Source organism: Candoia aspera, chromosome 5, assembly GCF_035149785.1.
Source record: "Candoia aspera isolate rCanAsp1 chromosome 5, rCanAsp1.hap2, whole genome shotgun sequence".
In the NCBI taxonomy this organism is placed as follows: domain Eukaryota; kingdom Metazoa; phylum Chordata; class Lepidosauria; order Squamata; family Boidae; genus Candoia; species Candoia aspera.
Window position 1 is genome coordinate 49,552,687 of NC_086157.1, and position 72,089 is coordinate 49,624,775.

Sequence of the window (72,089 nt, forward strand, 5' to 3'; positions counted from 1 at the left end):
ACAATTGCATAAAGGTAAACCAATGACAAATCCTTCCAACTCTAACTTTTCTCTTGTTTTAAAGTTTGGTTCACTCTCCTCAAAATTTAACAAATCTTTTTACCTTAACCACTTTATTTCTCCGTTTTCTCTTCTAACGAATGCTTCCTGAGGTGATAACCACAAAGGTACATTAGGAGACAATCTTACCTTGTATTTATTCCAGATCCACAATATGGTGTTCCTGATATAATGGTTTTTAAAATCCTTATTAACTTGTCATACCACAAGTAGGCATGCCCCCCAAATCTTAATTCATGACCTTCAAGTTGTAATAATTTTTTATTCTCCAAAATTATCCATTCCTTCATCCAAAGCAAACAACAGGCATCAAAATACATTTTTAAATTAGGCAGACCCAGTCCTCCTCGTTCCTTGGCACCTTGTAACAATTTATATTTAATTCTTGGTTTTTTGCCTTGCCAAATGAACTTTGAAATATCTCTCTGCCATTGTTTAAATGGTAAATCTGTTGACAAAATCAGTATAGTCTGAAAAAGAAACAACATCCTAGGCAAAACATTCATCTCAATCACAGACATTCTCCCCATAAGAGACAATTGTAATTTTTCCCATTTTACCAAATGTTTTTTCACCTCATTCCAAATTTTACCAGTTATTCTGAAACAACATACTATTTTTAATACTGTTTCTAGATTTGTCTCTTTATGGCATCCTCTTTTGGATTACTTGCTTGTGTCAGAAAAAAATGAAGTTTTGATTCAGGTTTTGATGATTAGATGGTTTGTTTTGATAGAAATAATGTTAATATGGATGAATTAATGGTAAGAGAATATCCTTTTTAATTGTACTTATATCTGTACTGGAAGTAGTCAGAAGCCACCTTCTGTTTCTATTTTCTATCTATTTTCACTTTTATAGTTTTTGTTCTTTTTCTTTTAGTTCAATCTTCTATCTTTACTGTACTTTCTGTTTTTGTATTTTTAACTATACTTTGAGATATAATATAATTCTTATTAAAAAAGACACATAGGAGAAGATTAAGAGGTAGTAAGCAAACTAAATTCAATCCAAGAGATAAAGAAAAACAAACCTAACCAAATCTGATTTACACCAATGTAATTCACTAAACCTCTCCATACTTTTCTATCCTTGGAAACAACTCTGGCTTTTACTTTTATTTCGTTTAATATATTACCTTTTGTTCTTGATCTCTGTCTTTCCAAGGATCTCATTTGGTCTAGTGGTTAAGGCAATGGGCTAGAAACCCGGAGACCATGAGTTCTAGTCCCATCTTAGGTGTGAAAGCCGGCTGGGTGACCTTGAGCCAGGCACTCTCTCTCAGCCCAGCTCACCTCACAGGATTGTTGTTGTGGGGAAAATAGGAGAAGGAAGGGGTATTAGGTATGTTCCCTGCCTTGAGTGAACATACTTAAAAATAATAAAGGTAAAGTAAAGGTAAAGGTTTCCCTTGACATTAAGTCCAGTCGTGTCCGACTCTAGGGGGTGGTGCTCATCTTCGTTTCAAAGCCGAAGAGCCAGCGTTTGTCTGAAGACACTTCCGTGGTCATGTGGCTGGCATGACTACATGGAACGCCGTTACCTGCCCGCTGAAGCAGTGCCTATTAATCTACTCACATTTGCATGTTTTCGAACTGCTAGGTTGGCAGGAGCTGGGACTAGCAACGGGAGCTCACCCCGTCATGTGGATTCGAACCGCCGACCTTCTGATCGGCAAGCTCAGCAGCTCAGCGGTTTAACCTGCAGCGCAACCGCGTCCCTAAAAATAATAAAGGCGGGATTAAAAAAATCTTTAAAAAAAAGACATAACTCTCTTGGTATTCCTCACCTCATCATGACTTTCTTGGTCTTCCCCTTTCTCTCAAGCCATTCACTTCATTCATACAAGTTTTGTAATTCTACCCTCATACTCTGTTTTAACCAAAACAACTCAGTGTAAATCATTCATACTGGACATTTTCTTTGGTATTCAATATACCATTATCATCCATTGGGGGCTTGGGAGCAGGGCAAGGTGGGTCAAAGTGGCCCAAATAGCCATGTGGCATCATAATTTCTTTCTTTCATTTCATGTGTTAATTCATGTTTTTTAACTGCTTTTCAACTATATTTCTCTTACATTCTTACATTCCAAGTCACAATTTCCTATGTACCATGGTCATCAACAATCATGGCTTTGGTCAGCCAAGGCGTTCACATATTTTATAAAGGACAGACTAGGTTCCCAGTGTTAGTCATACCAATGCCATATGTGACATTCTTTCCTATCAGTTTTGGCACAGTTAAAACAGTAAAGCAGTTCTATTGCTCATGTTATTCTAGGCAATCTAGGTTATTTCATCTAGAGACTAACTTGCAAGCCAACATACTGTCCATTGACACATCCCACCAACCAGAGGCACATGCAGTATACTGACACATTCAGGAATGTAAATGTAAGAGGGAGTGTTATTCCTATCCTATATTTAGAACCCCAAGAAATTTGGAATATTTGGAATCCCAACCCTGATTACAATAAATGATATAATTTGCCTATTTGAATTGAGATAAAGATACAAAAAGTGAGGCCAATTTCTGTTTTCACATACCTGTCTTCCTTCTATCAATTTGCATGCTACTTTTTCTTGTTCTCTCTATCAACCAAGAGCAATTTTATATCAACAATTTCTTTAGGCAATAGTCTCTAGGTTCTAGGTCTTGTTTCAGTTCTACACATTGGTAGTGGTGTTGGGAAACAACAGCAGACACTGAAATACATTCCATTGGCATTAATCTGACGTGTCACTACTTTGAGATGTCCTAGGCATGGGAAGTAGTATGTGAAACTGATGAAAAATCATGTCATAGACTTACTGTGTATGATATTGCAATGCTATCATACAGAGCTATGAAAATTCCTTTTTTCCAGGAATATGGTCTGAAAGCTCTTTTTTTTAAAAAAAATGAAATATCATTAAAATAATATTTTCTACACATGCCAATCTTTCAAAGGTTAAATAAATGTTTCATATGTGAATTGGAACTCATCTATAATTTAAGTATATACTGTATATGTATTGCACAACCATTTGTCAAGTTACTCACCAAAAGGTAAACACTTATAATAAAAATATAGGAATGTCAAACTACCAAACAAAACTAAACTAAAAAATTCCTTTTTTCCAGGAATATAGTAATTACTATTACATATATTCCAGGAATATATAGTAATATAGTAATTACAAACTACTAGAGGTCTTGGTTTGTGTAGATTACAGACAGTTGAGGGTCAGAAGATATAGTATGCTGCAAAGTAAGCAACATTTAGGAATCCCGTGTTATTGCCCTCTTGTCAGAGTATTGGAAGGCAGTACAGTACAGACAAGATACGTGCTTACTCCATCCTATACTCTCTTCATGCAGAATCTGTTTGCTTCTCATAGTGCTGCAGTAACTCTCCAGAAAAAAGCTGTTTCCATGGTGCTACACCCTTAATTTGAAATACACATATGAGGAGGCAGATAGAAAAACAATTATATAATGTGCTACTGCATTTTTCCCCCTCTTCATGATCTTTGGGCAGAAACAGAGGATCCTTAGAAAATCAAATGTAAAAATGACTCTGCAATAGGCAATCATCACCATCTTGACTTTTGTTTCCTTATTACATTTCTGGCTGGGTTAGATATGCTTTAGCTTATAGAAAACAAGATCATTTTAATGAATTAGACCAGCATGTACATATATTTGCCTTTTACCTTTCAGTCAGATTAGTCCCTCCAGTTAATGCAATTTTCTTCTTTATTAGACCTAAGCTTGTTTCATTCCCTACTCTGTTCTTTGTAATCTGTTATGCATATGCCATTTCCCATTTATTGCAGTGGGGGGGGGGGTGGAGAAGTCCTAAGACATAATTGTTTGTTTCTTTCCTTCCTGCATCTTAAAAATGAATGTAATGGAAAATCCCTCTCCAGATGAAAGCTTCAATTGTAATGTATAAATACTGTTTTATTCATCAGCTAGCAAGGAAATGGCGTTCTATGGTTCATACCCAATTAAAGCCAAACTGGCCAAAGTGTCCATGTTATTTTTAAATCATATTCTCATTTAAATAAAGATAATCATTATCATGCCAGTTCTGAACAAAATGAAAAATTCCTTTTGTTAAAAAAAAAAGCAGTGCAATAGATTTAAGATTTAGAAATAAGGAATAATAAACCTGAGGGCAGGAATAGAACAACTTCAAGCAGCAAATATTATTCATGTTCTGAGCTTTACTAGCAAGCCCAAGACATGATCACGATATAAACGCATGCATATGTCACATAAACTGCTAACAAAAAAGGGGATATCCAGATTATTTTGCCTTTTAAATCCCTAGCTATTGGGGAATCCTGGGAGTTGCTACATCAACACATCTGGAGGGCAATAGGATGGGAAAAGCTGCTCTAAATTGTTTGGAAGTGCTAAGATGGTCAAACACAAATTATGCATGCTACAGAACCTTCTTGTGAATCTCTCATTCCTTCTGTGCTGAGTGCTACAGATGAACATATGAATTATGCTTATTAGGAGATACTAACAAACTTCCTTCTCAGCCTACATGAATTGGCAAATGATTAATCCAATATTGCAAGGAAATTATACTTCCAGTCAGAAGAACATTTCACATGGAAATCTTGATTAAAAGTCCTTCTGAGGTTTTCAACAACATTAAGCTTATTACTGTTATTCCTCTCTGGACTAGTTGTGCTCCAGAGCAAGAATACCTTTGCATAGTAATAAGACGGACATAAAAGTCATGACCTCCTTCCTCCCCACTTAGTTTGTAAAGGAATCTCTCCATCAAAACCACCAATATCTCCTTGTGTTCCAAAGTAATATCAATCCAAGCATCTACATACTGAACTACACAACACTGAAATCAAAGTTTTTATGCTCATTAATACAGGCATTAAAATCAATAGATGCAATTTCTAAAAATCATTAAATAATCTTAATTCATCTACTCTAGCTATATTCTTAACACATGCTGAACTAGCTCCAGGAAAAAAAATCTAGGTGAAGATCCAGTATGTGTTCATCTTAATATGGATGAGAAATTCTTTCACATGTATACACTGACATTGCAAAAACCCTAGGATGCTTCTGGAAGAAAAATGTTCTTTAATAGCTTTAAGTAATCAGGCCTGAGAAGCAAAGCTTAGATACTTAGTCCAAGCTGGTTGAGAAATTTCTAATTTTATTAAATTTGTTTAATTTTTTAAAATTAAAAATTAAGTAACTTAGATAATTTTATGATTTTGAAATTTAAATATATATAAATTCCAAAAATACTAAAACAATCCATAAACTTGTTTAAAAAACAACACCTGAAAGTAAAGTCACAACTAAAAGGAAAAGGTGATATTCATGACAAGAACAGAAAGTTTTCACAGATGAGATTTTGGTAAAACATCTAAAATCCTAAAGTCAAGATTAACATAGTTTTCCATATGGAAATTTTGTGGGTTTCATCACAAAATCTCTTATCTTTTGTGGCTGTCTGTTAAGCAGCCTGAAATTTGAAGTAAATATTCAGATAATGATCAGTATATATATTTAAAGAAGAGATGGAAAGAAATGGTTAGTGTTTGCAGGTTCCAAACTTTGAAGCTGAACCTTTCAATTATCTTTGAAGCTGGAGTATCAGGGTGTTTCATAAGTCAGTAAAGAAGACACAGGAACACACTATCTACCAAGACAGAGTTGTCTCTTACAATCTTCAGGTATGTGTGCACACATTTGATAGGATAACCAGTACATGTTTATGAGACAGTGGATATAAGGCAACTTCACAGAGCACACTTCCTGCTTCCTGGAATATTATTAACCTAGTATATTCTCATGGCAATAATGGAAGCCAACTTAATTTATAAATAGTAGGCATATCAAAATGGATCATAGAGCCAAGGTGAGAATACTGCATAGAACAGCCTTCTGTAACTTGATGCCTTCCAATGTGTTAAGGTTTTCAATTACAGAATTTCCAGTTAGCAATCTTTAGCCATGCTAGCTGGGAATTTTGGGAGTTTTAATCTCTGCATATCAGGACAATGTCAAGTTGAGAAATACTTGTTGGGCTTAGACACCCAAATTTAATTCTCCCTGCTTTACCAAGAATTTCACTGAATGATCATGTGCCAGTCGTTATTTCTTGTCTTAACCTCTCATTATGGCAGATGAAATGAGATAAATATCTAAAAGATACGGACAGAAAGAAACAGTATAAACCTGAAATAAGCACATGCTGTGCATATAGAAAGACCCAGATTCAGTCATTGCTATCTCCATTTAAAGACCCTCAAATAATATAGAAAAAAATTTCCTGGCGTCTTAAAAAATCTCTTTCAGTCAGGATAGGTTCAGAATCTGGCCATAAAAACATCAGACCTTAACCGCATAGCCACAGCTACCAGAATCAACATAAATAATAAGCATGGCAGGTGTTTGTATCAATTACTTCATAGTTGAACATTGCATGATAAGGACAGGATGGACACCCTCAGAATGGCAAAGAAATAACAATGGGTTCAGGTGGGATCCATGGATGGGGCTGAATGGGAATAGGTCTCATGGATGAAAGAGGGGCAGAAAAAAGACAGTAGCAAGGCCAATACTTATTCCTTTTTAGTGTCACCACTCCTCAGTGTTAGCAAGCATATCAGCTTCACTGGAATGAACCGTTTTCTCCTTTCCCAACCATGAGGTCAAGGAACAGCTGTTTGACTTTTCAACAATAAATGCTATATCTCGACTTTTCTTTACACTAACTGATCTCTTGAATGGGATGTGGATTACTTTTCTAGAAAGCAACTGTGACAAAGCAAGGCAGAGGTAGTATTAAAGGAAGCTGAAATTGGACTGTGCTGGATGTTAGATTAAGAATAATCACTGTCAATTATTTTCAGAATGAGATAATCAATTTCCTGAACACAAGGGAGAAGCAAGCAAGCAAGAATGAAAAGATATTCCTCCGGTATGAAAAAAACAAGGCAGCAAAGTTTTCAGTAAGCAGTAGAAAGGCTTCATACATGTCAACATAAAAAATAGTTTTAAATTTTATCAATGAAGCCACACTTCCTATATTTACAATATAATTAACATCAGGAGCAAAGAATTTTATGCAATTCATTCATGGAAACTTCCTGTATTTATTCATATCATTATTATTTGAAGCATTCAATTAAAATAAAAATAACAATATACATCATTTGTAATTTCACAGGAGACTGGAATGCTAAGGTGGGTGGTCAAATGACACCTGGAATTACAGGTGAGCATGGCCTGGGAAAACAAAATGAAGCAGGACATAGGCTGATAGAATTTTGCCAAGACAACTCACTCTGCATAACAAACATTCTCTTCCAACAGCCTAAGAGATGGCTTTATACATGGACTTCACCAGATGGACAACACCAAAATCAGATTGACTACATCCTTTGCAGCCAAAGGTGGTGGACATCTCTACAGTCGGTAAAAACAAGACCTGGAGCTGACTGTAGTTCAGATCACGAACTTCTTATTGCACAATTTAGGATCAGACTAAAGAGATTAGGGAAGACCCACAGATCAGCTAGATATGAGCTCACTAATATTCCTAAGGAATATGCAGTGGAGGTGAAGAAATGATTTAAGGGACTGGACTTAGTAGATAGGGTCCTGAAAGAACTATGGACAGAAGTTCACAGCATTGTTCAGGAGGCGGCAACAAAATACATCCCAAAGAAAGAGAAAACCAAGAAGGCAAAGTGGCTGTCTGCTGAGACACTAGCAGTAGCCCAAGAAAGAAGGAAAGCAAAAGGCAACAGTGATAGGGGGAGATATGCCCAATTAAATGCAAAATTCCAGAGGTTAGCCAGAAGAGATAAGGAATTATTTTTAAACAAGCAATGCATGGAAGTGGAAGAAGACAATAGAATAGGAAGGACAAGAGACCTCTTCCAGAAAATTAGAAACATTGGAGGTAAATTCCAGGCAAAAATGGGCATGATCAAAAACAAAGATGGCAAGGACCTAACAGAAGGAGATATCAAGAAAAGGTGGCAAGAATATACAGAAGACCTGTATAGGAAGGATAACAATATCAGGGATAGCTTTGATGGTGTGGTCAGTGAGCTAGAGCCAGACATCCTGAAGAGTGAGGTTGAATGGGCCTTAAGAAGCATTGCTAATAACAAGGCAGCAGGAGATGATGGCATCCTAGCTGAACTGTTCAAAATCTTGCGAGATGATGCTATATGCCAGCAAATTTGGAAAACACAAGAATGGCCATCAGATTGGAAAAAAATCAACTTATATCCCTATACCAAAAAAGGGAAACACTAAAGAATGTTCAAACTATCGAACAGTGGCACTCATTTCACATGCCAGTAAGGCAATGCTCAAGATCCTGCAAGGTAGACTTCAGCAATTCATGGAGCGAGAATTGCCAGATGTACAAGCTGGGTTTAGAAAAGGCAGAGGAACTAGGGACCAAATTGCCAATATCCGCTGGATAATGGAAAAAGCCAGGGAGTTTCAGAAAAACATCTATTTCTGTTTTATTGACTATTCTAAAGCCTTCGACTGTGTGGACCATAACAAACTGTGGCAAGTTCTTAGTGGTATGGGGATACCAAGTCATCTTGTCTGTCTCCTGAAGAATCTGTATAACGACCAAGTAGCAATGGTAAGAACAGACCACAGAACAACGGACTGGTTTAAGATTGGAAAAGGAGTACGGCAGGGTTGTATACTCTCACCCTATTCAACTTGTACGCAGAGCACATCATGCAATGTGCTGGGCTTGAGGAATCCAACGCTGGAGTTTAAATTGCTGGAGGCAACATTAACAATCTCAGATATGCAGATGATACCACTGATGGCTGAAAGTAAAGAGGAACTGAGGAGCCTTATGATGAAGGTGAAAGAAGAAAGTGCAAAAGCTGGCTTGCAGCTAAACCTCAAAAAAAACAAGATTATGGCAACCAGCTTGATTGAGAACTGGCAAATAGAGGGAGAAAACGTAGAGGCAGTGAAAGACTTTGTATTTCTAGGTGCAAAGATCACTGCAGATGCTGACCGCAGTCAGGAAATCAGAAGATGTTTAATCCTTGGGAGAAGAGCAATGACAAATCTCAATAAAATAGTTAAGAGCAGAGACATCACACTGACAACAAAGGTCCACATAGTCAAAGCAATGGTGTTCCCCGTAGTAACATATGGCTGCGAGAGCTGGACCATAAGGAAGGCTGAGAGAAGGAAGATAGATGCTTTTGAACTGTGGTGTTGGATGAAAATTCTGAGCGTGCCTTGGACTGCAAGATCAAACCGGTCCATACTCCAAGAAATAAAGCCAGACTGCTCACTTGAGGGAATGATATTAAAGGCAAAACTGAAATACTTTGGCCATATAATGAGAAGACAGGACACCCTGGAGAAGATGCTGATGCTAGGGAGAGTGGAAGGCAAAAGGAAGAGGGGCCGACCAAGGGCAAGGTGGATGGATGATATCCTAGAGGTGACGGACTCGTCCCTGGGGGAGCTGGGGGTGTTGACGACCTACAGGAAGTTGTGGCGTGGGCTGGTCCATGAAGTCACGAAGAGTCGGAAGCTACTGAACGAATAAACAACAAATCATTTGTAATTGCTCCGGAAGTCTCAGCTATCAACATCCAAAAAGGTGAACAGATAATTGAGATCAAAATTCAAGGAGAGGAATACAAGATGCAAAGTTATGCGTATGATATACTGTAGTTCTAACAATTATGAAAGCACAAAGCTCCATACGACAATTTCTGTATCTTATTATATCCAAAGTAATGTACTAAAAAAAGAACCTCAAGAGAAACAACCCAAGCCAGGCACAGCTCTTTTTATGGGCATGAGAAGACAGCTCTGCAAGGGACTCAGTACTCCTCTGTTTCTCTTGGGTCCTATGCAACAGATGACATTTTTCCTCACTAAGGATCCATACCACAGTTCAGTCCTTACATATCTTGCCAGGATAACAATAAGTTGTCCTGACATTTGTTGCTGTTCTGATTGGGTAAGTGCTAACATTCCAGTATTAGAAATAGAGGCACAACTATTTAATGTGCCTTGCATAGTGTAACTCACAATATACTTTGCTCCTATCCACTCCCTAGTTATATCCTGTCTTTCAAGCTCTAAAAGAACATATAGGTCCAACCAAACAAGACATCTAAATAATTATTTCTTTATATTCTATTCATTGTGTTTACACCAGAGATAGAGCATTTTTGGCAGCCCAGTTCTGTGGAAAGGAATTGTAATGGGCAGAAGGAATAACCTTGAGGAACAGGAGAAAGAGCAGCAACCAAAACAATGGTCAGATAAAAGAAATCTGAGTCCAGTCCAGAATTGTAACCTGAGTATCTCAGCAAGACCCTACCTAGTTCTCACAAAGATAAAGGGAAGGAAGGGGGGCAGCGCATTGAGACTTGCAAGATTCTGTAGCTATAACCTTATAATAAAAGTAGTATTAGCATGCATGACTTTCTAGTTTCCTAGTTTGGTCTGCTTCAAAGAGCTGACAGGAATAGACATGACTATTTAAATCTTCCTGTGGGAGACAAGATAGGACCAGCATATGCGAATTTCATCTGAGTTCTTTCAGCTATGTTCACCCAAGCAAGTTTAACCTTTCCCTCTCTATTGTTTAGGTCTTCATTGCATTTCCTTTGTCCTTTATTTGACACATTTCTGATATGAATCTTTACTGGGACATTTTCCCCCATATGAGCCCCAAGTTTCACTTTTATTTTGGCAGGGGACCCAAACCCAGAATTCTCCTCCTAGTGAAACTGTAGCCCGATTATTTCCTTTTACTACAGCATGTAAATGACTAGCGAAGAAAGGGCCACAGTCTGATGCAACAACTTTCACTTGCCGTGGGAAGCCTGCCTGCATACTTGTTTTGGTATATTTTTCAGAGTACTGAGCTTCTTATGATCTATATAATATAGATCACCTCCACTCCTTCCTAAAAAAACTAGCTTTTGCTACTTTACAATCATTACTCCACCCATATACAGTAGTCAAGAGTGCTGATAACCAATGGAAACTTTAGGAACTATATAAAGCCGTCCCGTGTCTGCTTCTTAAGGTAGAGAACCATAATTTGTACAGTAGCTAGTATTAACCTCAAAGCAATTTCGCAGCCTGTATCTCAGAGACTCATGCACTAGATAATTTCTTGAATTATTACTTCAAACTTTCTGGAAATGATTATTATTTCAAGCTTTCTGGAAATAGAAGCAAAAATCTAAAGTATTATGATTCTTCCTTTATTCTTTCCATGAGCAAAGAATAGCAGATCATCAATTCAGCTGAATAACTGCAGCATTTGCCCTAAGCCACTCAGAAAGCTCCAAGCTAAGTAGGTATTTATGTCCTAGGCTTGAAAACCATACTCTAACTTCATTGACTTTTATGAATGAAACAGAACACTACAGAATACAAACAATTTCACTATTTTTTTCAGAACTGTAGAATATCCCTAGCCTCTAGATTAATCAATCCAGCCTTGTAAAAATAAAAAGAAAATAATTGCCCAGACAAATTAGTTCTTTGATGAATTAACAGGATGTAAATATCACAACTGTAAAAACATGTCTGTCAAGCAAGCTCTTCAGTCAATCAGAGATAAAGCCTTACCAATTTATTGAATTTTAGAAAGAAAAATCTAAGGGTATGTGTTGGGAGATGTGGATAAGAGGAATGGCAACAAAATTGTAGTTAGTAATGGAGTTTGTAACATTTCTCCTAGTAAACTATTTCTCTTGCTTCAGATTGATGGTTCCATTAGTACTACCAAAGTCACTAGGAAAAATATATGGAAAGAAAAAGCTGAGTTCCATGCATTTTCACTCAAAATAAGTCATACTTCTTTCAGTGGGGCTTATTTCCAGGTATGTGGATATAGGGTAACAGCTAAGGACATGCCAGCTAAGAAAAGGCCCATGGAAAAGAACTCAGCTCCACCACTTATTATTTGGTTCCCATCTTCTCCTTTTGGATTGATTGATTGATTGATTTGGGTGTTCTCTCCATTAAAGCCATTTTTGGGGATAAGCAAACTGGGTGCTTACCCTAAGACATGAACTAAGCTTAGTATTTGATGTTTGTATTGCCAGTGAGCTAAGTGAAAAAAATGTAGTAAATGCTTGTACATATTCTATAGGTTGTTGAAAAATAAAATCCATCATTTAGCTCTAAAGTATGCTTCTTTTTCAACTTCAGTATAAAGGTATTTGTTCTAGGTAAACATCAGCAAAATGCATTCTTTATTTTGCTAGATGGGCAGAAGTTATACAATTAGTTGATATCACAAAAATAATTGGGGAGAGCAATCTGATCATTTCAAGATGCTATTTATCCTATGACCAACTTGGTCTGCTCCCAGCCATCACAAGTCACTAATGTCAATCATGAAAAATGGGCAAGAAGAAATAGGAACAAAGACCACAATGTTTGAAGTGTATTGATAAGGACAGCAACATGCTTCTTCAAGCCCCTTTAGTAGCTGAAAATGCTGCTGGCTATTTCTGTTAAACATATAATTGTATGAGAATGAGCTCACATTAATTTTTTCCTTAAAATTCAATGAAACAGAATCTTCATAGAGCTGCTGTCTGATAAGATGTGGAAAAGGCAACATTTTGTTTATAAATCCCTTCAAAAATGCTGTTTGTCTTTCATAGGCATGAGTGCACACTGAGTTAATTAACCCTTGCTTTTGTAATAACATCCTTTAAATGTCAATAGTAGCCAGATCTCAAACAAGAATATATTCCAAGCACTTCACCATGCAAAACAACATCTCAAAGAAACTCTAATCAAAGTTTAGAGTGGGGGGGGGGAATCAAATTGTTCCTGTTGCTTAAAAGTAAAAGCATTACTGTGTTTTACCATGAAGTTTAGTGAAAATAAAATTAAACTTAGAAAGCAATTGCAAATGGTACTATGTTTAAATCTGTAAAATAAGAACCCTAGTTCACCCAGGACCATTCTATATCACAGTACCTGTAAGAACTGACACCATTAGTCCCAATAATGACCTGACTCATACACCGTTGAAATATGCAGAATTCAGATTTATTGAGATTAGTGTACATATCAAGAGAAAAGCTGCGATTGAAAGCTTTTCCACCTAAACTAGCTAATTAAAACTTTCCATTTACTCCTCTCCCCCCTTTCTTTCTCTTCCCACCTAACTCTAACACCATACCAGGCACAGATGTCTTCTGGCAGTATGACCTTGACTCCCTCCCTTCCATCCCAAACAGAGAAGATTCACACTCCTTGCAATTCCCTGTCCCATCTGGTTCTTGACACACGTTGACTCATCATGGCAGGCGAATACGATCAAACAATTCAGCAATCATTTGATTGTGGAGTCTGACAGTACCCAACACACTGGTAAGAAAGCCATCTGAATAAATCATAGAATTGTAGAGTTGGAAGGATGTGTGTGTGTGTGTGTGTTTATATAAATCCCCAGCAGTAGTCAGACTGTATCCTAGCATTGCCCCCAAATAAGCTGAGTTCCACACTACATAATTTCTGAAATGGCTCAGGATAAATGAATGGATGAATGAAACCGACCAAAGATGAGGGATTTCCTTCATGTGACTAAACTCAAGCTGACTCACACTGGTAATACTTAGAATCCTAGAGTTGGAAGGGACCATCAACCCAGGCCCCTGTTCAGTACAGGATCTAATAGAGCATTTCAGAAATCTGATCATTCAGCCTTTGTTTGAAGATCTCTAGTGACAGAGAACTCACCACTTCATGTGGCAGCCTGTTCCATTGGCTGACAGCTCATCAATGAAAAAGTTCCTCCTTCTGTCTAGCCTGAACCTTCTTTCTTATAGTTTTAACCCACTGATTCTGCTCATGCCCTCTGGGGCAACAGAGAATAAATCCATTCCTTCTTTTATGTGGCAACCCATTCATATATTTGAAGAGTGCTATCATACCACCCTGCAGTTGTCTTTCATGTAGGCTAACCACACCCAGATCTTTAACCATTTTCATATTTCTTGGTTTCCAGATCCTTCATATGATTTCCAACCTTCCTGGATACTTATGTCCTTAAGGATTTATCCTATGACCACCCTGAATGCACTAAGGGAAGACTACACATGGACAACTGGGACTCTTCTTTATTGTTGCAGGAAATAACATATTTGCTTTTTTCTATTTCTATTTTCTTTGTATAGTATTTTCAATACTATAACAATAAATATATAGACAAAATTATTATTATTATTATTATTATTATTATTATTTGAAAGAGTTTTTCTCCCTCCCTATTTTAACAGAATCAAGATGGAGCAATCTTGAGTTTCTTTCTGACCCCCTCCTATATTTCAGAGCTAAGCTGGTATTTATTTAACTGCTCTTGCATTCCTTCTTCAAGATCATCTCTGTACTCTTCTACACTGCTCATCAAAATCTGCTTTTCTGAAGCTCAGTGTGCAGGTCTGACTCTTCTCGGTTGCTCCTCCTCTGGATATCACAAATTCAAAGATAACACAGTCACTTTTCCCAAGGAGCCAGTCACCTTCATTTCTTCAACCAAGTCCTTCCTTACCAACAAGCCAGGATAGCAGAGCCCCTTGTTTTTTCTTCCACTTTCTTGCAAATAGGACTAGAACTTTTTGGACCTCTGACTTTTGGCAGAGTTAGATTCCCAGAAGATGTCAGGTTAACTGAAATTCCCCATTAAAGTTATTGCATGCCTCTTTGAAAGTCTGGTAATCTGACACAGAAAGACTGGTCATCTGTATCTTCTGCCTACCCAGGTGGACCATAAACTGCCAAATTATATCACCTTCTCTCTTCCTCTCTCCTTTTTACTTTCACTCAAATCTTTTCAATAGGATTTCCTTACTCTAATTCTTGAATTTCTGTTCATTGTTTTCTTTATATATAGTGTAACACCCCAACCCTTTTTCTTCAGTTTGTTTCTTTTGAATAAACTATAGCCTTCCAGTGCTGTGTGCTAATCATGACTTTATCCCACTAAGTTTCAGTGATGCCTGTCACATCATAATTATCTTCCTGAGTAAGGATCACTAATTATCCCTGTTCTCATGGTTCATTTTCTATACTCCGTGCACTGATGTAGAAATATCTAGATTTTGAGTACCACCTAATGGTGTCTCTGTTGTAGTGTCTTGCAAAACTCTGAGTCCTCACCTGGCCTCCTACTTTTCCCTTTGAGCTCTTCTTTTTTGGCCCTAATCCTTGGCTGCATATTCAGTTCTGGGATTTTGCCACCTTCCACCTTTAATTCTAGTTTAATATTCTCCTGATTAGATTGGTAAGCTATCTGCCAAACACTTATTTTCCAGTTTTTGTAAGATGTATCCTGTATCTTCCCAGAAATTATTCATGAAGTAGTATTGGCTATTGTCGTAAAACCCAAACCTTTCTCACTGACACCATCTCCATAGCCACTTGTTGATTTCTGGGTTCCTGTTTTGTCTTCTTGCATCATGACACTCAACTGGAAAGACTGATGAAAAAATGAACTATGCTTCCAGTTCCTTCAACTTCCTGCCTAACACCTCATAGTTTTCAGAGATTTGTTCAGGTTTCTTCTTCATGTGTTCCCATCTGATTCAAGGGGAAAGGATGGTTGTTAGTGGATTTAAATAACCTTGGTGACCTCTCCATCATGTCCTGGAAGGCAACACACTTTTCAAGACATCATATCAGTTTTGCACACAGCTACCTCAATTCCTTTTAGGATGGAATTACCTACCACCCTGATATGCCTCAATTTTTTAGAATAGTTCTTGGGCTTTTTTGATCCATGGATGCCCAAGTGTCTTCTACAATGTTCCCTTACTAAGCACTAAGATTGTGCAAAAATCTAATTTGGCAAGTTAATGGGACATCCAATTAGATTTCAAAAGTCTAATTAGATCATAAAATTGAATTGGATGACTTCAGATTGAATCAGGTTATTCAGATTATTCTGATCATGGGCAAAAAAACGGTCTTCACAACTCAATTTAGGAGCTTCTTTACATATGTATAAACAGATTTTTCCAAATCATTTTCGAAATCTGGAATGAATCTGCTTAATTCAGTTTAAACATTCAAGCAGGATCAGATCAATTTTCTGATTCAAATTAACAATTTTGATTTTAACAAATTAACAATAATTAACACATTAATGGGACTATTAAACAACAGAGGGATGCCTAAATGGTTTGAATTCTTCTAGATAACAGCAAAAAACACCCAATTCATAATACGTAAAGTGCATTCAAAATGTTAAACAATAGCATATTGTTGGCCTTACTCTGACTATATAAATGAACTCAGAAATTTATCTAGCACATAGAGTAATATCTATCCTAAAATGTCACTCAAGGTAGTACCAAAGTATTTCCAGCAAAGCAAAAATGCTTCCTGAACAAAGAACAGCTTTTCCCAAACCCAGTACCCCTCAGATGTTTGGACTACAATTCTGATACCAGTAATTCTTAACCAGACATTGCCCATATTGCCTAGGAATTATAAGAGTGAGTGCTGATACAGATTTTTGTTTTTTACAGTTTTGACTACAGCACAACAAATGGCAGCACTATAGCAACCTCTGTAGAAGTTCCTATGCTAACAGAATTTCAATGTATCCCCGGCTCTTAAGGATGATGCCATTCCAGTGCTGTTTTTCCAGCAGGCTTTGTTTCAAAAAGAACGTAATTGTTACTTGGATGCTGAAGGAAGAAGCAAACCACAGCAATGTTGTAAGGATCACATTTGTGGGAAAAGACAGACAAAGGCACAGAGGATAAAATTACATGCAACTCCATTTATGAAAAATGTGGTCACATAGCACATTAAATATTTCATGTCATAGATAGAAAAGGTTATTGCGTGAAGAAAAAGGTCAATGAATGAATGGTGATAAACATTAACAGAACTATCTGTTGCTATAGAAGCTTCACTGGAAATATATTTAAATGCAAGTACCAGAGTGCAAATGCAGTTAAGCACAGTGATGTTTTTCTCTCCCACCATGTTTACTGTTATATCAACTTCTGTTACTAGGCTGCACCATAAAAAGAAAACAAATTATATTATGTCATTTCTGGTTTCCTTGACCTTGAAAGTCTGGGGGGTTTTTTTCTGTTAAACTCATGAAGATAAACCACCTGCATGAAATGAAAGCATGAGACCAATTAGGCTGATACAAGACATTGTAAGCACATTGCCTGACTTTTTCTTTTCAGAATTGAAAATGCTGCAACCTCATATGAATGAAGCTCAGGGAAAGTCAAAATGTTAAGAGAACGGTTAAGGACTTAGGGGGGAAAATAGGTGATTCTTCTCAGGAGAGAAGCCAATATAGCCGGTTCTCTGCTGCAAAAAGACCTGCCCATAATGGTTGGCTGCAGGATTGAGGAGATTTTTTTTGTGGGCTCCCCATCTGTTGCAGGGCTCTTGCAGGTTTATTTGGCAGTAATAACAAGAAGCAGCAGTTCCAAGCCATACCAAAATAGTTCCTTACCATTTTATTTTCCCATCATACTTTAAAGTGACATTGCATTCAATATTCAAAGTGTCAATGTACAGCCAGCTGAAAGTTCTGAATTTCTCTAATAGTTCTTGCCTTTTTAAGTAGTAAAAGGCTAATCAGATGTTTCCATAGAACCATACTCTACACGGTTCTAAGGGTTTGTTTTCATGTCTCCCTAACCGTGGCACAAACAGAACCCAGTAACTGGGAGTTTTTTTCTGCCATGCCTTCATGATACTGCCTTTGTCTCATCTTTAGGTCACAGCTGAGGCAGCTTGAAAAGTCCTCCTCAGCATTTCTACTTTTGACGCCCTGTTGTCTGTCTCCTCCTGGCACAATTTCTGCTATGGATACAATGTGGCACACTTTACTGACAATATGTTTGTTCATGTGGTCAGAAGTAGGATTTTCTCAGCTCATATCGGCCACTTCACGCAATTGTGGCCATGCCCCAATCCCTCCGGTCTCTGGGAACTGCCCTCCATAGCTATTTTGGATTCAGCAGGCCTAGGCCTTCAGTCTAATCCACCTGGAATCTGGATATGTTCTTCTGAAATTAGGAGTTGGGCTTTATCTGAAGATTGCTTCTGTGTTATAATCCCACAGAAATCCCAGTAATGTTTCAGTAAGTACTAGGCGGGGCTGTTACTGTTCTTTGAAACTGCTGTATTGTTTATAATTTCAAGGCAAGTATTTCCTTCAGTACCTCAGGGAGACTTTTCTCTGCCTAAGCACATATAGCATCCGATTGCTAGGCTATAGTCATCAGCAAAATTACCTGAAAAAGGACCGTGTTCAACTTTATCCTATTAGTTTCCTTGCCCACAAGGAAGATGCATTATTGTGAGGTGGGTGTGAGCAATTAGGCTGCCAACTGTAAATATCAAGAACATTCAGTTTAATTCTTAAGCACATTTGCCAGTAGTGGGTCCTTTTGTTGTTGGTAAGAAATCTGATAAATTGGCTTAAGATAATGTCATTTGATCCCTGTAGCAATTTATTTTTACTTTTTGTGGCTGCTTTGCAATTTTACCACAATCCTCATGGCCCAATTGTTCACCCTCAGCCACCTCCACAAGAAAGAAACATATTGAAATAAGATAAAAGTCGGCAGTTAAGGATTTAAATGTCAATGAAAAAATCACAGCATAAAAATTTGTTTTAAAAGTTGAAACAGAGGAGATAAAGGAGTCTCAATATACTGCAGAGCATCCACCCACACTCAGCCCTTGCATACGCCCCAGCCCCTTCTGCATCAGTGCTTCAGCATAATAAACATTTGGGGTTTGGTAATCATTACTCCATTTCAATAACATTAAATAATAAATGCTTGCTATGTGCTTTGTATATCATCAGGTGTGGGTAAAGTACTAGTGAAGTACTAATAATAGCAGTGTGATTGCACCCTGTTCAGTTTTGGTGGATTGTTGCAGAGGGAGGAAACAAGGCTGAAAATAGTTCCATCACTATAGCACTGCAAGTAAAAACTCTTGTTGCCCCGTTACTGTTGTGTAAATTAAGCCAGCAGCCAAGACAGTTGCATAATCAAAGAATAATTTAGGTAAACACTTCAGCCAAGGAAACAGGTTGCTTCAATGATTTTTTTCAAAGAAGCTCACAGACTTTTTCTGCTTATTATATTTTTACAATGTCTTATTCTGTTTTATTTCAGGGATTAGTCTCACTAAAAACAACCAATAAGATTTAGAAAGGGGGGGGGGGAAGAAAATTATTTTTAAAGTGAACCCAGAGCACCATCTACTGGGAGGAGAAGAAATTATTCATGGTTTAAAGGAATATCCTGAAACATATACAGGTAGTCCTTGTTTAGTGACTGCATTGTTTAGTGACTGTTCACAGTTATGAGGGTGATGAAAAAGTAACCACCAATCCTCACATTTATGACCTTTGCAGGTCTGTAAAGCAAAGGAAAGCTGAAGTAAGATCATAAGCACAGTCACTGTTTCACTTAGCGACCACTTCGCTTAGTGACCAAATTGCCTTTCCCGACTATGGTCACTAAATGAGGACTACCTGTACACATACAATAAATAGAGGTGTACAAACCACATGTGAGGTTATATTTATAAAACAGCCAATAAAATCCACCATATTTTATGTTAGCTCTCATGTAACTACATAGAATTGCAGGCATCAATATCAAAAGGAAGGTAATAATTTGTAATTTACGTTGTTTAATACTTGAAAAGTATACTGGAAAGTTTAGCTGTCATGCCAGGTCTTTTGGTTTTAATGTTTTTTTATTATTATTATTATTGTAGATAGATGTTGTTTTATTTGGGGGTTGTGAGCTGCCCAGAATTTTATTTGAAATGGGTAGCTATATAAAGATTATAAATAAAATAAATAAATACAGCAGAAATTTCACCAGAAATGGTGAAGAAAGTATTTTATATCCAATATGGAAAAATCAAATAAAAATAAATATCAGAATAATATTTCAGTATATTTTTATCAATGCTATTAGTGTGAAAGCATGCTATTTAAATTCCCTTACTCCCGTGTCCTATTCTAAAATATATCTGCTTGAAACAGACAAAAGCAAAAATGATGACGTTAATATTGCATCTGCTACTATGGGAAAATATGCAGCTGAAAGGACTGAAATTACTGTATGTTGCAACCTAAAAGAGAATGTTTGTAAAATTGTATCATTGGTACATGACACCAGAAAACCTATCTAGAATGTATAAAGGTACTTCAAATCTATGCTGGAAATGTGGAAAATATGAAGGGTCATTTTATCATGCTTGGTGGACTTGTAAAAAGGCTAAAACCTATTGGGTTCAAATACATACATTGATACAAATAATTTTAAAGATTAATATTCAGCTGAAACCAGAACTTTTCTTGCTGGGACTAATGGACAGACATCTAGAAAAGACTCATGGAAGATTGTTTTTGTACATGGTAACTGCAGTGAAATTATTATATGCACAAAGATGGAAAGACTCAGAAATACCACAATGGAGGAATGGTTGGTAAAGATGACAGAATTTGCAGAGATGGCAAAACTTACTTGTTTGATTAGGGGAAAGACAATAACTACATTTGTTAGTGACTGGAAACCCTTTATAGACTTTTTGCTGAAAATGGAAAAAATGAACTATGATTTATGAGTTTGATTATTAGAAAAGGTAGAATATGGAAAGACAAGAGCCATGATGTAACCTTAGATAGAGAGGATAAAATATAAATGCATTCATAACTGCTGTAAAGATTGGAAGCCACTTCTTTATATCTTTTTTTTCTTTTCTCTTTCTTTTTCTTTCTTTCTGGTCTTTTTTTATTTCTTATTTACTTATCGCTTTTATTTTACTTTCTTTTTTCTTTAAATTTGTATTGTTTTTATTCTGTAAAAAAATAATTTAAAAAAACATTGCATCTGCTGCCAAAGTCACATTATCCATAGGAATGAACAAGTTGAAGTGATTAATGAACAAAGAATCTTCTCAGCCATTGTCAACCATTTCAATCTACAATATAGTTTAAAATCTCTATACTAGTGATGCTGTGAAATTTAAATAAAACTTGAGAGAAACAATTTGAGAGAGAAAAGCAATGTGGGGGGACTCAAGTCCCCTTTTCCACACTATATTTTTAATTATCTCCTATCCCAGGGATCAGCAACTTTTTCTGGACCCCCAATAATATTTTTAAATCACCCCAAATACTGCAAGTTTCTCAAATTTTGTGAAACTGCACTGAGGGGGCAAGGGGAACAAAGGACTCTCAAAATTTATGTATTCTTATATTATGTTTTGTATAGGAACACAGGAATGTTGTGCAATGTGCAATGTCAAATTTAAACATTAATTAATTAGTTATGATGTGGTTCATCAATGCTGTTTAATATTTTGCTTCTAATCCACCAGTATCTGAAGTTCTCTTACAAAGTTATTTACCATATTATTTTTAAATAACAAAACAGCAATATGTGCAATGAATAAATAAGTAGCATAGGAAAAATATAAAACATAAAACCCCAGTGCAGAACTGGGGTTAAAACAAACTTGAGTACAAACACAGAAACTATTTTGCCTTGCTGCTGCTAAAAAGACATTAATGTATGTGCCAGCTATGCCTCTCTAGGAGGCTATACCACAAGCTAGATCCTACAGTCCAGATGTAGAGGGCATAGGGACACGAGGGAGAACCGCTACCAAGGCAACGATCGGAACAATGGGCTTGAGCCCATTCCAAGAAGCTAGTTTGAGTAAACATCTGAGGTCCTTCCCAGGTTTCTTTCTTAGGCTGGTCTACCTTGTAGGGCCGACACCAGAAGACCCTTATAGCCACCAATATAACTTCACTTTTAAGTCCAATTCGGAAATTTCACTGAAAATGCCATTGCCTCTCTAAATTTGCCTTCCCTTTCAAAGCTGATTTCTAAGGGGTCCTCCCCAGAAGGGAGTTCCTACTCTGAAGAAATGCACTTTGGCAATGACAGAAGGCAGAAAGGGGGTAGAACAGCCCAAATGATCAAACAAGGGAAAAGTCTGTGGAAAGGAAAGCAGGTGTTAGTGCTTTTCCCCAGCCCAAAGTGTCAATTGCAGGCATATTGGCAAGGCCCATTACCATGATAGAGAGGATGGGTCTCTGTAAATAAAACTGTAAATAAGATAAGTCAAGGCAAGGGTATCGCTAAAGTCCAGACGGATCCAGATTTAAGTAGACAACAAATCTGAAAGGAGTTTTAGAGGAATATAGGAGGTATTCATCAGTAGACAAAGTACTGCCGCCTTAAGAAAATTATTCAGCTTTAAAAGCATTACAGTTGAGTTAGTTAAAAATGCCAATTACTATATATAAACTAAATAGCTATAGAATTATATTGCTATTATACAGTTTAAAAAAGATATTCAAGCTTATATGAAAAAATATATAATGGGAACAAAAGAGAAAAGTAAAACCCTACACTAAAGCAGCTGGGGGGGAGCAAAAAATGACACCCCCTCAAATATCTGGGGAAAAAAATCTTTATAAAAAGAACAACTAAACTAAACTAAACTACAATTATTATAGTTCTAAATATATATTTTAAAAAATATTTAAAGAAGAAAAAAAATCTGCTACAAGTAGTCCTCGCTTAACGACAATAATTGGGACTGGAATTTCCATTGCTAAGAGATGCAGTCGTAAATGGCAATGTCACATTTATGATAATGATAGCAATACTGGCAGTCCTAGTTGCTGTCGTTAAGTGAGGCTCACAGGTCGTTAAGTGAGGACCTCCTCACAACGTCCTGCTGGCTTCCCACAAGCAAAGTCAATGGGCAAGCCAGCAGGAAGTCGCAAGTCCCAGGCAGCTTGCAAGTGGGCTGGCAGGTCTGGGAGTGGCTGCTGCCAGGTGGGGGAGGGTGCACAGAAGGCCACTGTGGGCAGGGTGCTGCGGACATGCAGGCACTATGGATCCTTTTTTTAAAAATAAATAATAATGAGTCATTCTCTGTTATCCAAGGACCATCTTTTTCACTTTTTCAGTAAATACTATATAATGCAGGAAATGAATTGTAATTCTTTTTAAACAGCGAACAAAAAGCTTACATCATTTAAAAATACAGTGCAGGTAGAACTATAGTTGGTAATGTTAGCCATAAAGAGAGGTACTTTTTTTTAACATGCTTTGTTAAAATAAATGAGATAATTTTTGCAGCTTATCAGTTGGATAACTATTTCCCACATCTGTTAGTTTTAAGTAATATTTTATGTGCTTTCTGGCACTTAACTGAAAAAAAATCAAGTCCATTTATGTGAATACATATTGTTTTCATTCTTGATAATGCGATTCGGGGGGGGGGAGGCGACCTATTCTATGACATGTGGTTCTTAAAGACTATTTCTTTTATTATCTGAAATGATAATAAGTAGAATGAATTTATTTCTTTTTAAAAGCAGCTAAGGTTTAATGAATTATAGTTCAAGGCTACTTACTTAGGGGATCTGTTGTCTACAAATGTCTTGTTTCTCTCAGTGTGACAAGCAAGTCTTGCTACTCACTCACATATACACAGACTTCCATATACCTTTCTGGGAAAACTACCTTCATTTAATTCTGATTTATACATCAAGAAATATCAGAACAATCAATCATGAAGAGTTTAGATAGTGCCTGCGGGGTGTCAATAACCTTCTAGTCTTCCTGCCACCTAGAATTCAAAAACCTAAGTCTTAAGGACATGTTAACACACACACACATGAACACACACACACACACACAAACCATATCTTATACCATGAATTTATTTGGAATAAATCACAGTTACCTTCAATAACTGCTTTCAATTTTGAAGTGTTCAACTTTGCTTTAACTTCTACATTTAACTTCCACAAATGGCACAGGCAACTGGAAGTGGTATTGAAACTTTACTGCAGGGTTAGGGCATTTACAGAGTGGGATCCCTAGAAATCTATTCTGTTCCTGTGTTGTTCAAGATGTACAGGAATAATAAATGAGATGTTTGAATATGGACATGGATTTTTTTTCAGTACAATATCCCTGTCTTTTACCGTTGAATCAGGTGAGATGGAATATTTTTATGTTTAGGGGTAGAAATGGGCTAGAATAGATTCAATACACTGAAATTTAATCATGATAGAGCAGTTGACTGGTGGTTGGATTGCTCAAGGAGGGTGATGTTTTACCAGCTCCAGAGAAGATTACACTCTCCCTAAAATATCAGGTAATGTACATAATGGTTAGATTGATAATCTTAGCCTCAAACATATTAAGGCCTTGACAGCATGCAAGACCTTCTATAACATGTTTCTGTTTAACTACTAGCTAGTTCTAGCTAGTCAAACATTCTGTTACTATCTTGGGTAAATGGATGCTTATGAAAAGCCAAGACATGAACATAATAGCACCCTGATATTGTTAATCTTTGCAACATATATAAGAGGCATATTGTGTCTGATACTGTCAGAGTACCATTACTAGCTAGAAATTCTCAGACCAGGAATGGGAGAATGTGAAACATGCAATTCCTACTAATGAACATGTAGGGGAAATGGAAAACAAGAACCCAACTATAGGAATGTGCTTGATTTGAAGCAAAAGGTGAGATATACAGTAAGTTCTGTTTCAGTCTCAAGCTATTTCTCTCTCCCTTTATTCTGAGTTCTTTCTTATTTTTGTTTTCTTCTTCCTTTTCCTCCTTCTGCTTCTCTTGATGTTGTTGTTGTTCAGTCGTTAAGTCACGTCTGACTCTACGTGATCCCATGGACCATAGCATGCCAGGCCTTCCTGTCCTCCACTGTCTTCCGGAGTTTACTCAAATGCATGTTCATTGCATCGGTGATGCTATCTAACCATCTCATCCTCTGCCAACCCCTTCTCCTTTTGCTTTCAGTCTTTCCCAGCATCAGGGTCTTTTCCAGTGAATCCTCTCTTCGCATTAGGTGGCTAAAGTATTTGAGCTTCAGCGTCAGTATCTGTCCTTCCAATGAGCAGTCAGGGTTGATTTCCTGTAGAATTGACTGATTTGACCTCCTTGCAGTCCAAGGGACTCTTAAGATTCTTCTCCAGCACCACAGTTTGAAAGCACCAATTCTTCAGCGCTCAGCCTTCCTTATGGTCCAACTCTCACAGCCATACATTACTACTGGGAAAACCATAGCTTTGATTATACAGACCTTTGTCGGCAAGGTGATGTCTCTGCTTTTTAATATGTTGTCTAGGTTTGCCATAGCTTTCCTCCCAAAGAGCAAGTGCCTTTTAATTTCATGGCTACAGTCACCGTCTGCAGTGATCTTGGAACCCAAGAAAATAAAATCTGTCACTGCTTCCATTTCTTCCCCTTCTATTTGCCAGGAAGTGATTGGATCAGATGCCATGATCTTAGTTTTTTTAATGTTGAGTTTCAAGCCAGCTTTTGCACTCTCCTCTTTCACCTTCATCAAGAGGCTCCTTAGTTCCTTTTCACTTTCTGCCATTAGGGTGGTATTGTCTGCATATCTGAGGTTGTTGATATTTCTCCCAGCAATCTTAATTCCGGCTTGTGATTCATCCAGCCTGGCATTTCTCATGATGTACTCTGCATATAAGTTAAATAAGCAGGGTGACAAAATACAGCCTTGTTGTACTCCTTTCCCTATTTTGAACCAATCAGTTGTTCCATGTCCAGTTCTAACTGTTGCTTCCTGACCTACATACAGGTTTCTCGGGAGACAGGTAAGGTGGTCCAGTACTCCCTTCTCTTTAAGAATTTGCCACAGTTTGTTGTGACCCACACAATCAAAGGCTTTAGCGTAGTCAATGAAACAGAAGTAGATGTTTTTCTGGAACTCTCTTGCTTTTTCCATGATTCAGTGAATGTTGGCAATTTGATCTCTAGTTCCTCTGCCTCTTCAAAACCCAGCTTGTACTCAGTTCATATATTGCTGAAGCCTAGCTTGTAGGATTTTGAGCATAACCTTGCTAGCTTGTGAAATGACTGCAATTGTGCAGTAGTTTGAATATTCTTTGGCATTGCCCTTCTTTGGAATTGGAACGTAAACTGACCTTTTCCAATCCTGTGGCCACTGTGGAGTTTTCCAAATTTGTTGGCATATTGAGTGCAGCACTTTAACAGCAACATCTTTTAGGATTTTAAATAGCTCAGCTGGAATACTGTCATCTCCATTAGCTTTATTGTTAGTAATGCTTCCTAAGGCCCACTTGACTTCACTCTCTAGGATGTCTGGGTCAAGGTCAGTGACCACACTATCATGGTTATCAGGGACATTAAGATCTTTCTTGTATAGTTCTTCTGTATATTCTTGCCACCTCTTCTTAATCTCTTCTGATTCTGTTAGGTCCCTGCCTTTTTTGTCCTTTATCATGCCCATCTTAGCATAAAACGTTCCCTTGATATCTCCAATTTTCTTGAAGAGATCTCTAGTCTTTCCCATTCTATTGCTTTCCTTGATTTCTTTGCATTGTTCATCTAAGAAGGCTTCCTTATCTCTCCTTGCTATTCTCTGGAAATCTGCATTCAGTTGGTTATATCTTTCCCTTTCTCTCTTACTTTTCACTTTCCTTCTTTTCTCAGCTATTTGTGAAGCCTCATCAGACAGCCACTTTGCTTTCTTGCATTTCTTTTTCTTTGGGATGGTTTTAGTTTCTGCCTCCTGTACAATGTTACGAACCTCCATCTATAGTTCTTTAGGCACTCTGTCTACCAGATCTAGTCCCTTAAATCGATTCATCACCTCCACTGTGTATTCACAAGGGATATGATTTAGGTCATACCTGAATGGTCTAGTGGTTTTCCCTAGGTTCTTCAATTTAAGCCTAAATTTTGCAATAAGAAGCTCATGATCTGAGCCACAGTTGGCTCCAGGTCTTGTTTTTACTGACTGTATAGAGCTTCTCCATCTTTGGCTGCAAAGTAAATAATCAATCTGATTTCGGTATTGACCATCTGGTGATGTCCATATGTAGAGTCGTCTCTAGTGTTGTTGGAAAAGAGTGTTTGGTATGACCAGCGTGTTCTCTTGACAAAACTCTATTAGTCTTTGCCCTGCTTCATTTTGTACTCCAAGGCCAAACTTGCCTGTTATTCCAGTTGTTTCTTGACTTCCTACTTTAGCATTCCAATCCCCTATGATGAAAAGGACATCTTTTTTTGGTGGTAGTTCTAGAAGGTGTTGTAAGTCTTCATAGAACCAGTCAATTTCAGCTTCTTCGGCATCAGTGGTTGGGGCACAGACTTGGATTACTGTGATGTTGAATGGTTTGCCTTGGATTCAAACTGAGATCATCCTGTTGTTTCTGAGGTTGTACCCCAGTACTGCTTTTCCCACTCTTTTATTGACTATGAGGGCTACTCCATTTCTTCTAAGGGATTATTTCCCACAGTAGTAGATATAATGTTCACCTGAATTAAATTTGCCCATTCCCATCCATTGTAGTTCACTGATTCCCAAGATGTCGATGTTCAATCTTGCCATCTCATGTTTGACCCCATCCAGCTTACCTTGATTCATAGATATTACATTCCAGGTTCCTATGTAGTATTGTTCTTTACAGCATCAGACTTTGCTTTCACTTCCACTTCCAGATACATCCACAACTGAGCATCCTTTTGGCTTTGGCCCAGCCGCTTCACTCTTTCTGGAGCTACTCGTAATTGCCCTCGGCTCTTCCCCAGAAGCATACTGGACACCTTCCGACCTGAGGAGCTCATCTTCCAGTGTCATATCTTTTAGCCTTTTGATACTGTCCATGGGGTCTTCTTGGCAAGGATACTGGAGTGGGTTGCCATTTCCTTCTCCAGTGGACCATGTTTTGTCAGAACTCTCTGCCATGACCTGTCCATCTTGGGTGGCCCTGCATGGCATAGCTCATGGCTTCATTGAGTTACACAAGCCCCTTCTCCACGACAAGGCAGTGATCCAGGAAGGGGCTGCTTCTCTTACCTTCTTCCTTCTCCAACCTCCAGGTCCAAATACAACAGGCTTCTAGTTCTACCATCATCCCCATTTCTTCTCAGCACACTCTTTCCTATACTGGTCAAGTGAGTTTCCATTTGATAGTCCCCATGACTCTTTTGAGCCTCGTGTGGTGCAGAGTGGTAGGCAGCAGTATTGCAACCGACACTTTCCCCACGACCCGAGTTCGATCCCAGTGGAAGCTGGATTCTCAGATAACCGGCTCAGGTCGACTCAGCCTTCCATCTTTCCAAGATTGGTAAAATGAGTACCCAGCTTGCTGGGGAAGGTGACGACTGGAGAAGGCAATGGCAAACCACCCCGCTATAGTCTGCCAAGAAAATGTCGCAAAAGCAGTGTCCCCCAAAGGGTCAGATATGACTCAGTGCTTGCACAGGGGACCTTTCACCTTTCACCATGTCTCTTTTACTCATCTTTGCCCACTATACCAACACCAGTACCAGTGCCAGCAACTCCCAGGACAATCCATATTGCAAATGTGGCCCTCCAGGTTTCAACCCCCAGTTCTGACTCTCTTAATGAAACGCTCTGTAATAGCCATCTAATGGAGCCTCACTATGTAAGCATTCTAGCTCTCCCCAATATTTTTCCTGATAATTCTTTGGATGAATTCCTTTCCACCTTTAACTGAATCCATCCGTTTCAGCTTTTCCTCATTTCCTCCTCCTTCCAAAACATAGCTCCACTGACAAACAACAACTAAACCAGCACAGACCTGCTAAAACATTAAATTTCTCAGATGCAGTAACATATTGACAGAGACCATATCTAGTACTGCATTTACCCTATTTGGGCATTCTTAAATTTGGAGCTGTTACTGTATGGCTACAGAAAAGACTTGAGACATTTGACTTTATGTATGTTGGCTTCCACTCTGAATTATCAAGATCCTAACTCACATGGAAACAACGTAATTTGTTTATTGCAAGCATTTAGATTCAATGAACTAATGTTGGCAGATTTGAGTAAAGTCAGCATGAATGGTCCTTATGCAGAGTGCCTATCACTCTGGATTTTTGATCCCCTAAACGGGGCTTCTATCTTTTGGATATCTGGCAATCATAACTGTACACAGTATTCAGAGTATAGCCATACCATAGATTTGTAAAGAGGCATTATAAGAGTGCCATTTTTATGAAATTTTCAGTTCCTTTCTTAATTATCCTGACAATTGAATTTGTATTTCTCACAACTGCCTCACTTTGGATCGCTATTGTCTAGTTAGATGCATATGTTTTTCTTCATCTGTCCATCTCATTTGCACCTAGTCTGCCAATGTTTTCTCAGAATTACTCCAGCTATAAAGATTGTTCCCACTGCTGTAGATGGTAGCAATCACCAGGATTAACAGGCTATTACTAAGAAATTTTTGCTGCTATTAGGAATATGTTTGTATCAATAGGTCATAATGTTACTAGAATATTGTTTAATCTTAGTATATTAAAGGGTATGTATTTTCATTTTTTTTACCTTGTAATTTTTAAAGAATACTGTTGAAATGTTGCATTTCATTTTATATGAATCTTGTTACTTGCAACAAGACTTACATAGAAAAGCAACATATAAATAAACTGAAGACCGCATCGTTCATTATTACTGGCATTGTAAGAAAAGGGAAATATTGCTGAAGATCAGAATACCTTAGCAGACGTGTGAAAGTATTTGTTTTCCTTGAGGCCTTCTGAAAAATCCATTCTAAAAGTCCAGGATAATTTTATAGCAAGGCAAAGACTGAGTATAAATGACTGCCTGTTAAAACAAGATAAGGGTAAGGAATGAGTAGCTGTTTCTGCTTCTAAGATTTTGATAAAACCTACATTTTATTTTGCCTCTAGAAATACAAACAGAACTCTGCTTCTTCAGGCAAATTAAATTAGTTTGAAACAGTAAGGGCTCACCAGTTAAATACAATTGGCTAAACTCTAGGAAAAGTAACATAAGATTGTGTACTGCAGTTTTATGTGAAATACATAATATAATAGCGCATGGTTTGTTAAATTCAATCTGCAACAATTCTTATAAATTAATTCAACATTACTAAACATATCTAACTAAGAAGGAACAATAGCTTGAAGTTGCCATTACTGTTTCAACTAATGTTTTATAAAGAATTCACATATATTATCCAATCGCTGCATACAAATATTTTATATTCTCCTTCTTCCCACCCCAGATGATTTGTGTATGTGTGTAAGTATGTATGTATATATGTATATTAATGCAGCGCAGATGCCAATCTCACCAGAGTGAACCAGTAAGTTACTGTGCAAGCTTTGCAGGGGTACTATAATGTTAACTGAAAGTGTCTTGCTTGCAGGTCCAGGCCTCTTTATCATTCCATGTTCAGCAGCAGAATTATTGATGAGTAATTTGTTCATTGTCCCTTAATGTTACTTCCTATTTCTAATAGGAAGGATGGAGTTTTAATGAATGATTTCTCCACATTGTGTTAAAGTATTAAAAATGGAAAAATTAGAAACATTCCACAGTTAAGGCCCCTGCTTCATGGGAACCATAACTGATATTAAAAGACAATCAAAAGAAACTAATCCAATGGCAGTTTATTTTTTTATTATTTATTTATTTAATATGCTGCCCATCTCACTGCATTAGTTAATGGACTATCCATCAGTAATTATTTTAGCAAAAGTAATAGAATGCAATAAAGGGAGAAGGAAGCTTTAAAGTAACATTGAAAAAAATTGCTGAAGTACATAAAACATTTGCTAAAATAAATAAACATTATGGAAGAATCATGGAAAACCGCACTGCTGATATAGCTTTATAATAATTACAGATGGAAAACACTGTTTTAATTCCACATCCACATGATTATAATAAAAATGTTTCAACATTACTAAACATATCTAATGAAGAAGGAACAATAGTTGAAAAACGTAACTAAAATTCAATGTTTATTTCTCCTCAATCATCTACATCATAAAATTCAGTCCTGCTAAATGCCTTTGCATTTATTTGAAGCATGGCCAAATATCTGAAGCATGAAAATGCATCTACTTTTAGCATCCACAAATTCAAATTCAGTCACCAGAACAGGATCATTCTAAATGTTAAGTTTTAACAACTTTAAAATCCATCACACCGTGACCACGTTAGTATACTTTCCCTTTTGTTCGGTCAACTCATGTTGACATTGGTTAAACTAGTGATATTGCCAGAAAATGTGTACAGGTATAATTTATCCCAGTGGAAGCTGGATTCTTGTGTAGCTGGCTGAGATCAACTCAGCCTTCCACCCTTCTGAGGTCCATAAAATGAGTACCCAGCTTGCTGGAGAAGGTGACGACTGGGAAAGGCAATGGCAAACCACCCTGCTATAGTCTGCCAAGAAAATGTCGCAAAAGCAGCATTCCCCCAAATGGTCAGACATGACTTGATGCTTGCACAGGGGACCTTTCATCATATGTTTATTGTAAAAGCAAAAGGTACTCAGTTAGCCAGCTCTATATGTTTGTGGAATTCCTTTTTAAGGCACTTGTAGTCCCTGCACATGACTATATTCCTCCAGTCTGTTTTATCAAGAGCTCTCCCTATTGGTAATATTAATAATGCTCATTCTACTGAACATAACAACACTTTATTACCAAATGTTTTTATTCTCTGGAAGATTTTTTTAACATTATACATATCTTCTCATAGATGAGAAATAGTGCAATATATTTATTGCATTTAATAATAATTGTAATGTGTCTGGTTTTATGAGATTTTAACGTTTATGATCATAGTTTGATTTTATTATAAACCGCCCAGAGTCCCTCTTTTGGGGGAGATGGGCGGTAATTAAATTTGAATAATAAATAAATAAAATATTTGTTGAAATGCCTTTTTCAATTTATAAAAGAAATACAGCTACCAGTTTCATTCAGCATGATACTTTTAGATATATATATCAGAGTTTCCAAGAAATAGCAAGTGAAATAGCATTACAGCTTAAATATTAAGTTCACTATAGTATTTTCTACATTGTGTGCACCAGATATTTAAAATGTGATCTCTTTGTTTTAGAAAACAAAGCAATTACATTTTAAATGTTAGAAAACTCTATAATCATATCAGCCCATGAGTGCTTCTAGCAAAGGGTTATGCTATAATTAGGTTGGAAAGTGAAAAAGCGATGATTTTTCTATAAAATTCTTACAGAAGTTACTTAGTTATTTACTTTATTAATGAGCGGAATGTCCCTTTATCGTGAGAAGAAACAAATCTCACTGTAATTTTCTTCAGATGAAGGCACTTTGGTGACTTCTTTTCAATACTTATGATAGCAGACTCTTTCACTATTCACTTATCATATGCTTCCCATGTATTGGCGCAGCACTCTCCTGTTGCGCAGCCTATACTTTGGCAAACTACACTACTGAATATTGGAATATGTTTTTCTTTGGGAGATTTTGTTTGATGAAAAGCCCTATCGTTATTCAGAATGTGGGAGAGAAAAATTCAATTGTTTGGATTTGGCCTAATTTTCCAGTCTGCTTCTGGGCTAATTTTCTCTTCTTAATTAAGAAAAGGCAAAGACTAGTAAAGAAAAGAGCATCCATTACCAGCCAGCTGAAATCTGTAGGGTTTATGCACCAAGTTCTTTACCAGAAAGAAAGTTAAGGCATTGGTCTGGTTTCTTAAATTGCTGAAGTCTCCAAATGACTGGATTAATGGGGGTGGAAAATGCTTTTTGGTAGATGAGGGATCATATATTGACTCTGAAGAAAAGAGGGGGGAAATCATAAAGCAGCAGCAAAGCATCTGTAAACGCAAAATGTTCAGTATGCTAAGAGTGGCTCAAGCCAAAAAGCTAACAAAACAGGCTGCATCAGCAATAACATGTTCATTGTTTAAACTGATGGGACAAAATGAGGGAGGAAGTAATTTCAAAGAGAACAGATTAAGAAGTGAAGAGAAATACATTAACGGAAAACCAGTTTCAGTACATTTCAAATACTATGGAAGCATATAGTTGAATAAGTATTCCAAATGCATATAATGCATAAGTGTAACAATACAAAGGGAAAGGTTACTTGAAAAATATATAATTACACAAAAGACTCAGATGCAATCCTACAGGTATCCTTCAGGCCAGGTGTGTTGCCACTTCTTTCATAATCTTCCCTTATCTTTCCATTTTCCACTGAAATAGATAAAGTCCAACTATTTCAAGTTCCTCAGTATTTGTTTGCTTTTAGGTTATTAATGTGTTACTCCAGAAATCTAACCTGGCTGTTGAAGGTGGAGGAAGAGAAAGAGCAATAGCAGCATGGAAATAGAAACTACAGAACAGTGTTTCTCAACCTTGGCGACTTTAAGACGTGTAGACTTCACTCCCAGAATTCTGGCAGTTTAAGTCCACACGGCTTAAAGTCGCCAAGGTTGAGAAAAACTGCTACACAACGATCACTGCACTGGTGAAATTGACTCGCCGCTCCCGGAGCGGAGCGGAGGGGAGGGGAGGGGAGGGGAGGGCGGGAGCGCGGCTGCCGCCGTGCTTGCGCGTCTCCCAGTGGGAAGGCCGTCGGCCCCGCCCCAGAAAGCCGCTCGGGTGGTTGGCTCTTCCGCCTCCGGGCCTGCCCTCCGCTGTCTTCTCCTTTCACGTTCTCCCAGCTGGGCCAGCGAGACGTGCGGCTGCTCCGTGGGCCATGGAGGTCGGAAGGCTGGCGCGCGGACCGCCAAGCGAAAGCCTAACGGTTGCAAGGATGAGCGGCAGGCGCCGACGGTTAAAGCCCGTGTCAGAGCCGTTAGCCGTCTGTTCGATGGTTCTGCTGGTGTTGGCGGCCACGATGTCCGAGGAGGCGGGAGCTGCCGAGGCTGCCCAGAGCTACGGCTACGGCGACGAGAAGTGCCACTACTACGCGGGGGGCGAGGTGTACCCTGGCGAGGCATCGCGGGTACCCGTCAAAGACCACTCGTTGCACCTCAGCAAGGCCAAGAGTAGGTGCCCGAAAGGGCCGCCGCGCCGTGCGGCCGGGAGAGGGGAACGGGGAGCCTTTGCCTCGTCTTTTCAGTCCGGGAGTGAAGGAAAGACCGGAAGCCCTGTCTTCTCCCCATTGCCTTAGCTTTACTCTTTCTTGTTGCTGGCTAGGCGTCCTGTCGCTGCTGCCGTCGGGTCCGTAACGATCCTAATTGAAAGGCCACCCCTCTCGCACAGCGCCCGGACTGTTCCCCCGTAGGAGCATTTCGTCTTCCTCAGCCTGAGCCCAAGAGTGGATTGCACTTCGGGTGGGAGGCCATGGGAATGGAAGTCCGAACATCTGGAGGGCCCTCGGTGGTGAAGGCTGATGCATTGCATGGTAGCACAAAGGCAGGCCCGTGGGGGATCTTTTAAGATATATATTGTGATGCCAGCGTTCCTTCAGGAGAAGAGGTGCCATAGCAAATCTCTTTTCTTACTTGCTTGTCATATACTACGTCTTATAAACGGTAGTGTGGAGCTAATAAAAAGGTTTCCTTCAAAAATTCCGATAAGGATTTAAATGTGAAACTTTCCCCAAACTTTCCCCTACACTCTGAGCGTAGTAGAAATGGGTTAAATTCAACAACAATCACAAACACCGTTGTTCCAAATGTCTGCTAAATATAACTTCAGGCAAAGGACACGTCAGAAATGTCTAGTGAAATATACCATAAAGAGAAGCATGAGAATCAAAAGATTTGTTGGGGCACAGTTCTGAAGTGGTAGAAAAATATTACTATGCTTGGTATATTTCTAGAAATTTCTTCTGTTTCTTGCAAATTTCCAAGAATAAATTATACTGGCAGTTTATAAAAAGTAAATAATAAATAGCAGGACACACAAAAATCACTTTATTCTATCACTTTATTCTTTCCCAAATATGCCTATTTTACTTTTTTATGTTTGACACTAGAATTATATGCAAAATTCTGCAATCCTATATCCTCATTTCTTGGGTGCATCTATCATTAGATTATAGGCAAATGTTGTAGACTGCTTTTTTGCAGATTAAATTTTTATTATTAACCCATTACAGAGTTCTTGGAAAACATTTTTTAAAATATCAAGACATTTTAAAATATCCATACTGCATTTTCTATTACAAGCATGTTCCAATAATATGTTCAGTTGACTTTTTAAGTTGCAGTCTTGTATACTGATCTAAGCGTATAGAGGTCAGTATAAAAGAATTCTGAGTAGATATGTATAGAATTGCTCAGTTAAGAATTTAATTTTTCTTTTCTAATCTGAATTAGAAAAGTCCATTTTTGTATGTCCTCAATCTGAATTTAGTTTCAGTGGTGTTACAGTATGTCCTATGATCTATGTAATTTTACATGCTTTGAATGTGAATATAAATTTAAATTGATGTACTCTGTGTGTGTATATATTTTATATATATATGCACACTAATAACTAAATATACAATACATTAATCATGTGAAGCATAATATTTTGCAGAAACTTATGTCAGCATATGTTAACATAAGCATCTAGCTTTGGTAGCATACAATGTACTGTCAACATAATCCATTTCTACTCATTGCCTCAATACAGAGCTAATATCTTCTATTATTTTATTTTAGATTTTAAATGTTGCCAGCTATTGAAGACTGTGACTTCTAATAAATGGCTGTAATGCTTTTAAAAGGCAACTACTTTTACACAGCATAACCTTTACTATGGTATTTTTAAAAATTGGAATATAACTGATTTTAAAATAATTTGTTTAACTTTATTTTAACCCTAACCACTTAACCACCTTAGGCATGAAAACTGGCTGGGTGACCTTTGGCCAGTCACTCTGTCTCAGCCCAACTCACCTCACAGGGTGGTTGTTGTGAGGAAAATAGGAGAAGGAAGGAGTATTAGGTATGTTTGCCACCTTGAGTTATTTAAAAAAATAATAAAAGGTGGGATATAAAATAAATAAAAATAAATCAATGTATCACTTTAAAAAGTGTGATAATTCACTGATTTATTTTTAATAGTTTAATCATTCCTAAGACTGTATGTTGCTGCAGTAAATAATAAAAATATTTAATAATTTGACTACTTCTAAATATTCAGTTTTTAAAAGAATTATATTTCTCTTCATCTACTAGAATGAAAATATTATCCATTCATTCATTTTGAGTGACAACCACTATTTAGTGTCAAAATGTTGATTTTAAATATTTAACTCTTTTGCTTGTTTTGTTGTTTGCTTTAGTTTCTAAACCAGCACCTGATTGGGAAGGAACAGCTGTCATCAATGGAGAGTTTAAAGAGCTGAAATTAACAGATTTTGAAGGAAAATATGTTATTTTCTTCTTTTATCCTCTTGATTTGTAAGCAAATCTGTTAGTACATAAGTGTTTTCACAAATCATGTTTGTTGAGCAAATGGGTTCTAATAGGTATTTCCATTTGTAGACAAAAAATCATAGCTGAAAGTACTAAAGAGAGATTTTTGTTCCCATGTTGGAAACGTTAAAATGGGAGAAGGGGTATACAGAAAATTGCCAGCTTTGAAGACTTTTATTACTGCTGTTTATCTTAAGCACAGTTGGTAATAAATGTAAGGTATAAATTTGTAATACAAATTTTAGAATATGCACAAACATTTCAGTTATTCTTGCAACTGCAAAAGTGGAGAGATAATACATTTACTAAGTTAAATTGAAAAAGAGTTGAAAATGTGAAATTTATTTATTTGTGCTACCGAATAAGTGTTTATTAATAACTATGTTAATGTCATAAAAAACATAGTTATTCTGGCACTGTTAGGATATTGCACATAATATCCTAATATGTCTGAAATGTTCAGAATAGGATATTAGGTACCAAATATAATAAAGAGTAGAAGAAAACTTTCTTAAACATTGTGGAGAAAAGCTATTCATCCTTGCATTAATAATATAGCATTTAAAATAATATAGCATTTAAACTATTCTTTTAGCTTCTAAAATATCTAATTTTAATCTCTTTTTAGCACATTTGTGTGTCCAACGGAAATAATAGCATTTAGTGACAGAATTGAAGAATTCAGAGCAATTGATGCTGAAGTGGTAGCTTGCTCAGTAGACTCACAGTTCACTCATTTAGCATGGTATGTTCCTCTTTTCCCCCTTTTTATTTACACAAATTATTGGTAGTGAACCATTCAGTTTTATGGTCCTGTAAAATTCAAACAAATGTGTTACCTGAAAATTTAGAATAAAATCAATAGTGTTTCAATTTATAATCCTTCTGCCATAAATTTCAAATTTGTCTGAATGAGTGGCATGTATGAGTCACTAAAATAACATTTATTGAGCCATCTCAACAGCGTTGAGAATCACAGGGCTGCCTTACTCTTCCATTAAAAAAAATTTCCTTTAATTTTTATGCAGTGGAACTGAATCCTCATTTTTGTAATCAAATATGCTTTGGGAGCATGTTTGTTGATGATACCAATTATCTATACAAGATGAGTGTAAAGTATGAAGTAATGTTTTAGTTAAGTATTTGGTGACTTTTTATTGTAACAGGATAAATACAGCTCGAAAACAAGGAGGACTTGGACCAGTGAAGATACCTCTTCTTTCTGATTTGACACACCAAATTTCAAAGGATTATGGAGTTTATCTAGAGGACCAAGGACATGCTCTTAGGTATAACATTAACTATTCTGGTTTTTTTCACATTCCAGCAGTAACAAGATAAATATGGAATGGTTCTTAGCTTTTTTTAATCAAATATTTGTCGTCATATCCAGTAGAAATACATTGTTTGAAACAAAACTTTTAGGATTAGCAATCCTCTGGAGACAAGTTGTCTAATATAGTGGTGCAACCCTTAAGTATTATATTAATATGCACTAAATTTGTTTTAGTAATCCTAGATCTATGTATTCAGATAATGGTGAAATTAAACATAGTATTAAGCGTTTAGAGGCTAATTATTTTTTCTAGGTATACAGTATAAATAAGGGTGCAGCAGATACATCTTTCAATATTTGCAAAAAAGTCATTCATATTTTTCTTGTTTGTTTTTTTCATCTTTTCACAGAGGTCTCTTCATTATTGATGACAAGAAAAATCTTCGACAAATAACAATGAACGATCTTCCTGTTGGCAGATCTGTAGATGAAACCCTTCGTCTAGTACAAGCATTCCAATATACTGACAAACACGGAGAAGGTATTGCTACTCTTAAATGTTTTGGTAGTGACAGTAATTAAATACAAAGTTCTAACACTCAGAATATGGTTCATTATTCACTCAAAACTCCAAGCTACAATAATCCTGAAATTGACTAACATACAGGAGAAAGATACAACAATCACTATACAAATAAAAGAAGCAGTGGATGCTCCCTTTCTTCACATCATTTGTTCAGATAAAAAGTCCTGTTCAGATTTATAGATCTGTAATAGCCAGAACTAAGCCATTAAACTCTACCATCATAACTAAATAGACACTGCCATGGATGGTGTTGGACCTATTTCAAATGAGTAATGTGCTAGCCTTCTCACATCTTCCTCAAGATTATTCACATCATTTGATCAGCAAAATTGCTATGTACCTAACATTTAATTTGGTCTTTCTGATCTATGTTACCTGAGAAACAGGGGTACTTTGCTTTTTTTGATTGAGAAGACTAATATGTTGCAAAGTGCTATGGATATACTTCTTTGTATTGTCTGAAGTGCACATTTTGCTTGCAAAAAATGTTACTAATATTAAAACAAATAACAAGTTTCTTTGTGCGTTGAAGTTAAAAACATCTATTAGAAACAGTTATATTGGTTTAAGAATTACACTATAATGAAATGTGCAGAAGCCAACCTTGACTTTGGTTAAACATTCACCTGGTTAGAAAACAAGATTTTATATATATATACAAAGCAAAAAATAGACTTTCATATTTACTTATGTCACTCTTGATCTTAAAACAATTTTATCAAGAAATAAATTAAAACATTATTTGGTGCTGAAGTTATGCCTATATCCTAGCAAATTATTCTCCAGGTACAAAGGGTAGCTGAAAAATTCTCAGCCTGCCTCTAGGCCTGGGTATTTAGGATGAGGACTTCCAGTCAAATTTTTATTTGTAGAATACTTTTATCTTCACAGTAGCTTTTTGGCTGCAATAGTCTGCAGAACAAGAATAGAAAGGCAGGTTTGTTAACTTTTAACTAACATATCAACATCTCTCTTCATTATTTTCTCAGTTTGTCCTGCTGGTTGGAAACCAGGCAGTGAAACTGTAAGTTGGTGTTCTTTAATCACTATCATTTGAAAAATACCTATGACACACTCAGTCTGACAGAAAATGTCACATGGAGAAATGTCACCCACATGCCAAAAGCAGTGTGCTAGCAATTTTAGTGCCATTTAACTATCTAGTTTTCTGCCCTGCATGAAACTGAAAGTTTGCTGCAATATGTGACATTTCATACACTTTAAGTACATCTCATTACTCTGCCACCTTGTTTGGAATAGTGGCATTTAGGGCCTATGTCAGACTTGAACTACTAATTATTTACATCTATTCAAATGCTAAATTTTCTCAAGTATTCCTGAAAAATGTAGCATTAATTCCTTCATCACATGCAAATGTTACAATAAAGAAATTATTGCAGTTTATAGTTCAGTCAATCAAGACAAATTCACAGTGAGCAAACTATTTATTCTCTGTTTTTCTAAAGCATTGTTTTCCATTTTCTGCATACTTTGGGAAAATCTATTTTAAAAACAAGTGTGCATCTTAGATAAATACTTTCTTAACAGCTGGTAATATAGGTTGATCGCATTAGTATTCAAACTTTTCTCTAGAATTCCACAGCACTTCATTAGAAAATGATGGTTCGAGTTAGACATAGATTGTAGAAACATCAGAGCCTCTGTGTTTCAGCCATTTTTTCTGCCAGTATTAGCCTGGCTTCCTCCAACCTAAAAAAATTACACCGTAATTTCTTATTTTTACAAAACAACTCCTTAATTGGCAGGGCTACTGCAGAGATTTTTAAAGACGTTGTAAATATACTTGCAGGTACTTGTAGTTAGGCTAGATGGGACTAAATAAAGATAAAGAGCCAAAATAACTATTAAACAGTTTCTAACTAGGGGACTTCCATTTTTTAAAGTAAAGTGGAATTTAGGTAAGATTAACAGAATGTAATGTGTTAATATTTGGTATCTGTAGCCATACTTTCTGTTTTTAAATCAATGATTTAAATCAAATCTGAAGATTCTTTGAAAATGTGGCAATAAGGAAAAGAGCTGCAAATACGTTTCCTAAATATTTACTGTAAGAGTTGTTTTAGGCTATGAGTTAATAACAGTTTTTCATAACCACAAGCCTTGGAAGCATGCATGCACATACATAAAGACTATTTGTCTTTTGATAGTAATACTTTTTCTTTTCTTTTGCAGATAATTCCAGATCCTGCAGGAAAATTGAAGTATTTTCATAAAATGAACTGACTGCTTCCTTCTAAATATACACCTTACAACTAAAACGTTATAAATAAAGTTCCATTAATTTTGTTAATTGCCTCTGAGTTTGCTGTCCTAATACAAGAATCATGTGTGTATTTTAAGCTAGAGGGATAATATTGAAATAGTGAAGCATTATGAAATGATATACTAAATTATTTCCACTTTAATTAAAAGCCATATGCAAGGACCCACATCTTAATTACCCAAAGTTGAATCCAAGAAATTATCCAAATTGCAATAAACTCCAAAGTAAGCCCCAGTAGCCCTATTCAGGAATTCAGTACATGTGTGCTTCAGTTAATTCCGCTCAACCTCTCAACTTATGCAGACTCCGAATAATGCCTCCTGACAATATACTGTAATGACATTGGCTGCTACAAAGTTTTATATACTGAGTGCAAGTATGTACAGCAGTAAAGTCTTCACAAACGTAGCTATCCTGGCTAATGGAAAAGCCAATGCATTTTTGTTGTTGCAGACACCTGCAATGCACACTCAGATGTCTACAGCACCCAGTATAATTAGAGCAATGTTACTGGTAGGAAAGGCTTATCAGGAGCGCTCATGTATTGGGCAATCCAGAACACTACTGTAGATTTAGATACTTTTTCAGATGTCTTCAGTGTACTTGTATATTCTGTTTAATGTACAGAGAAAATACATTTATGAGATAATCCAGGCTTGCTACACCAACGATATATATTTCCAGGTTTGCCAGTCCAGCAAAGCTTTTCAATTTTACTTCAGGAGCTATTCCCAAATTTAACATAATGATAGTACATTTTTAAAAATTCCAAATGGATTATGGAATATTTAATTATTTGAACTTTCACTATTCTATAATCAGTGCTGCTTCTCGTTCTGAAAAAAAAAATTTATTCTTGGCTTTTGGGTTTTCGTTGGTTTTACTGTTTTGTATGCCACCCAGCGTTATTTACAATATGGGATGCTATATAAATATTTTAAAGTTAAGAAATAAAATTTGAAGACTTTCATAGCAATTATGACCTTAAAATTTGAGTTAAGGTAATCTAAAGACTTTTAATGCTCTTGTTTTGAGAAATTTGAAAACTTTTAAGACAGCTGTGAACCGAAAATAAGTGTTCAGTCAGAAGCCACATAAATCTGATAGATTATTTAGGTGCCCCTTGGTAGCTTGAGGTCTTGCAAAGACTAGTACAGGGTTGTTTCCAAATGGTTTTACTGGGCAGTGTCAAATTTAAAATTCAGCAGTTAATAAGGATCGTGACTATGCTTTAGGTTTCCAGCAGGGGGAGTTGCTCTCGGTTTAGAGAATGCAACAGCTGACCTAATATCCCAAACAATAAATTTTCAAATGCAACTGGCATTAATAAAATGAAACTAATTCAAACAATTACAGGATAAAAGTTGAGGTAGAAAATACTCTTCTCAACAAAGGTGGATCTGATTGATCCATTACTATAAAGAGACAGTATAATCAATAGTGTTCCAATGTGCAAGATCACTTTTATTTTCCCAACTGCACTTTCTGCAGTTGGGAAAATAAAGCAAGCTTTAACTAGAGAGAAAGTCCTGATTATATAACTTGTAATAAAAGCAAAAATCTTAGAAACACCAGGTGTGGGATATTGCAAGGAAATGCTTCTAAAGAAATTATTTCTATGACCAAGTAGGTCAGAGAACCTGAAGGAGCAGTAATTTTCTGTGAGTAATAAACCACAATATAACTTACACAAATGTACCTGTTTGCAGTAGAATTGGAATGTTTTTACTTGTGATCAGTTCTGTCTGTGACACTTCCACTTAAGTGTAATGTTTTGATCCCAGCTACTAAAAAGCTATCCCACCTAAAGCAGTCCTGTAGAGATTTTAGAAAATAATGCAGTGGATCCCATATAGTAGATCCTTCTATTTGATATGCCACATACCTACCAAAATCTTCAGAGTGGCTTACAGAAGAGAACTGACACTTGAAAAGTAGTTACATAGATCTGGCCAACCTTATTTTGAATTTAGCATAAATACTTTGTAAGATTGTGCAATCAAGGAGCATTTTTCACTGATCTTAAAAACCAACCAAAAGAAAAATAGAATATGGTTTCTAAATTATATGAATTCCTAGCTATCTATTTCTTGAAATACCAAAGCTAACATCTTGGACATTTTCATAATGGATAATTGTGAACCTGCCATTGATCTATGTATTATGATATCATTTAGTCAAGAAATAGATCGTTATATTCTGCATTCATTGGAGCTTTCAACTCATGAAGAAGACACAGTATTGTAGTAAACTAATCCTGAGGTATGGCATAGATCAATCAGTATATTTGATTCACTAATTAACTTGTTTAGTTTTTAGAGATAAATCAGAGTCCTTTCTAAAAACTAGAAATGTGCAAAGCTAAAAAGCAGAATTAACAAACATTATCTTTGTCTTACTTGGATTTTGCTTTTAGCAGTTCATTCATACTAAGCATTCTACTAATGACAAGAGAACTACTTTGGAGCGGAATAGAGTAGAAATTGTGAACATGGAGGGCTGCTTGTACAGGAGTATGGAAACACAAAATTTTCAAAATTAATTCCTGCACACCCCTAGCTACTGAAAACTCACTGGTGCTTTCTGTGGTCTCAGTGCAAGGTAGCACTCAAGTCTGCTGCAGTATTGTTCAGGTGAAAAGCTGAATTAAGTGGGGTTTGCCCTATTTAATCCTCCTTAAGTAACTGCAATTCAAGTATCTGCTTAAAGTTTTATTGGATAATAGACTTTCATTTTAGTCAATGATAGTAGGAGCTATAAAGAGATCATTTAAGAACATGGAAAGTATCAATAAGATTAAAAGTTCAGAGTCCATATCTCCTCATATACTAGAAACACTACTATGATGTATATAAGGGGTCATCATGTTCTCTGCAGTCTCTTTTAATTCAAGGTTTTCAAACGGAACCTTTGAGGAATAGTTTTAGTATTTATTTTTCTGCCAAGAAAACCCCTGGATATTTCAGACTTTCTCTCAGGTTTTTTCATGCTGCTCTTGCAATGTCAGGAATTAATTGATAAAACGGCTATCACTGTTTTTTAATTGTCTGGAATCAAAACATTATCTGCAACTTCATACTATAGGTAGTTTTAAAAAATGATGGCAAGTCAGTCTGATTTTCAGAGACATTTATGTGCTATTACTACTTTTCTCTGTGAAAATGCTGTGGAGCTTCCAAAGTACCTCAGGCTTCTTTGAACTTGATTAGAAAATCACCATCTCAATCAAATAATTAACACAGAACTAAAAAGATGGAAATGAGCCAACTTGCAGTAGTAAGTATATTATTTCAATCACGTATATAGTTTTTTTTTAATTAAGCATACACATTAATTCATAATCTTTCAGTATCTCCAAGGAGTGTAATAAAAACAAGATTCATGAGGCATTTATTAATACAAAGATGCTCCTGTGGCAGCAAGAGCTGGTCATAGTTTATTGTGAAAACAGCACTATTTTCTGTCCTACAGTTTCTGATTTGTCCCAGTGAGGAATCGGTGCTTTACATAAGGACCAAATCTTACTATCAGTACATGGGCAGGACAGGGAATTTGTACAAATACAGGGAACCAGGCTTGCCAAAACTTTCTCATTAAAAAAAAATCTTCAAAAAAATAACCACCAACCAGTACACTGAGATTCTTTATGGATCCAAAGGGAAAAGTGGGAAATGTTTTAATGGGCTCAATATAGCCTTCCCACTATATGTTGTATATGAGTTTGAATAATGTACAAGTCTTTAAAAGGTATGAAAGATATTCTGGAGCATTATTCCATATTATTTTCTATACTTCCTACTCAGAAGTAGCTTTTTTCACTTACTACTGGTTGTATTATAGCCCACTCCGATCCTAATGCATCCTCAGTGAGGTATACTGTACTTGTTTTATGCTTAAAAATATGAAGAATATATGGTTGTTTTATGCTCAAAAATATGAAGATATATGCAATGAGAACTTTAAAATATTTGTATAAATAGTAACAAAAAAATACCTGGGTAGAAATTTAAATTCTTTGCAATATTTCTGCACTGTTTATGAAGTTTTTGGAGTAAACATACTTCTCAGTTTGTTCTGATAACCACTGTGTTGAAATTTCCAAGGCCATCCAAAGATAGCATTTTGCTATACTGCTGTGCTGATACTATGCTATGTCTTCTTTCATAGCTGAATCAAAATGCCGTTTTCCATCCAAATACAACATCGATTCTGAAAGAAAAGCAAGAATGTCAAGTTTCTTAAGATGACATGATCAGATAGATGCTTAGGTTTTTTTATTTTTCACAAATTTTATCTGCAGATTAATTTTTTTAAGCTTGCTTTTTCCAGACAGATAAAACAAGTGTTATCATCTCCATCATCACAAAGATGCTTAATTAGTTCCTTCATTTATTTAAAATAATTCATATAATACAGACTAAAGAAACTGAAGCTCAATACCAATAGAGGACATGAAATACTGACTTAGGTACGGTTGAAATACTGAAAGTAATCTAAAAACAGATGGCAGAGATTAGTATTCTATAGTGCCATATTATATGCCAGATAAATGAAGCTATGGAACAGAGAAAAACAAGCAGGCTCATATTTCTAACAGGTCACTACTTTTAAACTACGTTAGAATTCATCACAAATTCATTCTTCGTTCACATAGATGGTGAGATATTCAAATGGTTACTCACCACCATATGTCTTAGGAACAACATCTGGTATTTCCTTCTCTAACATAAATGTGAAATGGAAGACATTGGTTGTGTGGTGTACCCTGGTATCTGGATCGTAAACTTCACTGTGCACCCGAACCTGGATATTATTTTTTTCAGTATAACATACCTTTAAAAATTAGTATCAATAGGTTATTGGACATGCAAAATTCAAACATGAATAAAGTATGTATGATATTTTATTACAGGTAGTCCTCAACCTATGACCATTTGTTTAGCAACCATTCAAAGTTACGACAGCACTGAACGAATGATGGTTACAACCAGTCTTCGGAGTTCCAGCCATCCCAGCACCCCAGTGGTCATGTCATCATGATCTGGTCGCTTGGCAACCAATTTGCACTTAACCAGTTGCCAAGCATCCCACGACCACATGGTTGCCATTTGCAGCCTTCCCTGCTGGCTTCCCCAGAAAGTCAATGGGGAAGCTGGCAGGAAAGGTCACAAACTGCTGTGGTAAGTCTCCTGCATCTATGCATGCTCCCCCAGCCCCTCTGCGCTCATGCTGCGCCGGCCACTCATGCATCCCTGCGCACCCTCATGCACCGCACCTTCGCTGCACCCCCGTGCATTCTCTCCAACCCACACCATACCCCCATTCACCTTTGTGCACTCTCCCTGACCCTCACCACACCCCAACTCACACCTGCCACACTGTGCAGCTGCGCCCTACCCTATGCACCTTTGTTCACCTGACCCATGCTACAGCCCCATGCATCAATGCCACACCCCCATGCACCCTCACATACCCTCTCACGCACCTTCACACATCCTCCCTGACCCTCTCATGCACCCTCCCCCACCCGGCAGCAATTATCTGCCTGCCTGCTGGCCTGGGACTTGAAACTTCCTGCTGGCTTTCCCACTGACTTTGGTTGTGGGAAGCTGGCAGGAAATTGCCTTGCCTAACGACCGTGGGATTCAGTTAACGACAGCAACCAGAACTACAGGGATTGCCGTTGCTAAGCAATGTGGTTGCGCTTTATGACTGCATCACTTAGCAATGGAAATTCCGGTCTCAACTGCCATCGTAAGTCCACCTGTATTTGAAAAAGGAGATCAGTGTTTATCCAACTTCTTATTGCTCAGTGGTGGAGTAATCCAAACACTTTAAATTAGTTTGTTCTATTAATATGTTTATTCTATTACCTGGGAAGAAAGTAATAGTAAGGATCCAATTTCAACAGGTTTTTGAAACATAATATCATCTACAGCTACCACATAAGGTCTGGAGTTTCTGGAGTAAGAAAAAAATTATTATACATATTCATACACACACACATACTTTTAAAAGATGGATATGGATTGTTTTATATTTTAAATTATATTCCATGTTAGATATTTATTATGAACCTCAAGTTTGTTAATAGACAATATAAAATAGAAGTATAGAAATAGAAATTTAATTAGGTATATTTTGCAAACTCTTACTAGACTACAGATTCTCAGGTATAGATGACAACCCAGTAACAAAATCTTAAAGTGATCCTCCTGATTGCTGCTTAAATTCTAACAAACTCACATTCATAACTGCCTACTGTAGTATGCTATACGCACAATAGGAACTATAAAGACTTTATTATTTCACTAAGCTAAAATCAGTTTAAGCATGCAAGAGCTGATTTCACAGTTCATAAGCTATTACTAGAAGACAACTAACTACATATACAAATGACAAGTGGGCCTCATAGAAGTTATTACTGAACAGTGCGAACTATTATGTGGAATTCCACAGCCATTCAAGCATAACATGAAATATCTTCACATACAAATTATATTATTTAATTTGTACTTTTCCTTCCCACCAGTGCCAAGAGCATAGGTCCCTACACTTGAATATAAAAATACATAACTGGCAACATCAGATATGATCTGAATAATTTCCTGTGTAAGTGGAAAGAAACTTGAACAAGTGCTAAAGGCCACACCTAATGAAGAGTATGAGAGCCAGTTTGGTGTAGTGGTTAAGGTATCAGGCTAGAAACTGGGAGACTGTGAGTTCTAGTCCCACATTAGGCACAAAGCCAGATGGGTGACCTTGGGCCAGTCACTTTCTCTCAGCCCTAGGAAGGAGGCAACGGCAAACCACTTCTGAAAAACCTTGCCAAGAAAACTGCAGGGACTTGTCCAGGCAGTCTCCAAGAATCAGACACGGTTTAATGGATTAAAAAGAAGAAGAATGCCTCGAGGTAGCACTAGATCTTTGAAGCTTTGTAATATAACATAGACTCAAACTAAAACTTCCATCAACACAGAAAATTTGTTTCTTTTCTTCCATCTTTTCTCTACTGCAATTCCTATAGCTAGCAGTAAGCTCTTAAGCTTCTTATCACTTCCCTCTCTGCCTTTTCTGCACTGGAGTTATCTACCCTTACATGCTGTTTAGTAACATCATCAAGAGTTATTGACTAGAATTTATTGCAATGATGTTTATTTGTTTATAATAAAATGAATAAATAAATCTTGCTTTTTATAACTCGTAGCTGCTATAGTCTTGAATTGGCAATGCTGGCTGCATTGCAAAACCCAATATCCTACTCAGAATGAGATGGAAAGAATTGATATTGTCATCTCAACAAACTGATTTCTGCCACACAGGGTTAACAGATGAATAAAATCTCAATTCCTGCATTCTTAAATTACATACATATCCACTGTCATCTGACACAGGATTAAATTACAATTGATAAATTAGTCTTAACTGCACTAGGCCAATCTAGAACATGTGAAAATGTTTTATCAGGCAATATAGTTACAACTGTATAATCAGATAATGACTTAAAATTAAGCAGTTTTTGTGAAAATGAAAAGGCCTAGCAGTTAAGAAGATGTTTATGATTCAATATAGTGTTATTCACTTATTTTCCTATGCATCTTAAATTTTCACTCATCACCAAGGCTTATTCTTTGTTTACTAGTACCTATAAAATGAGGCCAAATATATCTTTATCCATCAGGGCAGGAATGCTGTAGAACAAATCGTTTACAGCAGGGCTGTTATTTAAATTAGGCAGCAAGTGGTTCTAAGTTCACCCCTCGCCCCCAGCCTTAATCTTCCAAAAATATTTCCATGGCTGCTATTTCTGCCAGCCCATTCCTCTCTTTTCAGCAACTTGCCTGCCCCAATATTTTCCGCATCTTCCCATTCCTGCCATTGACATTCCCAACGGCCCTCCCTCCAATTTTCCCAGCATCTTCCTGCTATGGCTTCCAATCTTCCTGCTGGCCTGCTCCCTCATCTTTTGTACGCTTACAACATTATAAACAATAGACATTTTATTCAGTTTAGTGGAAAATGAGAAAACATAAGATGTGACTTAGAAAAATATTTAACAACAAATTTACACTGACTGACTGTGCAATGTGCTTCTTGCTCAGATTGTGCAAAGTGACCAGGCAAGGGAAGAGGAGACCTCCTTATCCCAAAAACCAGGGAAGAGATGCTAAGTGAGAAGGGAGGCTTACCTCCCCCTTCCCCACTGTTCTGAAAATGACGTATTTCAAGGGGGAGGAAGAGAGAGACAGCCTAATTACTTACCCATAGTTGTAGGCAGTAGCCCATCCAAGTTCATATGCTTTTCTCATGAGAAAGCCTCCAAAGATTCGGTTGAAAATGTTACGTTTCTGTACGTACAAATACCAACAGGACCAGTGAATGTTGAGCAATTACATAGAAAATACTAAGGACGGGGTCTATCAAACCCTCTACTGCAGTGTTTCTCAACCTTGGCAACTTTAAGATGTGTGGATTTCATCTCCCGGAATTCCCCAGCGGGTTAAGAAACACTGCTCTCCTGTAATACCATTAGCCCCTAAAATGATAAAGGAATTTGTATGACCCTGTACGAATAACATTAATGGTTTCATTAGGGTTAGGGTTGGGCAAGAAATAAAGATACCACTTACTTTTAATAATTAAATTTTAATCTATGTATCAAAGGAATTCTCAAACTTTATAGAACTGCCAACTGCCCACTGGGACTTGTGCAGACAAAGTAAGGAGCAAAGCCCAGGGAAGTACTGACAGAACTCCCACTCTCTCTTTGCAAGGCAGATCAAGTTTAAAAAAGAAAAAAAAATGTGACACCCTTCCCCACAGCTATTGTGACCAAACCTCGGAATCCCAAGATACAGTTTAATCAGTCCTGACTTAATGTATACATACATACATGCATACACAGCTCTTTTTAAATTAAGGACAATTTGTGTTAATAGAGTATTTCATAAGAAAAAGCTCAAAGTACAAAATCAGGGAAAAGACTGTAACTCTCTGAAAACAGAAGGCCACAATAACCTAGTCAGTAGTATATTATAAAACAAAACAAGAAAAACAAGGATTTACTCAATCTATCAACTTTTGCTATAAAAGAAATCACATATTTGTCATTACACTGTGTGGGACCCCAAAATCAGCAGACACAGAGAGTATAGACAGAACAAGCTAGAAACTAGTTAAACAGCCTTCCAGAGAGAAAGTTCTTCTAGAAGCCATTGTGGAAGCAGATAAAATAGGTAATTATGTACTGGGAGAGAGAAGAATCACCAATAAGATGTATAAAGCTACCTTTGTAGGACTCCCAGGAACTGTGCCTGATTCAAGTACACTATTTATTTATTTACTTATTCATTCATTCATTCATTTGCTAATAAGCAAGTTATTGCTTAAGAGCCAGCTTAGTGTAATGGTTAAAGCATCAGGCTAGAACAGGAGACCATGAGTTCTAGTCTTGCCTTAGGCACAAAGCCAGCTGGGTGATCTTGGGCCAGTCACTCTCTCTCAGCCCTAGGAAGGAGGCAATGGCAAACCACTTCTGAAAAACCTTGCAAAAAAACTGCAGGGACTTGTCCAGGCAGTCTCCAGGAGTCAACAATGACTTGAAGGCATGCACGCACACATGCACACACACACACGTTATTGCTAAACAATGCTGCTTGCTTCAAATAAGATATACAGGAAGGGATGCAGATAATGTACAGTATGTAATTAAGCTTTATAAAAAGTGCTCGTCTGTTTGCTTGCACACTTTTGTCATCTTCTAAAGAGAATGCCTCAGGGCCATAGATTAATAAAACTTCAAAGCACTTTTCAGCTGTTGTTTTATTGCAGTTAATTGAAATTAAGGATAATTCCCCCCAAACTGCTACCAGTCAGAGCTACAAGCACCAACTGGCAATACTCACACTATATACTTGGTGTGTCTTTCTTGGCTAATATAGTTATAAAGTCTTCTTTAAATATTAAGGTTACAGAGCAATTCAATCTCTGAAGATGATTCATGACTTTATGGCTATGAATATTTATCAAGAAATCAAACTGCCAAATAGCTATTATAGAAAGTACCACACCACGTGCCAACTTGAAACAAGAGCCAAACATAAGGATTAGTCTAAAAGCACTATAGTTCAGCAAAATACCTCCGGATGGCAGATCTCCAAACCCTTTAATGTTGTGTCTTGCATCCATACTGAATTGGGTGGCAGCACACGACTGTGAAAACTCACTGTCCTAGAAAAGGGAGAAAGACATGTAAGAACGTCAAGGACTCTGTCTGATCCCAATATTGTAAATTGCAACCTTTATCTAAGGCTATGGATACCACTTCATCCACATACTGAGAACAGGAATAGGACCTTAGGTTCACCTACAGTACATACTTTCTTACCTGTCTCCTCCTAAGAGGCCTAAGTAAGATGGTCAATAAGGATTGATGGCAGCTGCAGTAGAACATCTGGAGACCCATTTGAAACAGATGATGGTGAATCCAAGAACATTCTGTTGCTGTTATTCTTTCCCATCACTATGCTATAAACACATTCCATTTTCAAACAGTTCCTCCTCAAATTCTTCTCTATAACAGCCATTCTGTGAATTAGGTTAAGTGAGAGACTGGCTCAAAGTTACCCACTGAGCATCCATGACTGAGAATAAATTTAAATCTGGCTCTACCTAGTCACAGTCCAGCAGCTTAACTGCTGTGCCACATTTCCTGGGAATCCTCCAAATTGTGATCCTAATATGCATGGAGTGCATCAGGTTTGGGAAAGCTATTATAAGTGTTTATAACTGAACTGCCTACCTTGAATCCAGAGTATTCAGGAATATGTTGTGTATAATATTTCTTTCTTCTGCAGTGGGAGCAACTTTCAGTAAAGAAGCCTTACTAGATTCAAGCCGCCTGATCTTGTTCTCTGATCAATTGAATGAACATGACATGAATGACAATAGCCTCTAACAGCTGTATTTCATCTGCTTTTCAAAATTGATACTTTTTTTGAAATCTGTAAGCACATTTTGGACTATTTTAGGTTCCAAACGATTTCACCCCCAAAGAATATTTTTTTTTTCCCAAATAATTAAGGATGGCAAAACAAAACTTCTCCACTGGCAAAAAGAAAAAGGATTAGAAGATTACTTACTTTCTCCTTCCTTGAAGATTTTTTCCTCCTCTGGGGTTTCAGCAACTAAAGGATTCACAAACGCTGGTCTGAAGAGATATATATAAAAAAACAATATGCATTACAGGGGAAAAAATGAAAAGTTTTTGGATGCAACCCAGCATAGTTACCTATGTACAGGTTCATTTGCAATGAGAAATCTCCATGTCTACTTTAGTGTTTTAAAGCAACCATTTTTTCTTATTGCTATTCAACAATAGAAATGATTTAACTTGAAAAGACAGTGATCTGAAGAGGACAGTCAATGCAGTCCACTAGGACAGTGCAGCACTTCAGGTCTGAAGGCAAAACTGTGCTCCAGAGCATGCAGGAGGGTGAAAACATAGCACCTCTCTGGAACTCCTTAACCTAAATATATTTATGGATCCTACAATAGCTGAAAAATCCTACAATAAGGCCCAGCTTCTATAAGGAATTGTAGATAGCAACTATATTCATAACCTGTGTGCTCTGAAACTCCCTTTTGCCTTGAATCTAAAGTACTGTACAGCCCCATAGGTAAAGGTAAAGGTTTCCCTTGACATTAAGTCCAGTCGTGTCCGACTCTAGGGGGTGGTGCTCATCTCCGTTTCAAAGCCAAAGAGCCGGTGTTTGTCCGTAGACACTTCTGTGGTCATGTGGCTGGCATGACTAAACGGAACGCCGTTACCTGCCCGCCGAAGCGATACCTATTAATCTACTCACATTTGCATGTTTTCAAACTGCTAGGTTGGCAGGAGCTGGGACTAGCAACAGGAGCTCACCCCATCACGCGGATTCAAACCACCAACCTTCTGATCAGCAAGCTCAGCAGCTCAGCGGTTAACCTGCAGAGCCACTGCGTCCCTCGTACAGCCCCAAAGTCTGACATATTTTGGTATTTTGCAACTCTTATTTTGTTGCTGCCTTATTGTTTTTATTGCCATTAATATTGATACTCCTGATTTTCTTATATCTATCACTGTTCTACTGGAAGGGTTTTTCTTTTGCTTTTTAAACTGATTTATTTTGTTTTAGCTTTTATAATATGTTTTAACTGGCTGTATGCTACTCAGAGAACTCTAGTTATTGGGCAATATAAACATTATAATAAGTAATCAAATAAGAAACCAATACTAACATAATAGGTTAGCACCTCTAACATATTCTGGAGTCCTGTATAGTCTAGGACTCAAATAAAATAAAATAATAAAATAAGCAACAAACTATCTATTTTCAGACACAAATATCTCTAACACCAAAAATGCAATCCTACACCTTTGAACATAGCATTTTCTGCTACAGCCTTAAGCCAATTTCACAAACTAGCAAATTGAACCAATAACATGATGATTCACTGAAGTAAGGGAAAAAATAGTGTCTGAGAAGGAGGATGGGTGACACAGAAATCAGAGCTTCACTTTCCAGCTATTTACAACACAGTAATTGGAAAGTTATGGGACTTGGTGAGTATGGCCTAAGAGTTCATACAAGGCGTTATACGAAATTGAATTTCCTGTAAAATTTAAGGTTTCTGTATTTACCACTTCCCCCATCATGTTCTAAAAATTATTTCCAAGAGTTAACTAAAACATGAATGAAACACGAAATGGCTAGATGTGAATCTGAGATGCATAGTGTGTGAGGGGTACCCTGAGACACTGGCCTGATCTCAGGTTCAGAACTATCATCTGTACAAGTACATGTAACTGCAGCCATTTTTTGAGCACTACCAAGTTAACTGACCTTCATAGAGCAAAACTTTGTGGGAAACAACTCTGAGTAATTCAAAAGAGATAAAGATTTGTTTTACAAATATTATTTATTAAAATAGAATTACCCACTTTATTTTTATGACCATACATCTCTGAGAAATGTCTTTACTCAAAATAGGTTAGGTCAGTGTTTCTCAACCTTAGCAATTTTAAGATGTGTGGACTTCAACTCCCAGAATTCCCCACCCAGCCAGAAGATCAGTCTTCTCTTCAGTCTGTTATAAATCATTTAAAATTAATTATTATAACATATTTCTGATCTGGTTTCCACTCCATTGATTTGTGACACATTAATTATGTTTACAGTTCTAGATTGGTTTGCTTTCTCCCCATGGAATTGCATTTTATGCTGATATAAAGTTTAAAATAGAGGTAACAAAACAAATATGCACAATTCTCTCATTATAAATCTTTGCATATCACTGGGAAATAGTAAGAAGTAAACCTAGACTGTTGCATATATAATTTATATAAATGTGTACAGGTGTAAGTGTCTGACTATAGCTATAGCTAACAGAAAAAAAAGGAAGCATCTATACCTGATTGAACACAGTGGAGAACCTATTATATTGCTGAACTAGAAACCCCAGCATCCCACTGCTCATGCTGGCTGGGGCTGATGGAAGCTGAAGTTCAGCAACACTTGAAGGTCAACAGGTTCGTCACCTCTGACCATCCCTTGCATTTCTCACTGATTCTTTAAAATAAACTACTAGGAACATAACCTTTTATTTTCTGGATCACGGGCCACCATGACAAAAGTTGCATCTAACACAGGGCAATAGATTCCATCAAGTAACTAAAATAAAAGAATATGAGAGGGAAAAAAACATGGTTAGTATCAGCGTCCAGTGACAATTCAATTAAAACTTGATAAACTGTTTCAGAACTTGTCATGTTCACTGTTTCAATGTGCACTGTACATCGTAACGTTTCACATGCCATGGTGCTGACGCGTGTTTCTGTTGGGAGGGAGCTGCTGTGAAACCTTGTGCCAAGCTCTGTATCTATGTTCATTTCAATGGAATGTGTTTGGGTTATGTGCTCTGCTCAAGGACTTTTCCCGCAGACCATCAGAAGCCATTAGGAGCACCTGGGATTGTGAGCCTGGGAAGATTCTACGGGGGGAGGGATTTCATTTGCACTGAGGGTTTTTAGTTTGCATTTGGCGCACTTTTTCCATTCTCAGCTTTCTTTGTGATCCTGCATACTATTCTTTAATAAATAGGATATCTTTATGATCCTGTTTATGAGGCTGATGGTGTTTTAGAATAGGCAATCCTTACAGACCTGAACTATTTTTACTATGGATGCCAAAAAGAAAAAAGAAGGCACCAAGAAAATCTAAATAGACTATATACTGCCAATGTGTACATGTGTGAATATTTAATAAAAAAGTGTTTATAAGCAGGATTCTCCTTGCATATTTAATTGTGCCAGTCAAAAATCACATTCTCTTCAAACAGACCAAAATGCACTTTAATAAATGTTATATTCCAGTTTGGACCTACTTCTTCTGAATACTGTCTTACTATATGGTTAGCCTGCAGCAAGTCAGGATTTTATTACAGGATGCATTATACCTTGCCAAATCTAAGAATCTAAATTCAGTAATGCTTATGGGCAAACGAAGGTCATCTGCTGTCACTAACCTGAAGCATGTGTATCTTCACTTCCATTGAAGTATTCCCTACCCATGAAACATTCCCAGTGAACTTGATATCACAATCCGGATGAATGTGCTGCTTCCATAAACCTAAAAGCATACAAGGAAGAAGTCAGAGCACAGCCTCTAAAGACTGATAATCAACAATTATCTAAGGGAGGACAGTGCTACTTCTGAGGGATTAGTTTGGGCTTAGCAACGTGGAACTTCATGCAATGTTGTAGTACCAGTTATTTTCAATTTTACTCTTGCAACTCAATCAAGAACACTGACACTTTTGGTAATCTTGCAAGAATTTTTGAAAATTTTAAGCTTTTATTTAGTTTTCAGGTTGATTTTTCAGAAAAAAGTAGTAACATATTTGGCTGCCTTTCCTGTATGTATAATACAACATCTGGGATACATGTAGCATGATATAACATTTTGCCTATGATATGACATATTTCTTCAATTAGATATTTGAGCAAACCAGAGAGGGTTGGTTCAAAAATGACATTTTGGCAGCAAATGCATATTCACCAGAACATATATTTATCCCTGAGTAAGTTCCTCTAAATGTGTCAGGAGAGCTTTGTCTTCTCTTCTGCCGTTCCCCCACAACATCTGGGTTAAAATTAATTTCAGTTCTTTTACCATTGAATAACATAGTGTGAACTTCCCATACAGATATCAAGGCATTAATGACTCAAAACACCTACCAATTTTATCCACAAGTGCTGTAACAATTGACAAAGGAGATCTCAGAGTAGCTTCAGGTTTTGTGTGAGTATAACAAATAAGAACTGTAGACAAATAAAGAAACAGAGATGTATTAATGCTGTATTAATTACTCTTAGCATTTATATTTTTCCCCTAAGGAGAAAACCTCTCAGCATAACCTTTGTATCATTCAAAGACATTTTTAAATGTATGAAGTTCATAGAATATATAATATAATGACTGGCAATAAAAAGAAGTAGGGGCAAAATAAGGAAGGTAAGAATAGTATGAACAGCAGCACTCTGGACACATGTCAAAGGATGGCATTCTGGGCACATATCAAAGGACAGAAACAACCCAGTCTTGTCTTGGGCAACCCAGCCAACAGACTACTACAATAATCCAAGTGTGACATAACCAAGGCACAAATCAAGAACTTGACTGTCTTAGGTATTAAGGAACTGACAGGTTCTGTAAACATTCATTCATTAATGGAAATAGCAGATTATAACACGTTTCTTCAATGAAAAGTTTTAAAGACAGCCTATCATTAATTTGGACTCCTAGCCTTGAAAAGCTCAAGTACATGTAGCACTGAGATACCAATACTAGTTTGGAAGCTAGTATACTCAATTTTAGTTAATGGTTTCTTTTAAATAGGCATGTTGCACATCACAGCTTGTCTAGCTTATACTTAAACATGGTATGAAATCAGAGATCCATTTTCTAGTCACCAGTTTTGTGTGAGGGATAGTGGTAAACCCCTATAATGATGTTATATCTGTGAGAAGCCAGAGTTAGCTTATCTATAGCCTGAATGTCTGTACTTTGTAAGCTTCATGCGTATAACTGTGTATTGTCTTTCATATGAACCTGGATCCTATACTTCATACAACTACTGTATATGGGAAGACCTCTTCAATACAAATATTTCTGCTGTACCCATGGAAACATCACATGTCTACAGTCATGGAGAAAGTCACTTGACAATACTGCTTGTATGGAGGACATAACTCGTTTGTAGCAGCTAAGTAGGGCTCCTATCATATCAGCATTCCTCAAGCACCTTTGCAATCCTATGTTTGGAAAATAATGATCCTGCCAATTTCATCCTGCTATAGTACAGGAGTAAACTGCTACTTGGATAGGCTTAAGACAACATTCCCCCTGTATTTAGGAAAGTAGCAAAACCTGTTGCCAAGCTTTTAATGGATAATTGATTATACTGCTTTTAATTTGGATTACATTGATCTCAGTGTTATGTTTCCAGTTTGTATGTTTAAATTGTTACAGTGTTTATACAAATAGAAAAGTGGTGTATAAATAATAAATTAGTAACCCAAGAGGGGCAGTAGAAAGCATGTAGAAAATTCACTTTGTATGCATTTCTCATTGCTACAAAAAATACATGAAGTAGGAAGTCACAATAATGCTATCTAGACTCTTAAAGGAGTTCTAAATGATTAGGTAAAGGTAAAGGTTTCCCTTGACGTAAAGTCCAGTCGAATCCGACTCTAGGGGGCGGTGCTCATCTCCGTTTCTAAGCCTTGGAGCCGGCGTTGTCATAGACACTTCCGGGTCATGTGGCCAGCATGACGACTCGGAACGCCGTTACCTTCCCGCCGAAGTGGTACCTATTGATCTACTCACATTTGCATGTTTTCGAACTGCTAGGTGAGCAGGAGCTGGGATTAACAACGGGAGCTCACCCCGCCGCGCGGTTTCGAACCGCCGACCTTCCGATCGACAGCTCAGCGGTTTAACCCGCAGCGCCACCGCGTCCCTTCTAAATGATTAACTCAATTTAATTAATTAAGCATAACTGCTTTGAGAATAGATGGGGAGAAGAAAATGCAAGGGATGAACCTATTAGATGGTATTTTTCTATCTTCCTTCACTGATCCCGCTGTGCAGAGGCAGTTCATTACCAATTTTCATCTTGCCCAAGGAGCTGTAGTCCTTAACAACAATGCAACTTGTAATATCAGTTCAGTGGTTCCATAAGAGAGCTGCCAAGTTTCAAAGCCATTCCTCTGCAAAATGTTTAGTTAGCAATGATACAGATGTTATATATTCCAAATGGGTTCAAATTATCCAACCTACCAGATCACTAATAAAAATGAAATTATATAGGTACCACATACCTCCTAAGCTGTCAAGGTCTTCAAGAATTCGACCAAACCTAAAATATTACACGGCAATTAATCCGCATGCATGATACAGCCCCACAGAGCCAAGTGTTTTATTTTATTTAAAAATAGAAGTAGGCTATTTTTACCGGACAGTGTTTTGCATATTGAGATATTTTTCTCGTATTTCAGGCTGACTTCCTAAAGGCAAGATGACTTCTATATAACTGTCTTTCATTTTCCTAGGAGGCAGCTCAGCTTGGGTTTTAGCAAGGAGTGTATGTAATGCTTTTCTTTCATTCATTGCTTGCACATGGTCTCTGGAGGAAGGGAAAAGCAAAATCAGATTATCCCAAGTTTGTAAAAACAATCAGGACAGAAGTTAACAGAATGGTAAAACTTGACCAGAATAAGCTGCTGAGCAATAATAGTTAATCTTTGCCACTAGCAGTATAAGGAAACGTTTGCTTTTTGAGGATGATAGTAACAATGCTGAATTTTCCAAAAGACATGTGATTTATCATCCCCAACCAGACGGCACATTTCAGACCACATATTTTCTGCAATGCTCCGAATGTCTTGCAGAACACCTTGGCAGGAATCTGCTTAATATCTGCTTTGATACCTTGGCAACAGTCAGAGAAAGCCTGGCTAAGATCCTCCATTTTTGAAGCAGTAAGTTATGCCCCCACCCCCGATACTTAACCAGCAAAAGTGAGAGTCAATGGAAAATTTCCAAACTGAGTTAAGATAACAGACAGTTCCCAGAGAAAGTAGTGGCAGGAAAGTAAAAGTTCAGAATGGCAGATTCAACGTGTAGGAAAAATGCCAAAATCTTCAAAATTAGCGCAAAAATAGTAACACAGAGGTGATAACATACTCTCAACCCTCCTTAATATTAGATGAAAAGCAAAATCCAAAGCTTTAAAAAAAAAATTTTTAATTAATTACAAAAACAACGATAAGCACCAAGAGAGATCGTTTCTCCTTAATGTAGAAAGCCTCTCTTAGGGTACAAATACTTAAAAAAAAATTGGGCGCTTTAGAAATGGGGTGGCTGGACTTAATGTCCCTTTAAGGGCTGCAGAGCAGCTCAGAAATGATGAAATCCCAGCCTCCCGGCGAAGTCTTACCCATGGATCGCGCGCGCTGTCCACGATCTCCTGGCTGCAACTTGCCATCTGGAGGACGAATGGGTCAGTTCCAAGCGTTTTCCTTAATCCAGAAAAACACTCTGGGCTACAGGAGAAACCATCCTGAGCTCAAAGGAACTGCCACAATCCCAGTTCTGCCTGCAGAGCTTGCGGGCACAGATGCTCAGTCCGCCACATTCCCACCATTTGATATACCAAACCTCAGTTTATCAGACTTCAGATGCAATGGACAAAATCTGTTTGATATTTTAAGCATGTGTAAAATCCCATTTGCACTTAATTGGCATTGGGTCTAACTCCCTCTGTCCCCCATTAGTCGGTTAAATCATGGGTTTACTCTATTAGGCAGCTACAGTATGATCAGCTCCATCCTTAGGGTGGGAAAGGCCATTAATGTTTTATAAGAATATACTGTAATGCCCTCTTTCACTTCTAAGAAATGCAATTGTACCACAACTGGTTAATATATACCATACCTCCAGTTGGCAGATGCTCCCACTATTTCTCTCAATCTATTTCGCACTGAAACAAAATAAAACTCAGTCAGAAATATTTAATGGAATAAATCTGACCAAGGACTACTACAGTTCTGTAGTTTTGAAAAGCAGAAGTCATGCAAAGAATGGCTGAACAGCTGACCAGGTTCATTACTACTTCCATGATTATAAGCATATTTAATAATGAAAGGCATGCTTTCTGTTTTTGTAACATTTTAATTTTTAAAAAAATCTAGTTATCTAGATTGATTGATTGATTGATTGATTTAGTATTTACATTTCAGGCTACACACTTGTTCACAATCCTGGGTGGCATACAAGAATTAAAACAGAATAAAACAATACACTTAAAACCATGGAGGATCATACAAGAATATTTGGATATTGTAGCCTATTCTGAGTGTTGCCCAACAAGAAAGTTTTCACCTTCCAAAACAAATATTCAGATCAATTCACTGTACATACATATCCATACACATTTTTCCTGAAACTGCAAGGGAAATTTAAACACTGAGCAAGTTTCCATTTACATACCTAATAGGATACCACTACACATCTGAAAATGCACATCTAGATTCTATTAAACAAATCAGATGAGTTTTTTGATGGAGCTAGAATACACATCTCAGTCACAGCTATCAGCATTTGTGCATTAGTGAAAATGTCACACTCCAAATCAATAGAAAAGGCACATTAAACCTGGCTGACTTAGAACAATAAAACAAATCTGATCATTTTCAAAATTGATTTTGATCCAAGAAAACAATCTTATTCAAATGCAGAATCCTGACTTACTTTATCAAATAAATAAAGATTTTCAGCACTTCATACTATACAGTACTTATCTAATAATTGGCTTGATTTCTATTTAGCAGTTGTAATAAAGGGGGAGAAAACACTCCCAAAAGTTCACATATAAAATAATTAATCAAAATTAAACTGTCAAATCTAAATCAGGGTTTCTCAACCAGGGTTCCAAGGAACCATAGGGTTCCGTGAGAGTCACTAGGGGTTCCCTGGGAGATTACAATTTATTCAAAATATTATTTCAAATTCGGGCAACTTCACATTAAAGAGGTAAGTTTCATTCTTTATTTTCAGTTTAAGAACACTGTGAATGCATATGCACATGAAACCAATATAATAATTTTGTAACTTCTGGCCCATATTTGAGCCTGAATGTGCAGAGGTTCCCCGAGGCCTGAAAAATATTTCAGGGATTCCTCCAAGGTCAAAAAGTTGAGAAAGGCTGATCTAAATTGTGGACAGAGACCAACCCAACCTGATATAAATTCTGAGCAACTAATCAGGAGTGTTAAGTGTCCCGCACCCAACCCCCGTAAGCTTTTAAAGTCTACAGCAATCAGCTTCATTTTGCCTTTCATCAGAGGAAAGGGGCATCACTCCCTAATCTGACTCCTACCAGAAAACAACACCACAATCTAAGAAGAAGTTGGAGTATCAGAAGGCAATAGCATCTATGGAAGTATGGAGCTAGATGAGAATTGGAATCTCTTTTTTTCAATGTATTTATATTATACATTGATCCAAGTTGTTTCTTTGTATCTTGAGTCCTATTTCATTCTACCTGCAGTGTGTGGGTGTGTGGGTATGAGTGTGTGTATCCATGCCTGGAAGATAACTGGGTTAAAGCCCACAGGTTCTGTCAGTTTATCTTTTCCTTTCTCCTACTGTCTCCAAGTCTCAATTAACTCCTTAACATTAACTGCGTCATAAACAACTTGTATGTTCTTCTGAAATCTGTAACCTCTTTCTGAAAAGGACTGTAGCCTGTCACACATCCCAGCCAATCTGCTCATTACAGAAACTGAATGTAGGTTCCACTGATCTTCTCCAAGTAAAAACACAGAAAGAATTTTCTCTATAAAAAGTAGTGGGGACAGAAACCAGGTCCCCTCCTGCCCAGACTGTGGGAGGGAGCAACAGTAAGGATTGGAAGCCCTCATGCAGCACCTGTTGGCAGCTGCTTAAAGTACCTGCATCTTTCCCAGGATTGTGCAAGAAAAAGCAGCACAGATGCTACATGTGCATGTACCAGAAGCACCTGTTTTCCTTTTAATTTGAAGCACTGCACAGCTTTAATATTTTTTCCATCAACTTTACTGTGGAGAAATACAAGAAGACTGGAATTTCCAATTTTCAAATGGAAAATGAAGTAGCTGATCTCCATGTTAACACTGATGAATAAGAAGCGCAAATGCAGGATAAGACCCTTTTTTGGAAGTACCCTATGACATGCAGGGTGATCAGTACCAACTATATTTTACGCTATCACTGAGACAGGCAATGTCTTGAATATATTAGCCCATGGAGGCACAAACCCACCATTCACTTAGAGGAGTGCCATGATCAGGGAGTCCTTGAGGGACTGCGGAGTACAACCCAACCTCCCAAAATTCTATTCCAAGATTACCAATTTGAAATGTTTGGTCTTTTTTTTGTTTTTTTGCTTGGGGATTTTTAAGAGTGAGATTGGAGTGGAAGGTTTCCTGGAGATAAACCTTTCTTGTACCCAAACCACTCAATTCTCCCCAAATCAGGCCATTTCTTGGCTGAGTGAGATGCAAGATGTCCTGAGAAAGAAAAAAAAAAAAGACCAAGGTAAGAAGTGGGAGTTGAACAAATCCTCTAAAGAGAATACAGATAAGTTGGATGGATGAAATAATATACCGCTGGAGCCGATACTTATTTCCAAACATTTCATACCTGCCAGAGAGGATCTGTCGTTTGCTTCGATTACTGTATTCAGCAAAGGAGGGAATGCATTCCACTGGCAGAAAGCAAGAGACTGCATAAGAGCTTTTGACGCATGACAAGCCAGGGTATTATAGTGGCTAAGATTTAAAGCTCAGGTTCCCATCTAAATATGGTATTTTGGGCTAGCCGCTTTTCCTACCCCACACAGGGAGGAAAGTAGGGAGGATAAAGCTTTTTGAGTGCTCAGAGGTGGAGGTTTAAATGCAATAAATAAATAAATTGCAAGCACAGGCCAAGAAGCCAAAAAGATATAAAACTGCAGCTAATTGAGCAGTTATAGGTTATAGTTTGCATTCTGATTAATAAGACATGCTTGATTTGCTTAGCAATATACACCCCTTTAGTGCCATTAACAGGAATGATTCAGAATAACTGCCAGAAAATATGAATGTAAGTTTTTCATTAAACCTCCAGTAAGAAGAAAAAAAAGAAAAACAGAGCACACTAATAGTCATATTAAAAAGCATACAAGTTACCACAACACACCATTATTCACATGAATGGGGAAATGTCCTGTGAAATAGAAAAAATAATTAGACTATCAGGGCAATTGTAAAAAAAAAGTGGGAGGAGGGTAAAGTAACTGTATCATTTTCCAGGTCTTTCACACAAGATAGTATGCTCAAGTACACAATAACATACTCTGCTGTACTGATAACCTATTTCTACTCCAAAGTTAAAATTAATGTATTTTCCAGGCAAATACAGTATGGCAGAATACTGACTAGCTTCACTCTCCTCATATCCTCATATCGATTTGATTGCTTCACCTAAATCTTTGCTGGAAATAGAAGTCTGGAATTACCCAGCAAGACCTGGCCAAAACTTATTTAGTATAAAGCTTTGTCACTAACAGAAAACTAAAATACAACCCTGATTATTTTATTCTTCTAAAGAATTCTACAGATCCTAAGAAATTACAGATAAATCACTAATCCCAATATACTGTATAGTTTTATTTCTGTGGAAAAGGTACTACAACACAGACGGTTATAGCTTTCTGAATATGCTAGCTACATTACCTTCTTCCATGTTCTGAATAACCTGGGATCCACTGCTGGATGAAGTCAGCATCCTAATCAGGATAGGATGGGCCTTGCTTAATGAAAACCAACTGCATCAAAAGGAAAATAAAGCATTGTCAATAACGCTAGAGTAGGACTGGACTCCTTAATCCTAGATTCAAAGTCAGTACACTGAATAGAACTATCTTTCTCTATTTTAGTGTCCTTCAGATATATTGGGATTACAACCCCCAAATTCTCATTCAGGATCACCCCTGGAGCAGGCATATGCAAAAGAAGTTGCCATAAAACAGATATGCTGATGAAATACATCAGATACAATGGCAGAACAGCTCCAGAAGGGTAATCATCAAAGGCTGTGCATAGGAACACACTTATACAGAATCCCATAACCCACAGTATTTAATCCATGTTTACATATAGTCAGTTGCATAACATTTGCACAAAGAATTTGCTTTCCAATTACTGAGGGGGGGAAAATATTTCAAAAGTTATCCAGGCAAATGTAAGTATCCAACATACCCAAATCATTTTTTCATTTGCACATGGAGAAAGAAATGAGATGAGACGGCATACTGCATAGCATTGTATCCCCCGCCTTCATATGACACATGCTTGGAGTTCTCAAGAATCTTTGCACAAAGAGGCTCTTTCCAGAGTACTCCTAGGAACTTGTGCACTTCTCTTTCCAGAATCATTATAAATAAGGCTGCTCTGAGACTTCATCTGACACCAAACTCCATCCCAGTAATTCAGATTGTTGGCCGAAAGCAACCCACATAGTTAAACAGGGAGAAGGCTTTGACTATTGACTTCTACTACTTTGCTATATGCAATTTTGAAGCTATTTCCCACCATTGGATTAAATCATCACCTATCTTCCTTCAGTTGTCCAAACATACTGCCACTCCAAATTTGCCCAAATTATCTCCTCCATCCTGGTCCTGTAACATCTATGGTGACTTTGTGTCAAACTTGCTTGTTCTGACTAGTCAGTGTGCTTATATGCTCCTTCACTTGCCTCTCTTTCTCTCTGGTTGTCACCCATCTTTTTTATCAGCCTCACAGCTCGAGAAAAACATACAAAAATCAGGATTCTGTAACAAGGAAAACTAGGGCTGCTACATTTACAAGTGATTTCTGCCCTCTGTTCCTTTCTCCTCTTCCTAGCATTATTTATTTATTTATTTCTCCAATTTACGGTATATAGCCGCCCATCTCGCAAAGCAAGCAACTCTGGGTAGTATATAACAAAGCTAAAAAATTGATCATAGTAAGCGATTTTTTTTAAAAAAGTATTTAGTTGAAAGTTGAAACTTAGTAGATTGCAATAAAGAAAACTATTGAAATTTACAAGGAGTCTTGGACATTTCTAAATATTCCTGTCCCTATATTAATCACTTTGTAAAATGTAAAGTGTGTTGTATTGGGCTGTTATGCTTTTATGACCCCTGGTGGGTCAACAGGGTTTATATATAGCTAAATATCTGAATAGTTTGATAAAAATTAAACAGAATGAGAGTAGAATCCTAACTGAGGCCAATAATCACAAGAAAAATAGCATGATGGATGTCGGGCAGTGACCAAAGATAATGGGGCATGGCCACACTTCTAGATACATCCCACATTTATGCCAACATTCAAAGGCTGGTCACTTGATGCCCTCAAAAGAGGCTGCAAAGTAGCAAATATTTATACACTTTGCTGCCTGTGGTGGGACTCTTGTCAGTTTAAGGATGGATGGATTTTGCGACTCTTCCATTTCTAAATATGGAAGAATATTTCTAAATATCTCAGAACACACTAAACCATAAGTAACAAACCACAATGCCTATTTTCACATACCATGCTAATCCAAAATAAACCAACTACGCTACAGCTTAACATAAACCCTGATTCACACACTACGCTAAGAATTTATGTGTCTGTTTGGTTTTGCCTTAGCCATGGTGGGTTGTAAACCAGTTTACGGAATTATATCGGGTTTCATAAAGACAGTAAAGCCTCCTACATCTGAAGGAAGCAAGACTGGGGAAGGCGATACTGCAGAGTAACACTGAGGGTTGCGGAGGGGGCTGCCCAGGGCTGTAATAAATCTAACTCTCCGGAATACAGTGAATCCTGTCGTGCTGTGCTTGTCGGTCGGCGAAAAGAAGGCCAAAATGAGGCGTAAATCCAAAACAACAACGTTCAGGATCCAGGAGGTGGCTTTTCTCCACCCAGTGTTTTTCTCAGACTGCGCAAGTCGAAGGGCTCTAGGCCCACGGAAAAGAGAGAGGGCGGGCTTTGCCTTTAGGAAACGATTCGCTTGCGATCCGATTGTAGAAAGAGAGCCGCCTCTTAGATCTCCTACAGTATGCGCCTAACCCAGCAGAAGTGTGTTCCGCTCCTTGCTCGTTACTGTTTTCTTCGCTCTGGGCTCCCCTGTTTTGTTGCAAAGGCAGGAAGCGCTGAAGTTGCTAGACGTCGCTTACCTGCGCCACAGCATTTTGCTCCTCGTAGAGACCGCTAAACGCATTCCGCCCTAAAAGCCGCTGCTTGCCGCTCTCAGCTACAGCCGCACTGTAAGTGGCGGGTGCCGCCTGCCAACGACCACGCCTGGAACAGGAACTTGGCTGTGCCTGCTAGACTGGCTCAGACCATCGCATTCTTCAGGAAGGCTTCATGGTCATCCCTCCTCGTAGATGTACTGACGCGCTCCTTTCCCAAAGGGGAGTGACGCTCGGCTCCTGGGTTTGGAACTCCAGCTCTTGTTTTCATTGATCAGCCAGGCTAGTCGTTGATCACATCGGGGATTATAACGTGGGGGAAATAATAGCTCTTTTCCATCAATCGTGTTTGGGCTACACAAGAATGTTCAAAGGCCTTTCTTGGGGGAGGGGGGCGGTCTCTGAGTACTGGGCTCCGTTCCCTTTTTGCCCACCATTAGTCTTAGAAACTCATGTCCCAAAAGCATCTGCCTGCTACAGACGTAATCGGGGGGGGGGGGGGTGTAATATCCTTGATGTGATTATGGTGTGGGTACATAAATTCTCAGAGGTAACTGCCAACCATCAATCAATAGCCCTAACCCTAGCCCACTTGGTGGAGAAAACTGTGTGAAACAGCTAAATTAAGTGGATGTAATTGATTGTTGTGTGAAAATTAAGTGGACATAATCAATTGGTGTGTGAAACTCACTGATTGGCAAAAGCTTTTGGATGGGCAAAAAAGGAATAAGAATCAAAGAGGGGGCAGAGGCTGGTACTGGCATGATGTCCTGGGATGGTGGGGCAAATATTTTGAGGGGAAGAAATGGATGCCTTAAGCCTTGCAGATGGTCAGATCATTTTTTTTTCCATTAAAGCCTCTCCAACAAACCTGAGAACTTTTATAAGGTTTAAAGCATCTATTTTAACCCTCAACACCTCAGAAAAAAAGTCAGAAAAACTGGCCTTGCTTACTTGGCGAAGATTTGGGGGAGACACAAAAAGGGTACAAGGAGGCTGCAACCTACAAGTGACTGGTTGCCCACATCTGCATATTGTATATTGTCCTATCTTGGGAAAACTAAACAGGGCAAAACTGATCTTATGTTTCCAGAAGACATCTTAGATAAACTCATTTTTCACAATTATTTACTTACCTTCATAAGGTAGGATCAATGTGAAAATAGGCTTAGCCGTTGCATAGTCAGTTTGTTTTACAGGGTTGATCTCTAATATTGGAGATATAATTGATTCCGGGAAGCAACCATGTGATGTTTTCTCTTTGTTAATTCTTTTAAAACTATAAGACTATTCCCCTTTTCCCAAATAAACTCGTTTTTATTGTTAGATATTGGCTCCATTATTTTTAAAAGTGAAATATCTTATTACTCATGCACCACATTGCATTGCTACCTAGCTATCAAATTGGTTAAGTATGGCCCAGCTTTACCCTCTTAGCTTTCTGATGACTTTTTGCCATTTCTTGAATCATAGTCTAGGGGCTTTCCAACTTTTTCAGGCTCCAGAATCTGTTAGTTAAAAAAAAAAAGACAAAAAAACACCAGAACGCCTAATCAAGATGCAAAATTCTAGTGTTGGCTCTGTTCAAATGATAGTTGTTGGGTTGTTGTTGTTGTTGTTTTTGCCATTAGCCTCTCACAGAAGCCCAGCAAGTTTTCATGGAACCATAGGTTCCATGGAGCGTTGTTTAAAAATCCTGACATAGACAATATGCCTTAAGTATTACTGTGATGGGGGTGTCCTTTTCCAATCCAGGTTTGTGAGTTTCTCAGTGCATTCAGTGACACAGCACTAGACTAGATAGGCCACAGGTCTGATCCTGTGGGCTCTTAAGAGCATAGAACAACCCAGCTGGGTACAGGGGTGCTACAGATAGTACAACCTGACTGGTAGGAACCAATATTTATGTGGTTGGTTGGATGGTTGTTTTTACTGAGGAATTGTTAGAAGAAATCACTGGAAGGCTCATTCCTCCTATATATCTGTAGCAGGCCTGAACCACATTTTGTCACTGCAGCATACTCCATGAGAAAGAATTGTTATATGTCATTTTTCTGCTTCAAGTTCCAAAGTTAACTTCACTGACTTTAGAAACTGTATCTTACAGACTATAATGTGGCTGATCTTGCAAATGAAGGTGCCATTTGCTATTGCATTTGAAGCTATTGCCTCTGGAGCAACTTTAATCTTCAAAGTTGACCTAATTTTAAAAAAGTCAATTTAATTTTCTCTAACTGATTACAGCTCAGAAGCAAACTGTGCAGATAAAACACTCTATACAGTATTTTGACATTTTAGGTATAGAAGAACTGGGAAAGACTCCTGACTGAAATCCTGGAGAGTTATTAATAGACCAGGGACACACTATTGAACTACAATGACTGACTGTCTGATTCGGGGCTCATCCTCATGTCCTGCTTGCTGCAGCATAAAGAAGTTTTATTATTTTTGAGAGATATGTCCTCATGATGTCATCTCCATCTCTTCCCCAGCCGTCTGCTTAGGCAGCCTAGAATTATTTTTAATTATTCTAATTGCTTGTCTTTTTCTCCTGATACAACATGTCCCACGTGGACAATCTCAGGCAACTTGGGGATGAACCTGAGGATGCTGTGTTTGGGAAGAGCAATCTGCTGAGCTCCAATTGGCCTGGTACGTCTGTGGCAGAAATGTCCCCTTTCTATCCAGTTGCTGAGTGCTGCACCTCTGTGGCCATTTTGGTTTTGGCTGTGAGAGAGCAGATACTTAGTCTTTTTATCTTCATCAAAATCCCAAAAAGATCTGTCAGCCAGGAATCCTGCTATTTGGTGTGTATGCATTGTTTGTGTGTGTGCTCATGCATGCGTGCTCACATGTGCGCATGTGCTTGAGAGACCACAAATTAGGGAAAGTGCAACTAGAAGTAAGCTAGGGAAAGGAAGAGGAAGAGGAGAGTAAGAAGAAGAAAATAAACAGTTGTATGGGTAGGACTGAGACTTAAGAACAATGTAAGCAATCTAGCAAAAAGGGGTAGAAAAGAAAGGGATTGGACAAGTGGGAGGCAGGCTTTTTGTTTGCTTCCCAAACTCCTGTGTGCAGAGCCTGTTGTGGGAGCTACTGGAAGGTCAGAGAAAGAAAGTCTCAGAAGGACTCAAGAATGAACTGAGACACATCTGAGGGGAACCCACAACACTGACAAAAAGGGCACCCCCAGGAAAGTTCTACACTCACCATGTGTCTAGCAGTGAACAAGCCAAGGAGAATCTACAGTGCTGGCAAATGGCCAGGCAGTGGCCAAAGAGGAGAACTTCCACCAGGGTCTTGGGGAGAAATACGAAGACTAAGAGGAAAAATTGGTTCTGCATCGACAGGGACCATAGGTGACAGCTGCCTTAGCAAGAGCAATGAGAAAGTCCAAAAAGAAGCTGAGAGAAACTAACGGCAACAATGGGCACAACTGACCCTCAGGACTCAGACACTTGGAAAGAAACCAGCTGACAGCAACAAACGGGGTCGGTATAGATATAGTGATCTTCTGTTTCTGAGAGGACTTTTACTGTCCAGGGAAATCAATAGTTCCATTAAAGTATTTCTGAGGTGCCACCATCTATAGGTTATCTGAAAAACAGCTAGATGGTAGCTTCTATAAAATTGTTGCATAGGGGTATCAACCTTCTGGGCCATCTGCAGTCCTGTCAGAAGCAGCACAGTCAATAATAAAAATTAAGGTTAAACAAATTAATCATTAAAATTAAGGCTGTAGCCCCCAACTCCAATCTATTCTGGAGAATGACTGATGGTTTCCCATTGGTAGATGATGTTGGGTGGAAGCAGAAAGGATGGCAGGAAATGTACCCATCAGTGCCCTGAAATTACCCTGCATTAAATTGTGAAAGGGCAGCAGCACTGCCCACCTGTTCTGCCAAGTGTCCAAGCAGTAATCAGGTGCCCAGACAATTGGTTCTTTTAGATCCAGAGACAATACGCACACCAGTGAGTAAAGACACTTTAAGCTTTATTATTAACTTAAGCAAACAGATATAAACAGTAACATAGTTTAGACAGAGTAAACAGAAGCATAAACAGCATAACAAAGAAAAATCGTAATATACTAAGCAAGTTGTTACCCAATCTCCCATAGGCTGTCAGGAGCCCCTTAATAAAGACAGTGGAGATACCCCAGGGCGGCTCCATTTCCACAGCACCCAGAGCGCAGGTCTGTGCAGAAGTTCCCAAACTTGAGAGGCAATCTAAGGTTTTTATCAAAGTCTGGTCCTAACACCATGTGACCCTGTTTCCATGGTACAGAGACTGCAGGATCTGACCTTGACTGGATAGTTCCCAGGGTCCAGAGCACCTGTTTATATCCAAGAGCCTGGGAAGGTATACAGCTAAGCTAGTGCTTAATATACACAATCTTGGGGTGTTTTCTTTTCCCCATTTCAAACAGAAATAAAAACAAGCCAGCTAAACATTAGTATAACTCAAAATAAACTAAGTTTCTTTGTGTGAAGGAGAAAAATCAAAATCTGTCACTTAAACTCCTTGAAATAACAATGGTCTTCTCTATTGCCACTGCACCACCCTTCTTACTGAGGCACAGTAAAGGTAAGCTGTGGGGACAGCTCTAGTTACTTTAATATACTTTCCTCCTGGTTCAAAGATGGCAAGAAAGGCCATCAATGCAGGGCCGCAACTGGGGGGGGGGGGGCAAGTGGGGCATGTGCCCCAGGCGCCACATTGGGGTGGGGAACCAAAATGGGTGTGGAATCCATGTTTGCCCCGAGTGACACAGACCCTAGTTGCGGCCCTGCATCAATGTGGCCTTGTAGGAAGCCCTTGCTGGAAGGCATTTTTGTCTGAAATCCGCCCACCCACCTACCCCCAATACGGTATGGTACCTCTGCTTTGGAGCAGTGCTAACAGGAGTCTTTGTTTGATTGAGGAACTGGCATGTTGGGGGGGGGGTTTAATTAGCAGCCCTGCTCCTACAGTAGTTTTCAAGCTGCTGTGGCAGCCTGTGCACTGAGCACCAGTTTTGGTTACTTCCCACACCCATGCCCATTCTGATGCTCTGAGGTAAAGACAAAGATGCTCATAGATGTCCTAAGCATCACAACCTTTTCTAAGGACATCTGCAAGCATCTGCACTGGAATCGAAAGGTGTTGTTTGAAGGAGGATTAGAGTGATTAAGGTAGAGATAAGCAGTCTGGTTTCCCTCCAGATATTCTGGACTATGCCACATTTCCAAACTGCTTGGATCTGAACAGAACTGAGCTCCAAAGCATCTAGACATCATAGGTTTCCGTTCCCACGCTTAAAGATTTCCGTGCGGAAACAACTTTGGTCCACGAGATGGTGCTGTCAGCGCAACCCAAAGCCTGCCTGTTGGCTCGGCCGATGATGAGTCACCGTCTCGGCAGCCGCAGAGCATCATTTCCTAGAAAGGTGAGGTAAGTAGGAGGGTGAAAGGGAGGAATGATACGTCATGTGGCGTTTCTGATTGGCCGAGAGGATTGTGCAGGACTATAAATAGAGGCTCTCGCCCAAGCGTTCGGGGCAGAAATTGGAGGAGGTGTGATTGTTAGGTTTTTGCTTCGCTCTCGGTGCCCCGGGGGAATGCTGGTTGCCTGACTGTGCCGCCAACGCCGCGCCCAGGACGCGAATGAAGAAACTTCTTCTCTTGCTCTTCAACTATCGGGGACTCGCGAGAAGGGGGGGACGCAAGGGAAAACGCCGCCGAAAATGGCCTCCTTCCATATTCGAAACGCGCGGCCCGAGGACTGCGCCGATATTTTGCGCCTCATAAAGGTATACCTCGCTTCGTTCCAGCCGTGGAGCCCCGACCAGCCGCCGCGCGCAGCCGCGACTGCTGGGGAAAAATCTTAATAAAATTAAACCCAAGGCTGTGCGGTTCGCCTGCTTTTGTTCTCATGAGCAGCCAGAAAAGGTTTTGTGTAATATAAAATACGGAGCCCTTGCCGGATGATCGGAGACGGGGGGCGGGGGGGGGGGGAAGCGAAGGGTTATCGCAGCAACCAGAAAGGCGGCGGGATCCCCCCGGAGCCCGGCTACTCTTATCAGCAGCCTTCCAAAGGCCGTCTGACTTTCAGGAGACAACAGCAAGGACAACACAAAAATCCGCAGGGGCCTGGCTACCATTTTTCTTGCTTTTCTTCACATACAATTTATCTTGTTCTAAGAAAAACAAGAGGTCTCCTGGCATATTAAGAATCAGCACGTTGGTTATGCCATACTTTT

The 72,089-nt window shown here is 38.0% G+C and overlaps 3 protein-coding genes across 6 annotated transcripts in view; 2 read left to right on the forward strand and 1 right to left on the reverse strand.

Moving 5' to 3' along the window:
• Positions 1-33,632: 33,632 nt before the first annotated feature.
• On the forward strand, positions 33,633-40,525 carry PRDX4 (peroxiredoxin 4). The gene is made up of 7 exons (XM_063305178.1): positions 33,633-33,985; positions 36,220-36,337; positions 36,981-37,097; positions 37,519-37,641; positions 38,039-38,169; positions 39,204-39,238; positions 40,408-40,525. The coding sequence occupies exons 1-7, from the start codon at positions 33,694-33,696 to the stop codon at positions 40,456-40,458; spliced, it is 867 nt and encodes a 288-aa protein (XP_063161248.1). The 5' UTR covers positions 33,633-33,693; the 3' UTR covers positions 40,459-40,525.
• Positions 40,526-43,762: 3,237 nt separating this feature from the next.
• On the reverse strand, positions 43,763-65,968 carry ACOT9 (acyl-CoA thioesterase 9). 4 transcript variants are annotated; one of them, XM_063305179.1, is made up of 16 exons: positions 65,834-65,964; positions 63,357-63,448; positions 62,821-62,847; positions 59,536-59,581; positions 58,055-58,225; positions 57,921-57,958; positions 55,776-55,859; positions 55,064-55,167; positions 54,137-54,210; positions 51,640-51,707; positions 51,300-51,411; positions 50,638-50,728; positions 48,761-48,846; positions 46,372-46,459; positions 45,181-45,331; positions 43,763-44,707 (listed from the first exon to the last, which is right to left on the reverse strand). In XM_063305179.1, the coding sequence occupies exons 1-16, from the start codon at positions 65,875-65,877 to the stop codon at positions 44,643-44,645; spliced, it is 1,341 nt and encodes a 446-aa protein (XP_063161249.1). In that variant the 5' UTR covers positions 65,878-65,964; the 3' UTR covers positions 43,763-44,642. The 4 variants fall into 4 exon arrangements, with proteins under 4 accessions (XP_063161249.1, XP_063161252.1, XP_063161250.1 ...); XM_063305182.1 differs by lacking the exon at positions 65,834-65,964 and adding an exon at positions 62,284-62,347 and having other exon boundaries at positions 63,357-63,418; XM_063305180.1 differs by lacking the exon at positions 62,821-62,847.
• A 5,468-nt stretch (positions 65,969-71,436) lies between these two features.
• The window catches only part of SAT1 (spermidine/spermine N1-acetyltransferase 1), a 6,317-nt gene continuing 5,664 nt past the window's right edge, over positions 71,437-72,089 (forward strand). Inside the window, exon 1 of the mRNA XM_063305192.1 lies at positions 71,437-71,639. Coding sequence (XP_063161262.1) covers positions 71,574-71,639 — 66 coding nt within the window. The 5' untranslated portion in view covers positions 71,437-71,573. The remainder of the gene's footprint in view (positions 71,640-72,089) is intronic.

Bases quoted from the DNA above. Each gene is read 5' to 3' on its own strand.
- PRDX4 (XM_063305178.1), top strand. From the start codon at position 33,694: ATGGAGGTCGGAAGGCTGGCGCGCGGACCGCCAAGCGAAAGCCTAACG. The intron at 37,642-38,038 runs GTATAACATTAA...ATCTTTTCACAG, and splicing joins GACCAAGGACATGCTCTTAG to AGGTCTCTTCATTATTGATG. The intron at 39,239-40,407 runs GTAAGTTGGTGT...TTTCTTTTGCAG, and splicing joins GGAAACCAGGCAGTGAAACT to ATAATTCCAGATCCTGCAGG.
- ACOT9 (XM_063305179.1), bottom strand. From the start codon at position 65,877: ATGCGTTTAGCGGTCTCTACGAGGAGCAAAATGCTGTGGCGCAG. The intron at 57,959-58,054 runs GTAAAAATAGCC...GTAATATTTTAG, and splicing joins AATATGCAAAACACTGTCCG to GTTTGGTCGAATTCTTGAAG. The intron at 46,460-48,760 runs GTAAGTAATTAG...TTCTTACTCCAG, and splicing joins GCTACTGCCTACAACTATGG to AAACTCCAGACCTTATGTGG.